A 72,089-nucleotide genomic window follows, 5' to 3' on the forward strand; every position below is an offset into this window, starting at 1 on the left:
ATTGCTAGCCAATGGGGTGGAGTCAATCCCCTTCAGGGGTATAGGAGTTTCAAGAGGCTCCAAATCATACCCACAGCGTTTGGCAAAGGACCAATCCATAAGACTCAAAGCGGCGCCAGAGTCGACATAGGCATCCGCGGTAATAGATGATAAAGAACAAATCAGGGTCACAGATAGAATAAACCTAGACTGTAAAGTGCCAATTGAAACAGACTTATCAAGCTTCTTAGTACGCTTAGAGCATGCTGATATAACATGAGTTGAATCACCGCAATAGAAGCACAACCCATTTTTTCGTCTAAAATTCTGCCGTTCACTTCTGGACAGAATTCTATCACATTGCATATTCTCTGGCGTCTTCTCAGTAGACACCGCCAAATGGTGCACAGGTTTGCGCTCCCGCAGACGCCTATCGATCTGGATAGCCATTGTCATGGACTCATTCAGACCCGCAGGCACAGGGAACCCCACCATAACATCCTTAATGGCATCAGAGAGACCCTCTCTGAAATTCGCCGCCAGGGCGCACTCATTCCACTGAGTAAGCACAGCCCATTTACGGAATTTCTGGCAGTATATTTCAGCTTCGTCTTGCCCCTGAGATAGGGACATCAAGGCCTTTTCCGCCTGAAGTTCTAACTGAGGTTCCTCATAAAGCAACCCCAAGGCCAGAAAAAACGCATCCACATTGAGCAACGCAGGATCCCCTGGAGCCAATGCAAAAGCCCAATCCTGAGGGTCGCCCCGGAGCAAAGAAATCACAATCCTGACCTGCTGAGCAGGATCTCCAGCAGAGCGAGATTTCAGGGACAAAAACAACTTGCAATTATTTTTGAAATTTTGAAAGCAAGATCTATTCCCCGAGAAAAATTCAGGCAAAGGAATTCTAGGTTCAGATATAGGAACATGAACAACAAAATCTTGTAAGTTTTGAACTTTCGTGGTGAGATTATTCAAACCTGCAGCTAAACTCTGAATATCCATTTTAAACAGGTGAACACAGAGCCATTCCAGGATTAGAAGGAGAGAGAGAGAGAAAGGCTGCAATATAGGCAGACTTGCAAGAGATTCAATTACAAGCACACTCAGAACTGAGAAAAGAAAAAAAAAAAAATCTTCAGCAGACTTCTCTTTTCTCTCCTTTCTCTGTCAATTAATTTAACCCTTTGGGGCCGGTCAAACTGTTATGGTTCTCAATGGCAAGAGAACATAGCCCAGCAAACATAAGAACTAGCTCTTGGAAGGATGGAAACTAAACTGACCATGAACTAAACCTGCCGCACAACTAACAGTAGCCGGGTAGCGTAGCCTGCGTTTTATCCCTAGACGCCCAGCGCCAGCCGGAGGACTAACTAATCCTGGCAGAGGAAAATATAGTCCTGGCTCACCTCTAGAGAAATTTCCCCGAAAGGCAGACAGAGGCCCCCACAAATATTGGCGGTGATTTTAGATGAAATGACAAACGTAGTATGAAAATAGGTTTAGCAAAATTGAGGTCCGCTTACTAGATAGCAGGAAGACAGAAAGGGCACTTTCATGGTCAGCTGAAAACCCTATCAAAATACCATCCTGAAATTACTTTAAGACTCTAGTATTAACTCATAACATCAGAGTGGCAATTTCAGATCACAAGAGCTTTCCAGACACAGAAACGAAACTACAGCTGTGAACTGGAACAAAATGCAAAAACAAACAAGGACTAAGTCCAACTTAGCTGGGAGTTGTCTAGCAGCAGGAACATGCACAGAAAGGCTTCTGATTACAATGTTGACCGGCATGGAAGTGACAGAGGAGCAAGGCTAAATAGCGACTCCCACATCCTGATGGAAACAGGTGAACAGAGAGGATGATGCACACCAGTTCAATTCCACCAGTGGCCACCGGGGGAGCCCAAAATCCAATTTCACAACACAACAGTAAGTCACAGAATTTGATGCAAGAAAAAACACCATAAAGGCGAAGGAACTCCACTATTTGTACCTAGCCACTTTGTGCAAAAGGATGCATTAAGTAAGGTGCAAGTGCAGAACCAAAATCGCACATAGGCAGCAAACCTATTCACCCCATAATCACTGTCAAAGACATTGTGTCAACAAATAAATAGCATGGGGAATAGATTGCTTACCAAGGACAGGGGTTCTGGAGTCCTGGACCGGGTGTGAGTGCATACAAGCAGAGACACAGTCCAGTTGCAACTTGAAACATAAAACTTTGCTTTCTTCTTTGCACAGCTCATCCTTCACAGACACAGCATTTACATTGAGTTCTGTCCACCAAGCCCTGGATGGCTGGCTTCTTCCTTTTAATGTTATGGGGCTGCTGGATGGCTTGAGCTCAAAGCCCACCTGAGCTGTACAGGCTCCCTAGCCCTCTGCTCTCACACGGAAACTGTTCCTGCCTTATTCCCAGTAAGCCCCTCCTACTGTTAACTATCTACACTACTTATGATAATAAGGCATAATGGGTCCCTTTTAATTGGCCGAAAGGGTACTATGCTTTCCCTATTCTATCACTATGTATTAGCACAACATAGATCTATATATATGTTGAGGAGAGCCATACGATCAAATACTTAATTAACCTCAACACATAAGGTAATGGAGGGAAGCAACCCATAACATGTATTGTTTAACCTTACATAAGTTTTTCCTCAGACAAAGTAAGACACTTAAGATGGCTGCCATCTCCTATACCAGAGCCATGTGCTTAGGTATCCAAGATGAACAATGAAGACACTGAAGATGGCTGCCATTTCCTGTTTCACCAGACCATGCGGTCTGGTATCCAAGATGACGCCCACCTCGATGACCTCATGGATCCACCCACAGCGACGCCCACTCTGATGACCTCACGGACCAACCCACCTAGATGACCTCATGGATCCGCCCATAGACTTGCTCATGCCCAACCCACTAACCAATGGAATACATCCGATCACTCCCATTTTAGAGCTAACCGAGCCCCCTTACAGGAGATATATAACATTGTGTTTGACTAATAAACTTCCCTTCTTGGAGCTGTGCCACACATTGATCAAGGAGAGTTACAGCTGACTGTGTCTGGTGTATTTCTTTAGTGCACATGATCAATATCCATTAGGCCAGGAGTAGGCAACTAGAGAATTGAACATTTATATTAATTGTTCAACCCTAATATTTGGCCGCCCAACCTGGGGCCAGCAGAGGAAGAGCCCTGAACCCTGTAGAACCGGCGACTGGAACGGCTGGATGCACTGAGTACCCCGAACAATGGAGACTGATCACCTCCTTAACAGAGCACGGTAAGTCTGCTGATTTTTTATAATCTGTAGTCTTTACCTGTGTCCTTCGGGGTATCCTGTGCAGATTGCCTGACCGTGTCCGGTTTCCTTGGTATCTGTAAGACGGCAGAAGGGTCTCTCCGCTGCTGGTCATTTAATTGCAAGAACCGTCACGTTTTAGTTGCCTACTGCCTGTTACATGTTGTGAAGAGGGGAGATGATTGGTAGTAAAGAAGAGAAATATTGTGTAAGGACAGTCAAAGCAGGTTAGTGTTTACAGAGGGCTACAGGCATGTGATAAAACAAGAAAAACTGGTTTTTACAGAGGGGTATGACTGGTAGTCATTGTGTTTGGAACAGAACGGGTTTCTAGGAAAGTCAAAGCAAGTGTTTACAGAAAGCAAAGCATGTGGTAGGACGAGAAAAACAGGTTTTGTTTTTAAAGAAGGAAAGAAAGCAAGTGTAGGAAAAAAAATAAAATAATTTTTGTCTGTGGTATACGGTTGTCGCCTGTGATAAGATTTTCAGTTCTGTACAAGAGGGACTAGGACCTGGAGTAATTGACTCGGCCTAGGGGCCCGGTAAATCTTGGAGCAATTGGCTCAGTTCGGGCATAATAAATTGTGTAGCGGCTCATTGAAACTTGGAGCAATTGGCTCAGTTTGGGCCAATTAAATTTATAGTGTTTCTTTTTTTGCCCCGTGACATCGAGTAATTGACTCTGCACGGGGACCGGTAAGTTAGGGAGCAATTTGACAAAGTAGGGAATAATTGGTTTGTAAAGTACGGAGCACGGAAGTCAGACAGGGACCACTTGACAAGAAGCAATAGGAGCTGAGTACTGCAGACTCAGTTCCCTTTAGAATCTCAGGTTTGAGTCATCTCCCCCGTCTTATTGTTTGTTTGGTGTTTGTTATCTTGATAGATAGATATATATATACTGTGTATCTATAGAAAGATGGAGAAAGTAATGCAGTTCTGCCGTATGGGCACTAAGCCAAATTCAGATGGCAAGTTAGACTCATGCACATTAGTGGAAATTGTGTGGAATGCCAGAAGGGGGATGGTTACAGCCCCTGGAGTGGAAGCTTGTCTTGAAAGAAAGAAAAGGTATCCTGGAAGATAATGGATTGTTGTCTATTGCTAGGGCAGGAGAAAGAGTCTCTGAAAGTCTGTAAAAAAAAAAAAAAAAAAAAAAAAAAAAAGGAAAAATTGGAAATTGGGTAGAAGAGAAAAGGAATAGAAAGAATAGAGTTTTGACTTATGTGTATTACAAAAATATATCCTGTGAGCGGCTACCACCGTATAATGGTGGCCCAGAGCCATTTTGTTAATGGTGAATGTGTTAAATGTGATAGCAGCCAAAATGGTGGCTCAGAGCCATGTGGTAAATGTAATGGTCGCCATTTTGTTAATGGCCAATGTGTTAAATGTAATAGCAGCCAAAATGGTGGCTCAGAGCCATGTGGTAAATGTAATGGTCGCCATTTTGTTAATGGCCAATGTGTTAAATGAAATAGCAGCCAAAATGGTGGCTCAGAGCCATGTGGTAAATGTAATGGTCGCCATTTTGTTAATGGCCAATGTGTTAAATGTGATAGCAGCCAAAATGGTGGCCCAGAGCCAGGTGCTAAATGTAATGGCGGCCATCTTGGTGGTGGTAAATATAATTCTGATGGCAGCCATCTTGTGGATGGCAAAGGTGTTAATTCTGACGGCAGCCATGTTGTGGATGGCGAATGTGCTGCTCCTGGTGGTGAACATCTCAGATTAAGGCTACACGCCACATCACCAAATCCTTGTTACCCAGTAATGACCACTAACGGCCAATACTATATTCCTTCGGGAAGTGAACAGGCTTTACCCATGTTTCCCATCTCTGTTGTTTCCAATGGGGCACCAACCCTTTTCCTCTATCACTCCTGTTGTGAATCCAGCAGTCCTCCCACCTGGATCGTCCCCAGCACCTACCCTTTCTACTATCACTTCCAATGCCAATTTAGCAGCACACCCACATGAGATGCTCCAAGCAGCGGCCTCTCCTCCCAATGCTTCCACAACAGCACTCTCACGCAGCCTACATAACCCTATGCCCAGTACCTCACAGGGTGTCTCGCAGCCAAGCGCACACCTGTATGGGACGGTGGCGACTGTATCAAGGGGGGGCTCAATGTGGGAGGGGGATACCAATAGCACAGGAAGCACAAAGGGGAGGGAATGTTGGCAACCTATTTTTGAAAATGAACTTCCTGAGGGACCCTTGTTAGTGGTGGGAAAGGGTGACATAACAACAATGGAGACAGACGCTATTGTTAATGCTGCCAATTCTCGGTTAGAGCACAATGGAGGTGTAGCTAGAGCTATAGTGGAAGCAGGAGGGGCGACTATTCAAGCTGACAGTCATATCATTGTTGAGTCACGTGGTCAGATAGCTGTTGGGGACATAGCGGTGACTAAAGCTGGCAATCTCCTGTGTAGGATGATCATACACACTGTGACCCCTACTTATGACCCTATTCATCCAGACGTTAGTGCCCAACAACTTCGTGCAGCAATAACTCGCATTAATGAGGACAGGACTGTTAAAGCTTTTAAGACTGCCTGCGTCACCTGGAGCCCACACCATGATACTGGAGCTGCCCAAATAGAGCCCCTCATTCCAGGACTGTTACCTCCTCCTGCTCCTCATAAACAAGGGACTACATCTGCACTCCCGGTGCCATCTCTACTCCCGCTTCAGGTGCCACCGCCAACAGTGCCAATGCTCATGTCTGAGGAGCCCACCATCTATGTCAAGTTTACACCCCAGCAAGCTGCTACTCTGTTGAACCAAGTTCTAGATCCAGAAAAACAGCCAATGCCTTTCTACAGGAGCATGACGAGGCATGGGACTCTGGTGTTGAGTTCTGCCAAGAACCTAAGACAAGGGCCTCGGATGAGTTGGCTGACCTATCAATTATTATTGTTGCCAAAGGTTTCCAGATGCCTCAAAGCTGATGCAGCCATTGTACAATGACCTCAAGACGTCAGCGTTTCCACTATGTACTAAATCCGTGGAAGCTTTCTACGCTCTTAAACAGGCCATACAGTCTGCACCAGCTCTTGGAATCCCAAATTATCAACTACCTTTTTACTTGTTTGTCAGTGAAGTAGCAGGACATGCTTCCGGAGTCCTAGCACAAAAACATGGGGGAAGAACAAGACCAATCGGCTACTACTCTGCCCGCCTGGACTCTGTGTCTCAAGCTTCCCCGACTTGCCTCAGAGCTGTTCATGCTGCACATATGCTTCTGGACAAAACTTCTGATATCATCTGAGGACATCCAGTTCTCTTAATGGCTCCACAAGACATAATTGCTATTGTTGGAACCTAAACATCTGTTGGTGCAGCATCATATGAGACTCCAACGTTGGCTCTTGGTTCCAGACAATGTCACTCTTGTCCGCTGCAGCATCTTCAAACTGTCCACGCTGCTTCCTCTTTCCAGGGGGGGATGTGGATGATACTGATGCCCTCGGAGAAGATGCCTCTACACACTCAGAGGATCATGACTGTCTTGAACAAATGCATGAAGAAGTAGCCTCCCAGAAAAACGTGTCTGAAGACCCACTCCCACATGCTGACGTGACGTTCTTCACTGATGGTTCCAGATTTGCAGATGAAACAGGAAGGTTCCACATGGGATATGCCATGGTTACACATGACCAGGTCATCTCAGCTGGATCGCTACCACCGCACATGTCTGCACAAGAAGCGGAACTTAAAGCTTTGATGTTGGCTTGTCAGGAAGCGACGGAGAAGGTGGTCAACATCTACACGGATTCAAGATACGCTTTTGGAGTGGCTCATGACTTCGGCAGTATCTGGGCAGCCAGAGGATACCTAACGTCCAGTGGAACTCCTGTAAAACATGCTGCTACCATGCAAGAACTTGTAGTCGCTCTGAATCTACCTTCAGAGGTTGCAGTGATCGAGATCAAAGCTCACGGGAGACTGGATTCTCCAGAAGCAAGGGGGAACTTCTTTGCAGACAAAACAGCAAAAAAACCTATGCTGTGGATCCATTTGGGAAAGAAAAAGCAGCGGTGTACGTGTCACAAAACACTGAAGAAGGGACTAAAGCCTCTCTTATGAGGATTATCCATCTACATCAAGACAAGACATCAGATGATGAAAAGAAGTCATGGCAAGAAGGAGGAGCTAAAAAAAGGATGAAGATGGAGTCTGGAGGGTGAACACAAAGGTCTACCCCGTAATCTGTACCCCTCAGTGACAGAATGGGCACATGGTATCACCCACAGAGGCAAGAATCGGATGAATGACCTGATTTGGAAGACCTACATGGCACCTGGGATTTCTACTGTTACCCAAAAATATTGCAAGTCCTGCCTTGTGTGTGCAACATGCAATCCAGCACCGCCTCAGAAACATTTGGCTAAACCACTATCCCTTTCAGAGAGTTCAGATCGATCGTATTCAAATGCCAAAAGTAGGGAAGTGCGAGTACGTACTGGTAGTGACTGACATGTTCTCAGGATGGCCCGAAGCCTATCCAGTAACCAACTGCCAGAGTGACTGTTAAGAGACTGATGACTGAAGTAGTCTGCAGATATGGGGTCCCAGAGGTAATTGAGAGTGACCAAGTACCTGCGTTCATTGCAGCACTGTCTAAGGAACTATGAACATTAGTGGGAGCGGATTTGGGTTTACATACTCCATATCACCTACACAGCAGTGGGAAAGTAGAAACACTGAATGGCACCTTGAAAAATAAAATACTGAAAGCCAGTTAGGAGGTCAGACTTGGGACAGACATTTTGCACGTTGCCTTATACTCAGTCAGAAACACTACAAGGGGTCCCACTAAACTCACACCATACGAGATTCTTTTTGGGGGGCCTCCAAGATTGGGTCAATATTTTCCACAACAGCTAGCCTTGGGAAGTGATACTCTTGTAAATTCTGTAATTGTTGTTAATTGTTGTTACTAAAGAACTGTCAGTAACACATGTACGAGTTTTATCATCCATTCCAGGTCCAGATTCCAGTGAAGGTACCCATGCTTTCTAACCTGGTGACTACATGCTGGTAAAGAAGTTCATCAGAAAAAAAAAAAAACATTCCTGGAGTCGAGATTTAAAGGGTCCCTACCAAGTGCTCCTGACTACTCCCACTTCGGTCAGGATTGCTGAGCGCCTCCTGGATCCATCTCTCACATTATAAACTTGTTAGACAGTTAGGGACAGAGTAGGATCTGACCTGCTTGTCAAAGTCCAGCTACAAAGGGAGGTTTTCCATAAGGGAAAACTTGTCTCAAACTGGTGAAAACTCCAATTCCCCCTCCCGGGCAAGACGGTCAGATCTAGGATGTGTACATCAGGGTTAGTCGCACATGTGTATTTTACTGTAAGTAACCATGGAGATGGGAGATTGGAGAGTAGTAGATCCAGCAGGTAGGGAAGTCCCGAGGACACTGGTAACACGCTCCAATATACCTCCTCAGTATACCCATAATTGGTCACACATTCTCTGGTGTCTATAGCATCCATATTGTCATGAAGCTTCATGATAACACTTAACATCGATGGGTTAGGGAACCACGGTGGGATCAAGATAAAAGAAAAGGTTAATAAAGTATTTAGGGGGGACTGTTGAGGAGAGCCATACGATCAAATACTTAATTAACCTCAACACATAAGGTAATGGAGGGAAGCAACCCATAACATGTATTGTTTAACCTTACATAAGTTTTTCCTCAGACAAAGTAAGACACTTAAGATGGCTGCCATCTCCTATACCAGAGCCATGTGCTTAGGTATCCAAGATGAACAATGAAGACACTGAAGATGGCTGCCATTTCCTGTTTCACCAGACCATGCGGTCTGGTATCCAAGATGACGCCCACCTCGATGACCTCATGGATCCACCCACAGCGACGCCCACTCTGATGACCTCACGGACCAACCCACCTAGATGACCTCATGGATCCGCCCATAGACTTGCTCATGCCCAACCCACTAACCAATGGAATACATCCGATCACTCCCATTTTAGAGCTAACCGAGCCCCCTTACAGGAGATATATAACATTGTGTTTGACTAATAAACTTCCCTTCTTGGAGCTGTGCCACACATTGATCAAGGAGAGTTACAGCTGACTGTGTCTGGTGTATTTCTTTAGTGCACATGATCAATATCCATTAGGCCAGGAGTAGGCAACTAGAGAATTGAACATTTATATTAATTGTTCAACCCTAATATATACACTTTTACATAAAGGTAACATTTACATGGAGGGGAGGGAGAGAGTATCAAATGGTCCCAGTATACCCCTTACACAGCTCCGATCCTAGGCAGGTCACAGCCAGATCACAGCGCAGTCACACCGCAGCTGTGCCCTGTGATTTGCACGATCAATGTAATCATTGATCGCGCCAATCAGAGCGAGTCCAGGCTATGCCTGGCATTGCCTGGCCTTGGACATCAGCATTTCAGGCAATTTGATTGCCTGAAACACTGAGAAATGCCGTGATTGGCTGTTCAGAATTGAACAGCCAATCACAGAGATCATTACGGGAGGGAGGTGACACCACCCAGGGTGACCTTGAGGTTAGATAGTGTCGGAATTTTAACGCGATCACTGTGACTTCGGTAGCAGTGTCGCATTAAAAAAGACATAATAAGCTGTCACTAGTCAAATAGACCCAAGGCACAGGGACGGATTATTACATTCGAAATCTATAAAGGGGTTAACAGCCGTGGTTGACCAGCGTAAATGCAGCTTTGGCCTCATTCAGACATTCATATTTCAAGTATGTGTTCTACCCATGGTTTTAATGGATAAAACATGTATCCATTATAGTTTCTGATCTTTACATGTCCATCTTTCATTTTTTGCGAGTCTCAGATCTCAATCAACAAAATAGTCCATCGGTCTGTGAAAATCACAGAAAGAAAACAAATACCACGCGTGTGTTGTTTGCTTTTTACATTGCATGGGCTTGCGCAGACTACCGTAGTTTCAACCTGAGTGCGATCCGCCAAAACATTGAATCACTTTGGGGCCGATGTTATTCAATGAGGCTGCGCACATATCTTTTCCTTGGACCAAGTGGTCTGCCAAAAAAATGGCGGTAAAACGTGGATTTAAACTGCGCTGCCGAATGATTCAAGGTCCAAATATGTAGCCATTAAATCGTGGATTTATTCAACGCTTTTCAAAGTACAAGACTTCTTCATCAGGACACCACAGTAAAGAAGAAGTCTGTACTTTGAAAGGTGTTGAATAAATCCACGATTTAATGGCTACATATTTGGACCTTGAATCATTCAGCAGTTTAAATCCACGTTTTACCCCCTTTTTTATCTCTGGTTGGTCACGAGTGGACCGGTGGATCTGCTGCAGCAGGATGTATCTATGAGCCTGTCTATTGGCTCTAATTGGTGAGCAGAATCTGATCTTTCTAATCAATCGTATCTCGGATAAGACCCTATTGTGCTCTTTTCTCCGGCAGCATTTATTAAAAAAAAACGGCAGCATGTCAATTTGCTTGTCAATTATAATAGAATGGCGCTCGCCTATTCATATCTTTGGGTCCATGGAAAACATTGAATTGCACTCGGATGACATGAGTGTGGTCTGATTTTCTAGGTTAGACTGAAAGGAGAAGATGGAAAAACTTTTTTTTTTTAGTTCTCCACATCCCAAAAAAATGGGTCACAGAGTCTGATTAGCATAAAAGCACAGATTTTCTCGGAAGTGGAGAAAATTGTCGCCTGCATGAGCCTTAACTGGCAGAAGCTCTGTAGTTTTTATTTTTTTGGGATACAGGAGAAAATCACTGATGATAAAACTGGACATATTGACCAAGCACTGATGATTTTTACATGTACAATCAAAGAACATATGTCTGAAAGAGGCCTAACAGGGTCTTTCACAGAGGGTTTATCAATTCGTGTCAGAATATGTATCTTATTATTTAATACAAGGGCATTTGGCATGTTAGTTGCGCAATAAAAATATTGACAAATTTACATAGCAGTATCTAGTTGCTCCCACATACTAGATGCAACCTTTAGATGGGTGGTGTTGTTTTTCAAAGAAGGCCTTCATGTTTTTCTAACCCTAAACAACCTCTTCAACATGATAGAGAAGCACTTCACATAAGGCAATAAATGGACTACTGTATATACACTGCTCAAAACAGTGTTGTTAATGCATCGGGCGGACGAAAATGGGCGCTGTACCTTTAAGTTGAGACCGGCCGGGTGCATTATGGTCCTGACGTCACGCTGCTCGTGCTCGCATTTCCTCATTCATTCTGAGCAGAGCAGCGTGCGATGTGCCAGGTGTCAGCTGATAAAGTAGGCTCAGGAGGAGGGGGAGGCAGCGGGCTGTCAGGCAGGCAGAGTTACTGTAAGTTAGGAGAGTGCACTGCGGCCAGTCTCTCTGAGTCTCATGAGCAGATGAGGCTTCAGGTGGCTGCGCCTGGCAGCGTGTGGCTGATGAGGGAAGGCGAGTGGGGGCTGCATCCAACAGGGTTCAGTGGGAGCATAGTGGGGAGTGGGACTGCCAGCCCCCACTAGCCTCCCCCTGGGCCCTGCAGCCCCCACTAGCCGCTGCCTCCCCCCTGGACCATGCAGCCCCCAGCCCCCACCAGTCTCCCCTCGGGGCCCTGCAGCCCCCACTAGCCTCCCCCCTGGGCCCTGCAGCCCCCACTAGCCGCTGCCTCCCCCGGAACCCTGCAGCCCCCCCCAGTCCCCACTAGCCTCCCCTCTGGGCCCTGCAGCCCCCCAGTCCCCACTAGCCTCCCCTCTGGGCCCTGCAGCCCCCAGTCCCCACCAGTCTCCCCTCAGGGCCCTGCAGCCCCCATTAGCCTCCCCCCTGGGCCCTGTAGCCCCCACTAGCCGCTGCCTCCCCCTGGACCCTGCAGCCCCCCCAGTACCCCCCCGAGCCTCCACCTGGACCATGCAACCTCCAGTCCCCACTATCCTCCCCTCTGGGCCCTGCAGCCCCCAGCCCCCACTAGTCTCCCCATGGACCATGCAGCCCCCAGCCCCAACCAGTCTCCCCTCGGGGCCCTGCAGCCCCCACTAGCCACTGCCTCCCCCTGGACCCTGCAGTCCCCACTAGCCTCCCCCTGGACCATGCAACCTCCAGTCTCCACTAGCCTCCCCTCTGGGCCCTGCAGCCCCCAGTCCCACTAGCCTCCCCTGGACCCTGCAGCCCTCTAGCCTCCCCCTGGGCCCTGAAGACCCCAGTCCCCACTAGCCTCCCCCTGCAGCCCCCAGTCCCCTCTAGCCTCCCTCTGGGCCCTGCAGCCCCCAGTCCCACTAGCCTCCCCTTGGACCTTGCAGCCCCCAGTCCCCACCAGCCTCCCCTCGGGGCCCTGCAGCCCCCACTAGCCTCCCCCTGGGCCCTGCAGCCCCCAGTCCCACTAGCCTCCCGCTGGACTCTGCAGCCCCCAGTAGCCTCCCCCCTGGGCCCTGCAGCCCCAAGTCCCCACTAGCCTCCCCCTGGGCCCTGCAGCCCTCTAGCCTCCCCCTGGGCCCTGCAGCCCCAAGTCCCCACTAACCTCCCCCTGGGCCCTGCAGCCCCCAGTCCCACTAGCCTCCCGCTGGACTCTGCAGCCCCCTGTAGCCTCCCCCCGGGCCCTGCAGCCCCAAGTCCCCACTAGCCTCCCCCTGGGCCCTGCAGCCCACTAGCCTACCCCTGGGCCCTGCAGCCCCAAGTCCCCACTAGCCTCCCCCTGGGCCCGGCAGCCCCCAGTCCCCACTAGCCTCCCCCTTTGCGCTGCAGTCCTCTAGCCTTCCCTGGGCCCTGTTGGATGTGGCAGCCAGTCATGGACTGGGGCCACATCCAACAGGGTCCAGGGCGAGGCTAGTGGGAACTGGGGGCCGCGTCCAACAGGGTGAGGGGAGGCTGCTCAGTGGAGTGAGGGGAGGCTAGTAGGGGAAGGGTGCTAAGGGGAGTGTGCAACCAGCAGGTGGAGATTGCTAGGGTGAGTCTGCGTCCTGCAGGGGGAATCTGTTGTGGGGAGTCTGCGTCCCATTGGTAGAGGCTGCTAGGGTGAATCTGCATTCCGCTGGAGGAATCTGCTGCGGGGAGGCTGTGGAGACGGCGAGGACAACCAGGGCTAGTCGACGATGCGTTTCAAGAGGGTGCCAACCTCTGCGAACAGGTAGCAAACAAGAATAGTTGACAATTGTAAAGAGTTGTGGAATTAATGGTGCTATAAAAGTAAGTAAAATAAATAATAATAATTCTTATTTATATAGCGCAAACATACTCCACAGCACTTTACATTATAGAGGGGACTTGTACAGACAATAGACATTACAGCATAACAATAAATACAAATCAAAACAGATACCAATAGGAGTGAGGGCCCTGCTCGCAAGCTTACAAACTATAGGAAAAGAGGAGACCCGAGAGGTGGATGGTAACAATTGCTTTAGTTATTTGGACCAGCCATAGTGTAAGGCTCGGGTGTTCATGTAAAGCTGCATGAACCAGTTAACTGCCTAAGTATGTAGCAGTACAGACACAGAGGGCTATTAACTGCATAAAGTGTATGAGAACATGATGCGAGGAACCTGATTATGGTTTACATTTTTTGAATGGGCCAAACAGGGATAGTTAGATTAAGGCGCTAAGGCGGTAGACCAGTCTGAACAAATGCGTTTTTAGGGCACGCTTAAAACTGGGGGGATTGTAGATTAATCGTATTAACCTGGGTAGTAAATAAATGGGGTGATAACCCCTTTACTGTTGACTACTTTTTATTTTTTATACGATCACTTTGAGTTAAGTTTTGAGGTGTATTTATGTTCTACATTTTATAGATTTTAATAAATACCAATAATAATAATAAGATATTTTTAGTTTTGCATAATAGGTGATTATATATGCAATAATATACACTGTTCCAATTATTTGGTGGGCAGGCTGAGGCGGCAGCGGTGGGCAGACTGAGGTGACCATTAGATTCTTCTTGACTGGGTGGTGCGCTCTGTGGCAACATCGGCTGTGTGAGTAAATAACAAGTCCATGTATTTTTGTCCACCATTTCAGTACGTGATTGTATGATACAATCATTCCTTCCCCCTCCCCCTTCCACTCCCCAACAGCAATGTATATTTGTTACTGGATAATCCTGACCTGCTGCAAAACCTAATGCCCAGATACAACATCAGGCAGCAGCTCAGGATCATCCAGTAACTTATAAGTTTTGGTTGGGGTTGGGAAGTGGGGTGGAGAATTATTGATGCAAGTGAGTATATATGATTGGGAAGCATCTTTATTATTATGGCAGCGTAATGTTTGAAAGGGGGAAATCGGTCTGCGCTCACACAGCAGTGCATGGATCGGGCGCCGATCTCCTGACCAGCATCCTCATACATGCTATGAGGCTGCTGAGTTCATGTCAGGAGACCCGCGGCCCATCCCAAGTGCAGAACGATATTCACCAACGGTTCCACTAGTCAGATTTCTGTAGTTAGATCAAGAGTCTACCTTGTCGTGGTGGCGGCTAAAAAAATCTTTTGGTCAAAACAAAAGCTGATGGCTATGTATGTGATATGGTGTTAATGTGTGATTGGTGAAGACGTGGTGCAGAAGTGGAGTTTTTCCAAGAGTGGGCGGTGGGACTGTGGAAGGTTCGATGGGTGGAGGCGGAGCTAGGGTGGAGTTGGAACTGGGGGTGGAGCCTGGGCGGAGTTTTGAGGGGGGGCCCCGAAATTTTGACAGTATGGGGCCCTGAAATCCCTAGTGGCAGCCCTGCGGCCGATACCCGAAAAGTATCGGATATCGCCGATACCGATACCCGATACCAATACAAGTCAATGGGACACCAAGTATCGGAAGGTATCCTGATGGTTCCCAGGGTCTGAAGGAGAGGAAACTCCCCTTCAGGCCCTGGGATCCATATTAATGTGTAAAATAAAGAATAAAAATAAAAAATATTGATATACTCACCCTCTGACGTGCCCTGGTTGTAACCGCCAGCCTCCGTTCATAAGAATGAGCGCTTGAAAGTCCTTAGATGACGTCGCGGCCTGTGATTGGTCGGGGAGCGGTCACGTGACCGCCACGCGACCAATCTCAAGCCGCAACGTCATCTAAGGTCTTTCAAGCGCTTGAAAGACCTTAGATGACGTCACGGCTTGTGATTGGTCGCGTTGCAGTCACGTGACCGCTCCGCGACCAATCACAGGCCGCGACGTAATCTAAGGACTTTCAAGCGCTCATTCTTATGAACGGAGGCTGGCGGTTACAACCAGGGCACGTCAGAGGGTGAGTATATCAATATTTTTTATTTTTATTCTTTATTTTACACATTAATATCGATCCCGATACCGATTCCCGATACCACAAAAGTATCGGATCTCGGTATCGGAATTCCGATACAGCAAATATCGGCCGATACCCGATACTTGCGGTATCGGAATGCTCAACACTAGTTATGAAGCAACATCGATTGTGAATCAATTCCCTCCTGCTGTTGTGCAAATGGTACAGACAACAGGTAGAAATGATAGCCAATTAGCAAGACAACCCCTGTTAGGTGTCGAGTTCCCACCGCTGCACATGGGGAATCTCGCACCATGTCCGCTGCGGTCTCCCATTCTCCTCCAGCCATAGTGGAACCTGATCAGCGGAGACGTCGGTCCCAGCGTATGGCTCAAGCTGATACTGTGCGTCTGGTTACAGCTGCCGTCCCAGGTTCAACCTTTGTAACCAGCATTGAACAGCAACGAGCAAACGTTCCAGGGACTGCTTTTCACCTACTGAGCATGCCCGTGGGACGACCTCTCATTGGAGGTCGGAGGTCATATGCCCAGGTCCTGTAGCAGCTCTGATTGGACCACCAGGAAGGTCCTGGAAGGCTGTGACTCTAAAAGGTTCGCATAGCCGCTCGGCCATGCCCTAGTATAGACTTGACTATGTATGTGTATGCTGAGAGATTGATAATGGTGAATGCTCCGAGTCCTAAATTATCCCCATCCCTTTGGTTGTTGTCTGGGTATTAGGGTGAGTGGAGCAAGCAGTCAGCCCCTAATAATGGCTTCTCAGCTACATTAACACTACTGGTCAGTGTAGGGTGGGAATTCCCACTTGATCTCAGCATCTGACTCAGGGAGTCCTCAGACACGGGCTCAAAAGCCACCGAGGGTCAGAGCGAGATCAATCACCAGCGTAGTGGGGGTGAATTTCAGGGATCCCACTAGCGTCCATCTGCTGCACCCTGTGACTGCTAACAGGGCACAGCATTTCCTTTGCTTCTCTGCTTCTCTGTAAAGCAACAGAGTTCGCGTCAGTTCATATCGGGTGACGGAACCCGTGTTTATTCTGCCGTAGTACCGCTATATAGTGCCGCCATTACCTAGCAGCAGGTTCCATCTCTGCACGGTGGATCCGGGGCTGCGAACGCACCTTATTACTATCTTTATAATTATTCGGTGTGTTCTGCCACCCTTAACAACCCCTCTAAAGGATTGGTTCTGCAGGTGGTGACCACAAACCATTTCTCTGTTCTCATCCTTTTTTGTCTGCTGTTTTGTTCACTTTTGCATTTTGTCATTGCTCTCACCGCTAGAGGCACTGTACAGTAGTATGAGGTGGTGTCTACAACCTACAGAAGTTGCTCAGGCAGTGCAGCTTATCCAGGATGGTACATCAATTCAAGCTGTGGCAAGAAGGATAGCTGTGTCTGTCACTGTAGTGTCCAGAGCATGGCGCAGATACCAAGAGACAGGCCAGTACACCATGAGATGTGGAGGGGGCCATAGGAGGGCAACAACCCAGTAACAGGACCGCTATCTCTTCCTTTGTGCAAGAAGGGTTCCTTTGATGCATAACAATGCTAGTCCTTATGTGGCTAAAGTGTGTCAGCATGATGGAGACATTGATGCTATGGACTGGCCTGCCCATTCCCCAGACCTCAAATAAATTGAACACATTTGGGCCATCATGTCTTGTTCTATTCACCAATGCCACATTGCACCACAGACTGTCCAGGAGTTGACTGATGCTTTAATCAAGGTTTCAGAGGCGATCCTTCTGGAGAACATCCACTGACTCATCAGAACCATGCCCAGGTGTTGTATGGAGGCCATACAGGCACATGGAGGCAACACACACTACTGAGCATCATTTCCTTGTCTTGAGGCATTTCCACTGAAGTTAGATCAGCCTGTAATTTGATTTGAGTATCATTCCTAATCCAGACCTCCATGGGATATTAATTTTGATTTACAGTGGGTACGGAATGTATTCAGACCCCTTTAAATGTTTCACTCTTTGTTTCATTGCAGCCATTTGGTAAATTCAAAAAAGTTCATTTTTTTCTCATTAATGTACACTCTGCGCTTCATCTTGACTGAAACCCCCTCAGAAATATTGAAATGTTTACAAATTTATTAACAAAGAAAAACTGAAATATCACATGGTCATAAGTATTCACACCCTTTGATCAGTATTGAGTAGAAGCACCCTTTTGAGCTAGTACAACCATGAGTCTTCTTGGGAATGATGCCACAAGTTTTTAACACCTGGAATTGGGGATCCTCTGCCATTCTTCCTTGCAGATCCTTTCCCGTTCTGTCAGGTTGGATGGTGAACGTTGGTGGACAGACATTTTCAGGTCTCTACAGAGATGCTCAATTGGGTTTAGGTCAGGGCTTTGGTTGGGCCAGTCAAGAATGGTCATAGAGTTGTTCTGAAGCCACTGCTATGTTATTTTAGCTGTGTGCTTAGGGTCATTGTCTTGTTGGAAGGTGAACCTTCGGCCAAGTCTGAGGTCCAGAGCACTCTGGAAAAGGATTTCATCCAGGATATCTCTGTACTTGGCTGCATTCATGTTTCCTTCAATGGCAATCAGTCATCTGGTCCCTGCAGCTGAAAAACACCCCCACAGCATGATGCTGCCACCACCATGTTTCACTGTTGGGATTGTATTGGGCAAGTGATGAGCAGTGCCTGATTTTCTCCAAACATACTGCTTAGAATTATCACCAAAAAGGTCTATCTTTGTCTCATCAGACCAGAGAATCTTATTTCTCATAGTCTGGGAGTCCTTCATGTGTTTTTAAGCAAACTCTATTTGGGTTTTCATATGTCTTGCACTGAAGAGAGGCTTCCATCGGGCCAGTATGCCATAAAGGCCCGACTGGTGGATGTCACGACCTCTGCAGAAGATCTTAAGCACAGGGTCGAGTATGGGACACCTGAGTCTCTGTCATGTCGGACGCTGTTCACACTAGGGCATCCGACAGACAGCAGTAATTCCACTTACGTCCACTACACGCTCAGTGGCGTCAGCTAGATTTTATCCAGCTTGCTCGGGGTTAATCTAGCTGGTAATCAGGTTGGAGGCTGGGTCACGCCCACGGCCTTTAAATAGTTGCGCTGGACTTTGGGCGTCGCCGATTATAGCTTGTGCTTTATGCCTGGTGATTCCGGTCTGGAGTGGTGGTCTTGTTGTAGGAATATCGTATCTGGTGGTGTATAATCCTTTGTCATATTCCTCCTTCCTATTTGTATTTGTTTTGCATTGTGCACATTATAGTGTATTCCTGTGTGTCTGCGGCGTGGTGTGTGTTTTCAGTTTTCCCTGTTTGTGCTTTCTGTGGGGATTGGTGTGTGGTCTCTTCACTGGGTGGCGGGTGGTGGTTTCAGCTTAGGGCTGAAACAGGAGTCAGGGTCAGGCCTGGCGGCCCAGAGATGCACACCTTTAGTGTAACTTCTGGGAAAGGGACAGACAGGGTTTCCCTAGCCTGAGGGATATCGCAGGGGCCCGGGTAACCAACCTTAGTCTACCCGGTTCCCCCGTGACATTATAATCGGCCCAAAAGAGAAAAAAAAAATATATATTTTTTTTTTTTGTATGTCATGGATCCCATGACTTCCATAAACCGCCAGTTGAGGGCGCTGTTCTTACAGGTCACTGAATTGAAGGAGGCAGTTCAGCAACAGGGTCTTGTGGTATCTAATGTGCAAGTGGAAACTGCAGGTAGAGTTGCAGAGCCAAAAATCCCTTTACCTGAGAGGTTTGCTGGGGAACCCAGTAAATTTGTTGTTTTCCGTGAAGCTTGCAAATTGTATTTTCGTATGCGCCCGATTTCCTCAGGTGATGAGGCTCAGCATGTAGGCTTGGTTTTGTCATTACTGAACGGAGACCCCCCAAGCATGGGCGTTTTCATTACCTTCTGATTCAGCTGCATTTAACTCAGTAGAGAGGTTTTTTTCTGCTCTTGGACTCATATATGATGATCCTGACAGATTGGCTCTAGGAGAATCTAAAATACGCGCTCTCTGCCAGGGGGAGCGAATGGCGGAGGATTACTGTTCTGAATTTCGCCGCTGGGCGGTGGACACACAATGGAATGACCCGGCGCTGCGGAGTCAGTTTGTATGTGGGGTTTCGAGAAGGGTTAAACAAGCCCTTCTGATGTATAAGACTCCTGCTTCTCTAGAGTCTGCCATGAGTCTTGTTGTCCGCATTGATCGCCGTTTGCGTCAGGGGTGCAAGAGACGCCGCCTATGGGGGAGGTTGTAGGTGCACGTGAGGTTGCTGCAGGTGAGCCCACAGAGTCTATGCGAATCGCAGGGCTGTCGCGTCATCAAGCCCCCTCGCTCAGGAAGCAGGGACTCTGTTTTTGCTGTGGTAAAAAGGGGCATTATGTAAATGCTTGTCCTCTGTTTTCTAAAAAAAAAGCGCAACGGCGGAAATCTACTAAGCTCAGAGGGTGTGGAGGAGGCCAATCTGAGCTTATGCATATCCTCCATGGTGGTCTCTCAATGTATGCTCCCTGCCAGAGTTATGGTCACTGGCAGAGAGCTGCCAATCACTGTTTTTGTGGATAGTGGTTAGGCCACTAATCTTATTGATGAGGAGTTTGCGCGCACGGCTGGGTTCACGGTTGAAAAATTGCCTCATCCTATCCGGGTGGTCACCATCAATGCTACCCCTCTCCCACAGGGGGAGATTACTGAGTTTGTGGCTGAGGTTAAACTCCACATTGAGGTCCTACATTCTGAGCAGGTTACATGTAGGGTGCTCAGTAATCTTCCTGCACAAATGGTTCTGGGTTTTCCATGGTTATCTATGCACAACCCGGTTATTGACTGGAAAACTCAGGACATAATTCAGTGGAGCGGATTTTGCCAGGAGAATTGCCTGGCCACATGTGTGTCCGCAGTGACTCCAAGCATTCCTGAGTCACTGCAGGATTTCGCGGATGTGTTCTCAGAGAAGGGTTGCTCAGAATTGCCACCACATCGCCCTTATGACTGTAATATTAGGTTTAAACCAGGGGCTAAATTGCCGAAAGCAAGGATGTTCAACATCTCTGGTCCTGAGAGGTAAGTTTTAAAAGATTACATTGCTGAGAGTCTGAGAAAAGGGCACATCAGGCCTTCGTCCTCGCCGGTGGCAGCGGGGTTCTTCTTCATTAAAAAGAAAGATGGCAGACTATGCCCGTGTCTGGATTTCAGGGAGTTAAACCAGATTACGGTTCGTGATCCATACCCTATGCCAATGATACCTGATTTGTTCAACCAGGTGGCTGGTGCTAAGTGGTTTTCCAAGCTTGACCTCAGGGGGGCTTACAACCTCATAAGAGTCCGTCAAGGTGATGAGTGGAAGACGGCTTTTAATACTCCTGAGGGTCATTTTGAAAATTTGGTGATGCCATTTGGGTTGACAAACGCGCCTGCAGTTTTTCAACATTTCATAAATGATGTATTTTTGCATGTTCTGGGGAAATTCGTTATTGTGTACCTAGATGACATTCTCATTTATTCATGCGACCGGGATACTCATTTAGAGCATGTGAGGCAGGTGTTATAGCTTCTCAGGGAAAATAAGCTCTATGCAAAACTTGAGAAATGTTTATTTTCGGTTCAGGAGTTGCCTTTCTTGGGTTATATTGTGTCTGCTTCAGGGTTTAAAATGGACGCCGCTAAGGTGCAAGCGGTGCTGCATTGGGAACGGCCTGATAACCTAAAAGCACTCCAGCGGTTCCTTGGGTTTTCCAACTATTATAGAAAGTTTATCAAACATTTTTCTACCATTGCTAAACCGCTTACTGACATGACGAAAAAGGGTACCAATTTTTCTGCCTGGCCTCAGGCTGCTGTGCGCGCATTTGAATTTCTGAAGAACAGTTTTGCTTCGGCCCCAATTCTGGTGCAACCGGACGTATCAAAACCATTTACCGTGGAAGTCGATGCGTCTGAGGTTGGAGTGGGGGCAAGTTGTGTCCTTGCGCCCAGGGCCGGCTCCAGGTTTTTGATGGCCCCGGGCGAAAGAGTCTCAGTGGGCCCCCCCATTAACACATACCACGATTCATGATCGCATATAACACAGCCATGTAGTATATAACACAGCCCACATAGTATATAACACAGCCACGTAGCATATAACACAGCCATGTACTATATAACACAGCCACGTAGTATATAGCACAGCCCACATAGCATATACCAGCCCATATAGTATATAGCACAGCCACATATTATATAACACAGCCCATGTAGTATATAACACAGCCCAAGTAGTATATAGAACAGCCATGAAGTATATAGCACAGCCCACGTAGCATATAACAGCCCATATAGTATATAGCACAGCCACGTAGTATAGAACATGACCCACGTAGTATATAGAACAGCCATGTAGTATATAGCACAGCCCATGTAGCATATAACAGCCCATATGGTGTATAGCACAGCCCACATAGTATATAACATTGCCATGTAGTATATAGCACAGACATGTAGTATACAGTACAGCACAGCCCCCCTCCTCCCAAGAATGGCCCCATAGTCCAGTACTCACTGTTATAGTTACAAAAAAAAAACACTCCTCACCTCTCAACGTGCCCGCGCTGCTCCCTGCTCCGGTCTCGGCGGCTGCCGCTGCACTGCCTGGCACACAGCGATCACGCACCCGCAGCGGCAGTGTCAGAGGCAGAGTGGGGAATGATGGGAGAGGGAGCATCAGGTGACGCTCTCTCCTCCATCATTTGCTTTAAACTTTACCGGCAGACGCCGGTATAGTTCAATGCGGCGGCGGGGGAGTTGGTGCTGGCGACAGGCGGGCCCCCCTGCCTCACAGAGGCCCCATAGCGGCTGCGTGATGTGCCGCTAGCTGAGCGCCCCTGGGGAGCCGGGGGCCCTAGGCACTGGCAGCTGCCTGCCCCTAACGCCGGCTCTGAATGGGCCCCCCTGTCTCGCCAGGGCCCCAGCACTTGCCCGGGTACGCCGGGTGCTGACGCCGGCCCTGCTTGCGCCTACTTTTCCAAGAAGCTGTCGTCTGCCGAACGTAATTACGATATCGGCAACAGGGAGTTGTTGGCTATCAAGTTGGCTTTTGAGGAATGGCGACACATTTTGGAGGGGTCGGTCCATCAGGTTACAGTTATCACCGATCATAAAAATCTGCTGTATTTGGAGTCAGCCAAGCATCTGTCCCCCAGGCAGGCTCGCTGGGCATTGTTTTTCACGCGGCTCAACTTTTTTGTTACGTACCGACCTGGGTCTAAGAACACTAAGGCGGATGCTTTGTCCAGGTGTTTTCCGGGGGGAGAACCTCGGGAAGATCCGGTACCCATCCTCCAAAAGGGTGTAGTGGTCTCGGCTCTCACGACCGAGGTTGAGGCTGAGATTGCCGAGGCTCAGGTGGAGGTACCACCAGAGCTTCCCATTAACAAATCATTTGTACCACTCCATCTTCGCCTAAAGGTGTTGGGTGAGCATCATGATGCTGTCCTGGCTGGCCATCCAGGGGTTAGGGGTACCTTGGAGTTGGTGTCACGTCGGTTTTGGTGGCCCAAAATCCGACAGGACGTGGTCTCATACGTATCAGCATGTACCACGTGCGCTAGGGCTAAGACGTCCCGCTCTCGTCCTGCTGGCACACTACATCCTCTCGGGGTACCCAGTAGGCCATGGACGGAGATTTCCATGGATTTCATCACAGATTTGCTGCTGGGAACACGGTAATTCTGGTGGTTGTTGATCGGTTCTCAAAGATGTCGCACTTTGTGTCTTTGCCTTCGTTGCCTAACGCTAAGACTCTGGCTCAGGTTTTTGTGCAGGAGGTGGTCAGACTTCACGGGGTCCCGTCTGACATCGTGACTGATAGGGGTACTCAGTTTGTGGCAAAATTTTGGAAAGCTTTTTGCTCACGGAGTTTTCGCATTCTTCTGCGTTTCATCCTCAGTCAAATGGTAAGACCGAGCGTATGAATCAGAATTTGGAGCAGTACTTACGCTGTTTTGTTTCTGACAATCAGGAGGAGTGGTCGACGTTCCTTCCTCTGGCTGAGTTTGCTATAAATATTCACCGTCAGGAATCGTCTGGGGAGTCCCCGTTCTTTTGTGTCTATGGGCTCCATCCTCAGTTTTGTACTCTGCGTCAGGGGGGCGCTACTGGCGTCCCGGAGGAGGACCAGTTAGGAGCACAACTGTCATCCGTTTGGAGGAGAGTGAAACAGCGCTTGCTAAGCGTAGGTGCAAGGTACAAACGAGTGGCTGACAGTAAACGTGTGACAGGTCCAGACCTGAGTGTGGGTGACTGGGTGTGGTTGTCCACAAAAAACATAACTTAAAATTCCATCCTTGAAATTGGGTCCAAGATTTATTGGTCCATTTAGGGTTGCCGCCATCATTAACGCGGTAGCCTACCGTTTGGCGCTCCCTACGGTGTATAAAATACACAACGTGTTCCACAGATCTTTATTAAAAAAGGTGGTGGGTTCTGTGGACATGGCACCTATGCCACCTCCAGTCTTGGTGGATGGCAATTTGGAGTTTGAAGTCTCCAAGGTAATGTGTGGTCTCGTGTAGTGCGCCACACATTACAGTACCTGGTACACTGGCGTGGTTATGGGCCGGAAGAGAGGTCCTGGGTACCAGCCTCGGACATACATGCGGACCGGCTGGTCAGTATGTTTCACCGCCGCCATCCGGACAAGCCGGGTCCTATAAGTCGTGAGGGCCCTGGGGTCCCTCGTAGAAGGCGGGGTACTGTCATGTCGGACGCTGTTCACACTAGGGTATCCGACAGACAGCAGTAATTCCACTTACGTCCACTACACGCTCAGTGGCGTCGGCTAGATTTTATCCAGCTTGCTCGGGGTTAATCTAGCTGGTAATCAGGTTGGAGGCTGGGTCACGCCCATGGCCTTTAAATAGTCGCGCTGGACTTTGGGCATCGCCGATTATAGCTTGTGCTTTATGCCTGGTGATTCCGGTCTGGAGTGGTGGTCTTGTTGTAGGAATATCGTATCTGGTGGTGTATAATCCTTTGTCATATTCCTCCTTCCTATTTGTATTTGTTTTGCCCTGTGCACATTATAGTGTATTCCTGTGTGTCTGCGGCATGGTGCGTTTTTCAGTTTTCCCTGTCTGTGCTTTCTGTGGGGATTGGTGTGTGGTCTCTTCACTGGGTGGCAGGTGGTGGGTTCAGCTTAGGGCTGAAACAGGAGTCAGGGTCAGGCCTGGCAGCCCAGACATGTGGAGCGCCCCCACTGCCGCAGGGCCGAGGGGTACCCGGTACCGGGCCTCTCTGTCTTGGTTCTGGGATTGTCACGGTGGCTAGACCCGGTCTGTGACCCTGCTGAGGGGCGTCCAGTGAAAGTTGAGAATGATGTGGTGTGGTGCAGGTCGCGATGAATAACGAGGACACCAGGTTGCAGTCTCTTTACCTCTTTACTGAAGGCTTCAGGATCCTCAATCCGGAGTACGGTTACAGGGCTGTCTGAGACCGGCCGGTCCGATGGCACTTCCAGAGTTCCCTTTGCAGGTGGAAATCTGTGCCTACCTTCTAGCGCTTGTGTGTTGTAGTCCTTCCCTGCTTAGCACCACGGGATAGTCCTCACAACTGTTGTGTCTGTTTCTGAAGTTCCCTCACAACTGATTCTGATGTTCTTCTCCGTCCCCCAGATGATATGGCTAGGACGCACCCATATGACGGGTAGGCCTGGAGTTCTTCCGGGACCCTAGAGTCACCCCTCTCCAACTGTTGCCCCCTATGTCTGCTTAGGTGATTTGGGTGAGACAGCTCGCCTATAACTGACTGTCCTGCCGTAGGTTTGAAGTAAGGCTTGGAGCTCAATACTTCCTCGGCGTTTCCGGCCACCGGCTACGTGCCTCAGTAGGATGTTGCCTCGGTCTTACAGCATGACTCCTACTGGTGTTATCTCCTTGTTGCGTTGATCTCGTTTCTCACTCTTCACAATAAACCTCGCTTCTTGTCCTTTCTTGGGGTACCGCCACAATGAAGTGCAGGCGCTGTCCCATCACGTTCTTTCTGTTCGCTAGGCCTCTGTCAGGATCCCACCCCCGACAGGGACCCCCCTGAATCTTCCCCTGCAACACCCTCTGCCACAGGATGTTGCCAGGTTCCAACCCAGTCAGCTTTCTGTCTAACTTCCTATCTAACCCCCAGTTTTACCAGATTGTGAGGAGTGGCCTAATACATAGCACCCTTAGCTCCCCCTGGAGGCGAGACTGTGAAGTGTATTGGTGTCTGTGATACCTGGTCAGGTGAACTCCTTCAGTGCCATCAGACGTACCAACACCCCCCTTAGCGGCGGAGCATCAGTACTGCAACGACCAGGACTCTGGGGCGCTGCACATGCACACCTTTAGTGTAACTTCTGGGAAAGGGACAGACAGGGTTTCCCTAGCCTGAGGGATATCGCAGGGGCCCGGGTAACCAACCAGTCTACCCAGTTCCCCCGTGACAGTCTCAGGAAGGACGAGGAGAGCCGCGGTGACCTGAACGCAGGACCTGCAACATGTGACTCTCAAGGAAGTGGCCGAAGGCGGAGACTACCACCGAGTGACGGCAGAGACTACCGCCGGGTGGCGGAGGAGACCGGCGATGCCGGAGTGTGGTGAGCGAGCCGAGGTCGAACCTGGAAATAGGAGAGATACCGCAGGATAAGACAGGGAGCGAAGTCAAACACACAGCCAAGGTCAGAATGCCGGAGAAAACGGTAAAGTACAAGTGGGACAGACAGGTGCAGTGCCGAGGAAGTAAAGCTGGGAGATCAGAACCACTCGGAACAGTAATACCAGAATCAGAAGACTAAGCGCAATACCAGAAAACTGATAAGGTCAGAACATGAAATGGCAAAACAGGCAAGCAGTACACAAACACACCAGGGGGTGAGACACACAGACAGAATGAACATGTAACTGACAAAGAACCAAAGCCTGGTGTGGGTATATATGTCCCTCTCAAATCCAAAAGGAGGCCAAAACATTTAACCCCGTGAGGACCGGGAGAGAACCAGACTACAACATGACATTGGAGGGCTGCAGTGATAGTTGACTTTGTAGAACTTTCTCCCATCTCCCTACTGCATCTCTGGAGCTCAGCCACAGTGATCTTGGGGTTCTTCTTTACCTTTCTCACCAAGGCTTTTCTCCCATGATTGCTCAGTTTGGCTGGATGGCCAGGTCTAGGAAGACTTCTGGTGGTCCCAAACTTCTTCCATTTAAAGTTTATGGAGGCCACTGTGCTTTTAGGAACCTTGAGTACTGCAGAAACTCTTTTGTAACCTTGTCCAGATGTGTGTCTTGCCACAATTCTGTCTCTGAGCTACTTGGCCAGTTCCTTTGACCTTATGATTCTCATTTGGTCTGACATGCACTGTGAGGTCTTATATAGACAGGTGTATGCCTTTACAAATCAAGTCCTATCAGTTAATTAAACACAGCTGGACTCCAATGAAGAAGTAGAACCATCTCAAGGAGAATTACGGTATGTTTCCACGTTCAGGAAACACTGCGTGTTTGACGCTGCGTAGAGCCGCAGCGTCAAACACACAGCGTCCAGATGTTGCAGCATAGTGGAGGGGATTTCATGAAATCCCATCTCCACTATGCATTAAAAGACGCATGCGGCAGACCCACGGAAACGGACATGCGGCACGTCTTTTCAGAACGCAGCATGTCCTTACAATGCTCAAACAACGCAATGCAACGCAGGTGACCTGCCAGTGACCTGAGGTGCAGATTTGGTCAGGATTTTACCTGAGTAAAATCCTGACCAAATCCTGATGCAATCCTGAACGTGGACACATTTCCCTTACAAGGAAATGGACAGCATGTGACTTAAACAAGAGTGTCTGAGCAAAGAGTATGAATATTTATGACCATGTGATATTTCAGTTTTTCTTTTTAATAAATTTGCAAAAAAAAAAATTTCAGTCAAGATGGGGTGCAGTGTGTACATTAATTAGAAAAAAAATTAACTTTTTTTAATTTACCAAATGGCTGCAATGAAACAAAGAGTAGAAAATTTAAAGGGGCCCGAATACTTTGCATACCCACTGTAAATTGATCATTTTTATGTTTTATTGTTCTCAACGCATTCCACTATGTAATGAATAAAAGTTTGAAACTGGAATATGTAATTTAGTGATATCTAGGATTTTAGTGTTCCCTATGCAGTGTTTATAGCAATCTCTATTAAATGTGCTGGGCAACTAAAATATGGCCCCTTAGCGAAAAGGAATAAGCTAGTGTAGATGCAGGGTTGGGAATGGAAAGTGACTTGTTCTAAAAAGTGTTAGTATAACTAGGCAACCATAGCATCACCTCTGTAATCTGAACATATCGCAAGCCAACTGCAAAAACACACACCACTGGCCGAGGCAAGAGACAGGTGCCCACTGCCATTGCCAGAAGGTCAACTAGAAACTAAAAATAAAGCCACGTTGGACATACTATAGCTCTGCAGACTATTAGGTTATTACACTATTTGTCTGGCTTCTTGTGGACAAAATTCCCATTAATTCCACAGCGCTTTTCAAACGTTATGAGCACTGTCCCCATTGGGGCTCACATTATAACTTTCCTGATCGGTATGTCTTTAGAATGTGGGAGAATACCGAAGTACCCCGAGGAAACCCACGCAAACACGGGGAGAACATACACACTCCTTGCAGATGGGGTCCTTGGTGGGATTTGTTCTAAGGTCTCCAGTGCTAATCACTGATCCACCATGCTGCCCATGAATTTTATTGTCAGTTCCATGCAGGTCAAAAACTGATGCTTAAATATAGGAGATAGGAAAAAATTGTTGAACTAAAAAAATTGAACTAAAAAATGTTTAATTTACCCATTAGCTAAAATATTGCTTATAACCCAAGTACTATGACATAGTATGACATAATAATGTGCATTAGTGTTGTATTATCATTTTTTGTGAACGGTGGTCCTCTACTATGTTTATTATCCCTGTTCGTTGACGTTATCCCTGCTCACTGTTTGTACTCTTTGTTAATCATACAGTGTAAAATCACTGTCCTGTGACTTTACATTATTTATTATCCATAAACTGTGAAATGATTTTATTCCTGGTTAATGACATCATCACATCACTTCTCTATAGTCATTATCTCGCTATAGAGATGCTGTGGGGCAAAGATTATTCTATATATGATCAACCTTGCCCTATAACTTTCACTTACGTGGTTAAATTATTTTGGTCATTACCCTTGGGCCGTGACTTCACCATTGATTTTATTATTGTGCTTTAACATCACCATAAGTATTATTTCTGTGCTGTGACATCACCATGGCTATTATTCCTGTGCTGTGACATCGTCATAGTTATTAGTTTTGTGCTGTGACATCACCATGACTATTATTCCTCTGCTGTGACATCATCATGACTATTATTCCTGTGCTGTGAAATCACCATGAATATTATTCCTGTGCCATGACATCACCATGATTATTTTTCCTGTGTTGTAACATAGCCATGACTAATATTCTTGTGCTGTGACATTGCCATGACTATATTCCTGTGCTGTGGCATCACCATGACTATTATTCCTGTGCTGTGACATCGCCATGACTATTTTTTCTGTGCTGTGACATCACCATGATAATTTTTCCTGTGTTGTGACATAGCCATGACTGTTATTCCTGAGCTGTGAGATTACCATGACTATTATTCCTGTGCTGTGACATCACCATGGTTAGCATGCCTGTGCTGAGACATCGCCATGACTATTAGTCCTGTGCTGTGACATCACCATGACTATTATTCCTGTGCTGTAACATCACTATGACTATTATTCCTGTGCTGTGACATCACCATGACTATTATTCCTGTGCTGTGAAATCACCATGACTATTATTCCTGTGCTGTGGCATCACTATGACTATTATTCCTGTGCTGTGACATCACCATGACTATTATTCCTGTGCTGTGACATCACCATGACTATTATTCCTGTGCTGTGACATTGTCCTCATGACTATTATTCCTGCGCTGTCACATCACCATGACTATTATTCCTGTGCTGTGACATTGTCCTCATGACTATTATTCCTGTGCTGTCACATCACCATGACTATTATTACTGTGCTTTGACATCATCATGGCTATTATTACTGTGCTGTGACATCACCATGACTATTATTCCTGTGCTGACATCACCATGATTATTATTCCTGTGCTGTGACATCACCATGACTATTATTTCTGTGCTGTGACATCACCATGATTATTATTCCTGTGCTGTGACATCACGATGATTCTTATTCCTGTGCTGTGACATCACAATGACTATTATTCCAGTGCTGTGACATGACCATGATTATTATTCCTGTGCTGTGACATCACCATGACTATTATTCCTGTGCTGTGACATCACCATGACTATTATTCCTGTGCTGTGACATTGTCATGACTATTATTCCTGCGCTGTCACATCATCATGACTATTATTCCTGTGCTGTGACATCACCATGACTATTATTGCTGTGCTGTGACATCACCATGACTATTATTCCTGGGCTGTGACATCATGATGATTATTATTCCTGTGCTGTGACATCACCATGACCATTATTCCTGTGTTGTGACATCGTCATGACTATTATTCCTGTGCTGTGACATCACCATGATTATTATTCCTGTGCTGTGACATTGCCATGACTATTATTCCTGTGCTGTGACATCACCATGACTATTATTCCTGTGGTGTGATATCGTCATGACTATTATTCCTGTGCTGTGACATGACAATGATTATTATTCCTGTGCTGTGACATCACCATGACTATTATTCCTGTGCTGTGACATCACCATGACTATTAATTCTGTGCTGTGATATCGCCATGACTATTATTCCTGTGTTGTGACATCACCATGACTATTATTCCTGTGCTGTGACATTGTCATGACTATTATTCCTGCGCTGTCACATCATCATGACTATTATTCCTGTGCTGTGACATCAACATGACTATTATTGCTGTGCTGTGACATCACCATGACTATTATTCCTGTGCTGTGACATTGTCATGACTATTATTCCTGGGCTGTGACATCATGATGATTATTATTCCTGTGCTGTGACATCACAATGACTATTATTTCTGTGCTGTGACATCACCATGATTATTATTCCTGTGCTGTGACATCACCATGACTATTATTCCTGTGCTGTGACATCATCATGACTATTATTTCTGTGCTGTGACATCACCATGATTATTATTCCTGTGCTGTGACATCACCATGACTATTATTCCTGTGCTGTGAAATCACCATGACTATTATTCCTGTGCTGTGGCATCACCATGGCTATTATTCCTGTGCTGTGACATCACCATGGCTATTATTCCTGTGCTGTGGCATCACCATGATTATTATTCCTGTGCTGTGACATCGCCATGACTATTATTCCTGTGCTGTGACATTGCCATGACTATTATTCCTGTGCTGTGACATAGTCATGACTATTATTCCTGTGCTGTGACATAACAATGATTATTATTCCTGTGCTGTGACATCACCATGACTATTATTCCTGTGCTGTGACATCACCATGACCATTATTCCTGTGTTGTGACATCGTCATGACTATTATTCCTGTGCTGTGACATCACCATGATTATTATTCCTGTGCTGTGACATTGCCATGACTATTATTCCTGTGCTGTGACATCACCATGACTATTATTCCTGTGCTGTGATATCGTCATGACTATTATTCCTGTGTTGTGACATCACCATGATTATTATTCCTGTGTTGTGACATCACCATGACTATTATTCCTGTGCTTGACATTGCCATGACTATTATTCCTGTGCTGTGACATCACCATGACTATTATTCCTGTGTTCAAATTTTAAAAAAAATGACCGTCACATCCAAACATAGACTAAGGCTGGTTTCACACTTGCGTTTTTATCTGCAGCGTTTTTTAAAAAAAGGCATGTGGTGAAAAAACGCATGTAAACGCGGCAAAACGCCGCGTTTTTTTAGACGCATGCATTTTTGCATGCAGAAAAAAAAAGCGTCGTTTTGCGGCGTTTACATGCGTTTTTTCCTGCGTTTGCGTTTTTTAAACGCATGCTGAGAAGTGTGTGACAGCTGCCAATCATCAAAATCAACTAGAAAACCCACTAAAAACAAATAGCTAGGGTTAGGGTTAGGGTTACGATCCCTAGTAACCCTAGGGATCCTAACCCTAACCCTACCCCTAACCTTAACCCTAGGGATCCTAACCCTAACCCTAGGGATCCTAACCCTAACCCTAACCCTAGGGACCCTAACCCTAACCCTAACCCTAGGGATCCTATTCCTAACCCTAACCCTAAGGGTTAGGATTGTAACCCTAACCCTAAGGGTTAGGGTTAGGATCCCTAGGGTTACGGTTAGGGTTAGGATCCCTAGGGTTACTAGGGATCCTAACCTTAGGGTTAGGGTTAGGATCCCTAGTAACCCTAGGGTTAGGGTTAGGGTTTTCTTGTTTTTTCTTGTGTTTAGGGTTAGGGTTACGGTTAGGGTTAGGGTTAGGGTTTTCTTGTTTTTTCTTGTTTTTTCTTGTGTTTTTCTATAAAAACGCATGCGTTTTTAATGCAAGCAAACGCATGTGCTTAAAAACGCATGCGTTTACATAGACAGCAATGCATTTTTTTGTCGCGAATAAACGCATGCGTTTTTTGCGGCAAAAAAACGCCGCTAGAAATTACTACAGGTTGCATTTCTGCAAATGAACGCACGCATCAAAAAACGCATGCGTTGCCGAAAACGCATCAAAACGCACGCTAAAAAACGCATGCGTTTTTTAATGTTAAGTATAGGGAAAAAAACGCATGCGTTTTTAGCGCTAAAACGCTGCAGATCAAAACGCAAGTGTGAAACCAGCCTTAGTGTGAACAGGTGCTGAACCTAGAGTCACCAACTCGTATACAGTCAAATAAATAAGGCAGCACACTGCGGCGCTAGAACATGCAAACATGAAACATGAAAATTGAACTGCATTACTGCACTAGAAATATGAAAAAATGAGAGCGTTTAGCGCATAAGTTGGCCAATTTTATGTGTACCTGGTAGCCACATTAGTACATCTCTCGTATACCAGGTCCTACACTTTCCTTTCCTCGCTGAGAATAAACGTCTTCATCTGAATAGGTACCTGTAAAACCTCTTCTTAGACTAAAATTCTCTCTTTCTGTGGAGGGTCCATTACCCCTCCACAAAGAGAGGGAATTTTATCAGGGATTGAGTGTGCACCTGTGTTGCTTTCCTCAGCCTATCGCTGAGGGGCAGCTTCTATATAAACTCCCTCTTTCCTGTTGGGCGTTGCCAGAGCATTGCATTGTGTTTCTGTGTCTTGCCGTGTGTGAGGTATCCAGCTCCCGTTCTGTCTGCAGTACGTTCTGGGAGAGCTGACCTGTCTTCCGCCTATTCTGGGGGCAGAGTACCCAGATCTGCCTATCCTGGAGGCCGCATATCCAGATCTGTTTGTGTTTTGTTTTTCCGCCTATTCTGGGGGGCAGAGTACCCAGACCCACCTATCCTGGAGGCTGCATATTCAGTACCTGATCCTGTCTGAACTGTGTCCATAGTGTAATGTTTCTGAAGTCATTTTGTGTCTGACACCCCGCACCAAGTGACTGAACTTTCAGGGCTCATCTTTTAAAGATGGAGTCTGGTGTTTTTGCTGAGCTCTTATTATGCTGTGCTCAGCCTTCCATGCGGTGCTAACCCCGCCTGGCCCAGTTCCAGTCCGGTGGTGCTTGCACCATCACGCTTGAGTTCCTTCCTAGGTCCGATGCTAGGAACCTGATGACCACCGCTACCTGGTCCTGTGCCATCCGTGTCCCAGCCGATGACTTGGGCTGCCACGCCAGTGTCCCAGATGTCTATCCGGTATTCCTCATGTCCAGCCTGTGTCTGATGTCCTGATGTCCTTCCTGTGTCCGATGACCTGATGCCCTGACCTGATGCCCTGGGCTGCCACGCCAGTGTCCCAGCCGATGACCTGGGCTGCCACGCCAGTGTCCCAGATGTCTATCTGGTATTCCTGATGTCCTTCCTGTGTCCGATGTCCTGATGCCCTGGGCTGCCACGCCAGTGTCCCAGCCGATGACCTGGGCTGCAACGCCAGTGTCCCAGATGTCCAGCCTGTGTCCGATGTCCTGATGTCCAGCCTGTGTCCGATGTCCTGATGTCCAGCCTGTGTCTGATGTCCTGCCTGTGACCCGATGTTTCACCGGTTCCCTGGGGTCCACCCTGTGATATTGTCTGTCCTGGGTCGGTGTCTGATGTTCTCCTACTGAGCCAGTGCTATGCCTGAGGCCTGAGAGTGAGGCCGTTCTAGTAAGCCCGTGCCAGATGACCCTGGACTGCATCAACCCGTGATGACCCTTGCCATCGTCAGAAGTCTGTCTGAGGTCAGTGGCTGATGTTCTCCTGCTGAGCCTGTGCTGCGCCTGAGAGAGAGGCCATCCTAGCATGCCTGTGCCAGATAACCCTGGACTTCATCAACCCGTAATGTCCTCCTGCCTTCGTCTGTTATCCTGAGATGTGTACCCTACTCTGATGTTTGGAATCGGGATCCTGACATTATGTTTTGTTATGTAGTGTTTTCATTTGAGTAAACTTTGTTTCTTCATACCTGAAGTTGTGCGGGGGTTAATCTAGTTCTGCATATTGCCATCTTGTCCGCATGCTCAGCTGCCACAGACCCTGCTCACTGCCCTTCCCTAGTCTGGGTAGGTCCAGGTAACTCTATGTGGTCCAGTGGGTCAACATTCCGTTTCCAATAGGGACGCTCGCCCCACGTTGTTATGTATGGCGACGTGGAGGCGTCGGCTCGGCTGCGGAACAATCTATCCCCTTATTAGCACAACTACCCACCCTACCCCCAGATTCTAATTAAAAAGCTCCTCCATCCGTCTGACCATTTTTTTCTGCAAGCACAGCCATTGAGGTGCAGCCTGTCCCTTCCGTAGAGTCTGTAGCTGACAGAGAAGTCAGCCCAGTTCTCCATGAATCTAAACTCTTCCTTCCTACACTCATTTTTAAGCCATTTATTTATCTCCCTAAGCTCCCGCTGTGTTTCTAGTAACGCTCGTTGCATCAGCAGTATTTTTGAAAACACCACCTTGGAGGTCCTGGCCTTCAGCTTCTCTCCTAGCTCCCTGTAATCATTTTTAAGGACCTTTCTTCACTTTGTCTTTGGTGCCAAAGTGTACCTTGACAGCTGGGTTTTTCCCAGCCCCACCCAGCAATCTGTCTATCCGATACGCAATATGTCAAACCTGAGCACCTGATAGACAACACACTGTTCGGCATTGTCGGCGACAGATGACTGTTTGTTTGCCTAATTATAGAGTCCCCTACCACCAACATCTGTCTGGCCTTTGCTGCACTCCTACACGCATGGTCAAAATTGTTGGTATCCCTCGTTTAATGACAGGAAAACCCACAATGGTCACAGAAATAACTTGAATCTGACAAAAGTAGTAATAAATTAAAAATCTATGAAAATGAACAAATGAAAATCAGACTTTGATTTTCAACCATGCTTCCACAGAATTTAAAAAAATGATGGTACCCCTGAAAATAATGTGACAAAGGGACATGTTAAATCACGGTGTGTCCACTAATTAGCATCACAGGTGTCTACAATCTTGGAATCAGTGAGTGGGACTGTATATATACTGTGCTGTTTGGTGACATGGTGTGTATCACACTCAACATGGACCAGAGGAAGCGAAGGAAAGAGTTGTCTCAGGAGATTAGTAAGAAAATTGCAGACAAACATGTTAAAGGTAAAAGTTATAAGACGATCTCCAAGCAGCTTGATGTTCCTGTGACTACAGTTGCACATATTATTCAGAAATGTAAGATCCATGGGACTGTAGCCAACCTCCCTGGACGTTACCGCAGGGGGAGGAAAATTGATGAAAAATCAAAGAGACGGATAATACGAATGGTAATAAAAGAGCCCAGAAAAACTTCTGAACAGATTAGGCTACGTTCACATTTGCGTTGTTGGGCGCAGCGTTGTTGACGCATACCGACCCATGCGTCATGCGCACCTATCTTTAACATGGGGGGCGCATGGACATGCGCCGATATGCGTTGTCATGCGTTGTATGACGCATGCGTTTTTTTGGCGCACCAGACAGGGCGCGGACGACGCTACAGGTTGCAGTTTTGATGCGTCACATTTCCGAAGAAAAACGCATGCAATGCACCTGCGTCGTAAATGCGCCAAAAAAACACATTAGTGCCTGTGAAAAACGCATAGGGCGCAGTTGCATGCGTTGAGCCGCGTTTTTTGACGCATGCGCATTTTGACTAAATTTATTTTTTGGGGGACGTTTTGGATCTTCAATTGTATAGGACAACGCATGCGTAAAAAAACGCTGCGTTGGGTATGCATTTGACATGCGTTGTGCGTTGCGTCGACGACGCTGCGCCCAACAATGCAAATGTGAACGTAGCCTTAAAGGTGAACTTCAAGCTCAAGGAACATCAGTGTCAGATCACACCATCCATCGTTGTCTGAGCCAAAGTGGACTTCATGGGAGACGACCAAGGAGTACACCATTGTTGAAAAAAAAATCATAAAGTCAGACTGGAATTTGCCAAACTTCATGTTGACAAGCCACAAAGCTTCAGAGAGAATGTCCTATGGACAGATGAGACAAAAATTGAACTTTTTGGCAAGGCACATCAGCTCTATGTTTACAGATGGAAAAATTAAACATATCAAGAAAAGAACACTGTCCCTATTGTGAAATATGGAGGAGGCTCTGTTATGTTCTGGGGCTTCTTTGCTGCATCTGGCACAGGGTGTCTAGAATCTGTGCAGGGTACAATGAAATCTCAAGACTATCAAGAGATTCTAGAGAGAAATGTGCTGCCAAGTGTCAGAAAGCTTAGTCTCAGTCCAGGTCATGGGTCTTGCAACAGATAATGACCCGGAATACACAGCTAAAAACACCCACGAATGGCTAAGAGGAAAACATTGGACTTTTCTGAAGTGGCATTCTATGCCCTGACCTAAATCCTATTGAGCATCTTTGGAAAGAGCTAAAACATGCCATCTGGAAAAGGAAACATTCAAACACGAGACAACTGGAGCACTTTGCTCTTGAGGCATAGGCCAAAATACCTGTCGAGAGGTGCAGAAGTCTCATTGACAGTTACAGGAATCACTTGATTGCAGTGATTGCCTCAAAAGGTTGTGCAACAAAATATTAAGTTAAGGGTATCATCATTTCTGTCCAGGTCTATTTCATGAGTTTTATTTATTTAATAATTCTGTGGAAGCATGGTTGAAAAGCAATGTCTGGCTTTCATTTGTTCATTTTCATAGATTTTAGTTTATTATTACTTATCTCAGAGTCAAGTAATTTATGTGACCATTGTGGGTTTTTCTGTCATTAACCCCTTCATGACCCAGCCTATTTTGGCCTTAATGACCTTGCCGTTTTTTGAAATTCTGACCAGTGTCCCTTTATGAGGTAATAACTCAGGAACGCTTCAACGGATCCTAGCGATTCTGAGATTGTTTTTTCGTGACATATTGGGCTTCATGTTAGTGGTAAATTTAGGTCGATAATTTCTGAGTTTATTTGTGAAAAAAACGGAAATTTGGCAAAAAATTTGAAAATTTCGCAATTTTCACATTTTGAATTTTTATTCTGTTAAACCAGAGAGTTATGTGACACAAAATAGTTAATAAATAACGTTTCCCACATGTCTACTTTACATCAGCACAATTTTGGAAACAATTTTTTTTTTTTGCTAGGAAGTTATAAGGGTTAAACTTTGACCAGTGATTTCTCATTTTTACAACAAAATTTACAAAACCATTTTTTTTAGGGACCACCTCACATTTGAAGTCATTTTGAGGGTTCTATATGGCTGAAAATACCCAAAAGTGACACCATTCTAAAAACTGCACCCCTCAAGGTGCTCAAAACCACATTCAAGAAGTTTATTAACCCTTCAGGTGTTTCACAGCAGCAGAAGCAACATGGAAGTAAAAAATGAACATTTAACTTTTTAGTCACAAAAATGATCTTTTAGCAACAATTTTTTTATTTTCCCAAGGGTAAAAGGAGAAACTGGACCAGGAACGTTGTTGTCCAATTTGTCCTGAGTACACCAATACCTCACATGTGGGGGTAAACCACTGTTTGGGCACATGGTAAGGCTCGGAAGGGATGGAGCGCCATTTGACTTTTTGAATGAAAAATTATCTCCATCGTTAGCGGACACCATGCCGCGTTTGGAAAGCCCCTGTGTGCCTAAACATTGGAGCTCCTCCACAAGTGACCCCATTTTGGAAACTAGACCCCCCAAGGAACTCATCTAGAGGCATAGTGAGCACTTTAAACCCCCAGGTGCTTCACAAATTGATCTGCAAAAATGAAAAAGTACTTTTTTTTCACACAAAATTTCTTTTAGCCTCAATTCTTTCATTTTCACATGGGCAACAGGATAAAATGGATCCTAAAATTTGTTGGGCAATTTCTCCTGAGTATGCCGATACCTCATGTGGGGGTAAACCACTGTTTGGGTGCACGGCAAGGCTCGGAAGGGGAGGCGTGCCATTTGACTTTTTGAATGGAAAATTAGCTCCAATCGTTAGCGGACACCATGTCGCGTTTGGAGAGCCCCTGTGTGCCTTAACATTGGAGCTCCCCTACAAGTGACCCCATTTTGGAAACTAGACCCCCCAAGGAACTTATCTAGATGCATAGTGAGCACTTATAACCCCCAGGTGCTTCACAGAAGTTTATAACGCAGAGCCGTGAAAATAAAAAAATAATTTTTCTTTCCTCAAAAATGATTTTTAGCCCAGAATTTTTTATTTTCCCAAGGGTAATAGGAGAAATTGGACCCCAAATGTTGTTGTCCAGTTTGTCCTGAGTACGATGATACCCCATATGTGGGGGTAAACCACTGTTTGGGCGCACGGCAGGGCTCGGAAGGGAAGGCACGCCATTTGGCTTTTTGAATGGAAAATTAGCTCCAATCATTAGCGGACACCATGTCGCGTTTGGAGAGCCCCTGTGTGCCTAAACAGTAGGAACTCCCCACAAGTGACTCCATTTTGGAAACTAGACCCCCAAGGGAACTTATCTAGATGTGTGGTGAGCACTTTGAACCCCCAAGTGCTTCACAGAAGTTTATAACGCAGAGCCGTGAAAATAATAAATGTGTTTCCTTTCCTCAAAAATATTTTTTTAGCCCAGAATTTTTTATTTTTGCAAGAGTAACAGGAGAAATTGGACCCCAAAAGTTGTTGCCCAGTTTCTCCTGAGTATGCTGATACCCCATATGTGGGGGTAAACCACTGTTTGGGCACATGCCGGGGCTCGGAAGGGAAGTAGTGACGTTTTGGAATGCAGACTTTGATGGAATGGTCTGCGGGCATCATGTTACGTTTGCAGAGCCCCTGATATGCCTAAACAGTAGAAACCCCCCACAAGTGACCCCATTTTGGAATCTAGACCCCCCAAGGAACTTATCTAGATGTGTGGTGAGCACGTTCAACCCCCAAGTGCTTCACAGAAGTTTACAACGCAGAGCTGTGAAAATAAAAAATCATTTTTCTTTCCTCAAAAAAGATGTTTTAGCAAGCAATTTTTTATTTTCACAAGGGTAACAGGAGAATTTGGACCCCAATATTTGTTGCCCAGTTTGTTGTGAGTACGCTGATACCCCATATGTGGGGGTAAACCACTGTTTGGGCGCACGTCAGGGCTCGGAAGGGAAGTAGTGACATTTGAAATGCAGACTTTGATGGAATGGTCTGCGGGCGTCCCATTGCATTTGCAGAGCCCCTGATGTGCCTAAACAGTAGAAACACCCCACAAGTGACCCCATTTTGGAAACTAGACCCCCCAAGGAACTTATCTAGATGTGTGGTGAGCACTTTCAACCCCCAAGTGCTTCACAGAAGTTTATAACGCAGAGCCGTGAAAATAAAAAATAATTGTTCTTTCCTCAAAAATTATGTTTTAGCAAGTAATTTTTTATTTTTGCAAGGGTAACAGGAGAAATTGGACCCCAACAGTTGTTGCCCAGTTTGTCCTGAGTACGCTGGTACCCCAAATGTGGGGGTAAACCACTGTTTGGGCGCACGTCGGGGCTTGGAAGGGCGGGAGCAACATTTGACTTTTTGAACGCAAGATTGGCTGGAATCAATGGTGGCGCCATGTTGCGTTTGGAGACCCCTGATGTGCCTAAACAGTGGAAACCCCTCAATTCTAACTTCAACACTAACCCCAACACACCCCTAATCCTAATCCCAACTGTAGCCATAACCCTAATCACAACCCTAACCCCAACACACCCCTAACCACAACCCTAACCGCAACACACCCGTAACCCTAATTCCAACCCTAATCCTAACCCTAATCCCAACCGTAACCCTAATCCCAACCCTAACCACAACTGTAACCCCAACACACCCCTAACCCTATCCGTAACCCTAACCACAAGCCTAATCTTAACCCTATTTCAAACCCTAGCCCTAATTCCAACCCTAACTCTAATTCCAACCCTAACCCTAAGGCTATGTGCCCATGTTGCGGATTCGTGTGAGATTTTTCCGCACGATTTTTGAAAAATCTGCAGGTAAAAGGCACTGCGTTTTACCTGCGGATTTACAGCAGATTTCCAGTGTTTTTTTGTGCGGATTTCACCTGCGGATTCCTATTGAGGAACAGGTGTAAAATGCTGCGGAATCCGCACAAAGAATTGACATGCTGCGGAAAATACAACGCAGCGTTTCTGCACGGAATTTTCCGCACCATGGGCACAGCGGATTTGGTTTTCCTTAGGTGTACATGGTACTGTAAACCTGATGGAAAACTGCTTCGAATTCGCAGCGGCCAATCCGCTGCGGATCCGCGGCCAATCCGCTGCGGATCCGCTGCCAATCCGCTGCAGATCCGCGGCCAATCCGCTGCCGATCCGCTGCGGATCCGCGGCCAATCCGCTGCGGATCCGCTGCGGATCCGCTGCCAATCCGCTGCGGATCCGCTGCCAATCCACTGCGGATCCGCTGCCAATCCGCTGCGGATCCACGGCCGATCCGCTGCCGATCCGCTGCGTATCCGCTGCCGATCCGCGGCCGATCCGCTGCGGATCCGCTGTGTATCCGCTGCGGATCCGCGGCCGATCCGCTGCGGATCCACGGCCAAATCCGCACTGTGTGCACATGCCATAACCCTAACCCTACCCCTAACCCTAACCCTACCCCTAGTTCTAGTTCTAACCCTAGAGAGAACAGCCACAGCCAATATGGAGTCACCCAGAGATAACACCAAGCAGGAGTGAGATATAAAATGCCTTTATTTAATATTAGCAGCAATGTTACATATAATTTACATATAATATATAGAATTTGTGCGCATACATGGGAATAAAATTTATAAAAATCAGAATACTAGGAAAAAATTGGGGAGTTTATACAGGCTGACCCTTTTATATTGGGATAACAGGTTAATGCAACCTCCAAAATTAAAAGAATTTTTTTATAAAAACATGCAGGCATGTAGAATTTATTAATTACTACTAATAGTGTAGGAGGTGATGTCGGACCATTAAAGTGCCATGTGATAAATAATTAAGAAATTAATATATTGTTGAATTCAAATAATATGTACGTGACAATATTAATTTATGTGCAAAAAGTAAGCAAAATAAGGTGCAATGTGCAATACTGTGCCAAAGCCACAGGGTATATAATGACAGTGTCCGCAATGGGTGCACAATATAGTAGAGATATTATAATATTTAATTGTGATATAGTGTACTTGCTCATAAAACACGTGTTAAAAAATGTGCAAAAAATCAAATATAAACCAGTGCAAAACTCATGAATTACACAATTATAGTATCCGCACCAAGTACACAGTTTTGTGGACATAGATAGTAGCAGACTGCTGAAAGCTGCACCATATACCACAGTGCCTATTAAGAAGTCTCATAAAACTATCACACCCACAGCCATAATCTGATCCGAGGAGGAATATAATGTTATGATGTACCTGTATAAGGGGTCAGCCGAGTCCCATGCAGCACACCCCGACGCGCGTTTCGGATCTAATCCTTCGTCAGGGGGACGATCATTAGATCCGAAACGCGCGTCGGGGTGTGCTGCATGGGACTCGGCTGACCCCTTATACAGGTACATCATAACATTATATTCCTCCTCGGATCAGATTATGGCTGTGGGTGTGATAGTTTTATGAGACTTCTTAATAGGCACTGTGGTATATGGTGCAGCTTTCAGCAGTCTGCTACTATCTATGTCCACAAAACTGTGTACTTGGTGCGGATACTATAATTGTGTAATTCATGAGTTTTGCACTGGTTTATATTTGATTTTTTGCCATTTTTTGCACATTTTTTAACACGTGTTTTATGAGCAAGTACACTATATCACAATTAAATATTATAATATCTCTACTATATTGTGCACCCATTGCGGACACTGTCATTATATACCCTGTGGCTTTGACACAGTATTGCACATTGCACCTTATTTTGCTTACTTTTTGCACATAAATTAATTAATATTGTCACGTACATATTATTTGAATTCAACAATATATTAATTTCTTAATTATTTATCACATGGCACTTTAATGGTCCGACATCACCTCCTACACTATTAGTAGTAATTAATAAATTCTACATGCCTGCATGTTTTTATAAAAAAATTCTTTTAATTTTGGAGGTTGCATTAACCTGTTATCCCAATATAAAAGGGTCAGCCTGTATAAACTCCCCAATTTTTTCCTAGTATTCTGATTTTTATAAATTTTATTCCCATGTATGCGCACAAATTCTATATATTATATGTAAATTATATGTAACATTGCTGCTAATATTAAATAAAGGCATTTTATATCTCACTCCTGCTTGGTGTTATCTCTGGGTGACTCCATATTGGCTGTGGCTGTTCTCTCTGGTTAGTGGGTTTCCACACTTCTCTCCACAGAACACGTATCACTGGCGACTATAGAAATACAATAAGAATAAATTTTAATTATTTATAATCAATTAGTATACAGTGATTGTTGTATCTGTGGTTGCGTTAATACTAGTTCTAACCCTAGTTCTAACCCTAACCCTAGTGGAAAAAAAATATATATATATTTTCTTTATTTTATTATTGTCCCTACCTATGGGGGTGATAAAGGGGGGGGGGTTATTTGTTATTTTTTTATTTTGATCGCTGTGATAGAACCTACCACAGCGATCAAAATGTACTTTGCCGGCCGGCAGATGCGGCGGCGGCGCCCAGGGAGAAGACGGACCGACTTCGGGAGGCTCGGTAAGTATGAGGGGGTGGTGGGGGGGTGGATCGGAGCACAGGGGGGGGGATCGGAGGACCGGGGGAGCGGACAGGAGCACGGGGGAGCGGACAGGAGCACGGGGGAGCGGACAGGGGGACGGAGAGGGGTACCGGAGAGAACGGAGGACTGGGGAGGAGATCGGGGGCGGTGGGGGGGGGCAGAACATGATTTCCAGCCATGGCAGATGCTATTGCAGCATCGGCCATGGCTGGATTGCAATATTTCACCATTTTCATAGGTGAAATATTGCAAATTGCTCTGATTGGCTGTTGCACTTTCAACAGCCAATCAGAGCGATCGTAGCCACGTGGGGGCAAAGCCACCCCCCCTGGGCTGAAGTACAACTCCCCCTCTCCCTGCAGATCGGGTAAAATAGGAGTTAACCCTTTCACCCGATCTGCAGGGATGCGATCATTCCATGACGCCACATAGGCGTCATGGGTCGGATTGGCACCGACTTTCATGACGCCTACGTGGCGTCAAAGGTCGGGAAGGGGTTAAACAAGGGGTACCAACAATTTTGACCACATGTGTATCTCCCTCCTTCCCACAGCAGTCATTTTCATGGTTGTTAAGAGCAACTTCCTGCTGTAGTGACCCCAGTCTTTGGCTTGCATTCCTAATAGCAGCCAAACAGGCATATTTATTAGGTTGTGCCAGATCAGGACTGTGCTCCCTGGCACTTTTCCCCCTACCCCTTCTTCTGTTATCTAGCTACCTACTTCTGGGTCCTGATCTTCCCCACCTCCATCCTCCTCCCTATCACTGGCCCCAGTCAGCTCTTATTTCCTCTATAGTTTTGCAATGTTTCTGAGTGTTGCAAGCTGCACATATAGGTCCATTACCTGGGCTTACAAACATGTAACATGCTAGTGCAGCGCCCCAGAGTCCTGGTCGTTGCAGTAATGTTGTTCTTCCACCAGGGGGAGCGATATTACGTCTGAAGGCAATAAAGGAGATCTTCTGTCCAGGTATCACAACCACACACAACACACTTCACACTCCAGCCACCAGGGAGAGCAAAGGTTCTATCTACTAGGCCACTCCTCACAGTTAGGTAAAACTGGTAGTTGGAGGGAAAGTTAGAGAGTTCCTGGCTGGAGACTGAGAGAGAAAGGTCTCCTGACCGAGCTGGCTGGAGCGAGGTCCAGTCAGATCCAGACTGAGGTCTGAGGAGGACGAGGGTCCACGGAGCTGCGCCTGCCACACGTGCGGCAGCATCCCAAGAAAGAGACATTGAAAGAGAAGTGTATAACAGTGAGTGAGAAACGAAGTCATAGCAAAAGGAGAAGAAACCAGAAGAAGTTCTGTCCTGTGAGAGGCTGCCTCCTTCTGAAGCGCAGGAATACCGGTGGCCAGAATACCGAGGGAGTAAGGATCTCTATGCTTTACTTCAGTGTTATGACCTGGTGGTTAAAAGGCCACACTGATATGACCTGGTGGCTAAAACGCAACATGGGACGAGCTCTGAGGAGGTGGTATCTCTACTGACCGCAATCCCTAATCCTAACAACAACACTAGTAATAGCCGTGGGATGTTCCTGACTCTCCCTAGACACCTCTTCACAGCCTAAGAATTAACTACCCCTAAAGAAGGAAATAGAAAGCTATCTTGCCTCAGAGAAAACCCCCAAAGGAAAGATAGCCCCCCACAAATATTGACTGTGAGTGAAGAGGGAAATTACATACACAGAAATTAGATCAGTTTTCAGCAAAGGGAGGCCAATACTAAACTTGATAGACAGAGAGAAAAGAATACTGTGCGGTTAGTATTAAAAACTACAAAAATCCACGCAGAGTTTACAAAAATGAACTCCACTGTTGTGAGTTTGGTTTTTGGGCTCCCCCGGTGGTCACTGGTGGTACTGGACTTGTGTGCTTCACTTTCTCTGTTCACCTGTTTCCATCAGGATATGGGTGTATCCTATTTAGCCTTGCTGCTCAGTTATTCTAGTGCCGGCCATCAATGTAACCAGAGCCTTTCTGTTGCATGTTCCTGCTTGTAGACTACTATCAGCTAAGTTGGACTCTTAGTCCTAAGTTTGTTTTGCATTTTTGTTCCAGTTCACAGTTATGTTATTTTTCTGTAGCTGGAAGCTCTTGTGGGCCGAAATTGCCACTCCGGTGTCATGAGTTGACACATGAGTCTTAAAGTAATTTCGGGATGGTATTTTAATAGGGTTTTCAGCTGACCGTGAAGTTCCCTATTGTATCTTCTTGCTATCTAGTAAGCGGACCTCGCTTTGCTGAACCTAGCTTCATACTGCGTATGTCTTTTCCTCTGAACTCACCGTCAATATATGTGGGGGGCTTCTGTCTCCTTTTTGGGGGAATTTCCCTAGAGGTAAGCCAGGTCTGTCTTTTCCTCTATTAGGGTTAGTTAGTCCTCCGGCTGGCGCTAGGCGTCTAGGGATAAAACGTAGGTACGCCACCCGGCCACTGTTAGTTGTGTGGTAGGTTTAGCTCACGGTCAGCTCGAGATTCCATCACCCAAGAGCTGTTCTGTTATTTATGTTCTCTGACGTTCCCTTGCCATTGGGAACCATGACAGTATGGCCGGCCCAGTGTTAAAACTGTTGGCAGAAGAAAGGAGAGAAAAAGAAGTCTGCAGATATTTTTTTTTTTCCTCTGAGCTTGCTCTATAGTTGACTTAGTTGCATTTCTGCTCTAATTGCAGCCTTTGTCTCTCTCTCTCCTTCTAATCCTTGAATGGCTCTGATCTCACCTGATTAAAATGGATCCTCAGAGTTTGGCTACAGGTTTGAATAATCTTGCTACGAAGGTTCAAAATTTACAGGATTTTGTTATTCATGCTCCTATATCTGAACCTAGAATTCCTATACCAGAATTTTTCTCCGGGGATAGATCTCGTTTCCTGAATTTCAAAAATAATTGTAAATTATTTCTTTCCCTGAGATCTCGCTCCGCTGGAGATCCCGCACAGCAGGTTAGGATAGTAATTTCCTTGCTGCGGGGTGACCCTCAAGACTGGGCATTTGCATTGGCACCCGGGGATCCTGCGTTGCTCAATGTGGATGCGTTTTTTTCTGGCTTTGGGGTTGCTTTATGAGGAACCTAACTTAGAGATTCAGGCTGAAAAAGCCTTGATGGCCCTATCTCAAGGGCAAGATGAAGCTGAAATATACTGCCAAAAATTTCGTAAATGGTCTGTGCTTACTCAGTGGAATGAGTGCGCCCTGGCGGCGAATTTCAGAGAGGGTCTCTCTGATGCCATTAAAGATGTTATGGTGGGGTTCCCTGCACCTACAGGTCTGAATGAGTCCATGACAATGGCTGTTCAGATTGATCGGCGTTTGCAGGAGCGCAAACCTGTGCACCATTTGGCGGTGTCTTCTGAGAAGGCTCCAGAAAATATGCAATGTGATAGAATTCTGTCCAGAAGCGAACGGCAGAATTTTAGGCGAAAAAATGGGTTGTGCTTCTATTGTGGTGATTCAACTCATGTTATATCAGCATGCTCTAAACGTACAAAAAAGGTTGATAAGTCTATTTCAATTGGCACTTTACAGTCTAAGTTTATTCTGTCTGTGACCTTGATTTGTTCATTATCGTCAATTACCGCGGATGCCTATGTCGACTCTGGCGCCGCTTTGAGTCTAATGGATTGGTCCTTTGCCAGGCGCTGTGGGTTTGATCTAGAGCCTCTGGAAGTTCCTATACCTCTGAAGGGTATTGACTCTACACCATTGGCTAGTAATAAACCACAATACTGGACACAAGTGACTATGCGTATGAATCCAGACCATCAGGAGATGATTCGCTTCCTTGTGTTGTACAATCTACATGACGTTTTGGTGCTCGGATTACCATGGTTACAATCTCATAACCCAGTCCTTGACTGGAAAGCAATGTCTGTGTTAAGCTGGGGATGTCAGGGGGCTCATGGGGACGTACCTTTGGTTTCCATTTCGTCATCTATTCCCTCTGAGATTCTGGAATTTTTATCTGATTATCGTGATGTTTTTGAGGAGCCTAAGCTTGGTTCACTACCTCCTCACAGAGATTGCGATTGTACCATAGATCTGATTCCGGGCAGTAAATTTCCAAAGGGTCGTTTATTTAATCTATCTGTACCTGAGCATGCTGCTATGCGAGAATATATTAGGGAGTCCCTGGAAAAGGGACATATTCGTCCTTCTTCATCTCCCTTAGGAGCCGTTTTTTTCTTTGTATCTAAAAAAGATGGCTCTTTGAGGCCGTGTATTGATTATCGACTCTTGAATAAAATTACAGTCAAATATCAGTATCCTCTGCCACTGCTGACTGATTTGTTTGCTCGAATAAAAGGGGCTAAGTGGTTCTCTAAGATTGATCTCCGTGGGGCGTATAATTTGGTGCGAATTAAGCAGGGGGATGAGTGGAAAACCGCATTTAATACGCCCGAGGGCCATTTTGAGTATTTAGTAATGCCTTTTGGTCTTTCAAATGCCCCTTCAGTCTTTCAGTCCTTTATGCATGACATTTTCCGTGAATATTTGGATAAATTTATGATCGTGTATCTGGATGATATTTTGATTTTTTCGGATGACTGGGATTCTCATGTCCAACAGGTCAGGAGGGTTTTTCAGGTTTTGCGGGCTAATTCCTTGTGTGTGAAGGGTTCTAAGTGTATTTTTGGGGTTCAAAAGATTTCTTTTTTGGGGTACATTTTTTCCCCCTCTTCCATTGAGATGGATCCTGTCAAGGTTCGGGCTATTTGTGATTGGACGCAACCTTCTTCTCTTAAGAGCCTTCAGAAATTTTTGGGCTTTGCTAATTTTTATCGTCGATTTATAACTGGTTTTTCTGATGTTGCTAAACCTTTGACTGATTTGACCAAAAAGGGTTCTGATGTTGCTGATTGGTCCCCTGCTGCTGTGGAGGCCTTTCGGGAGCTTAAGCGCTGCTTTTCTTCCGCCCCTGTGTTGCGTCAGCCTGATGTTACTCTTCCTTTTCGGGTTGAGGTCGATGCTTCCGAGATCGGAGCTGGGGCGGTCTTGTCGCAGAAAAGTTCCGACTGCTCCGTGATGAGACCTTGTGCGTTCTTTTCTCGAAAATTTTCGCCCGCCGAGCGAAATTATGATATTGGTAATCGGGAGCTTTTGGCTATGAAGTGGGCTTTTGAGGAGTGGCGTCATTGGCTTGAGGGGGCTAGACATCAGGTGGTGGTATTGACCGATCACAAGAATTTGATTTATCTTGAGTCTGCCAGGCGCCTGAATCCTAGACAGACGCGCTGGTCGTTGTTTTTCTCTCGGTTTAATTTTGTGGTCTCATACTTACCAGGTTCTAAAAATGTGAAGGTGGATGCCCTTTCTAGGAGTTTTGAGCCTGATTCCCCTGGTGATTCTGAACCTACAGGTATCCTTAAGGATGGGGTGATATTATCTGCTGTTTCCCCAGACCTGCGACGGGCTTTGCAGGAGTTTCAGGCGGATAGACCTGATCGTTGCCCGCCTGGTAGACTGTTTGTTCCTGATGATTGGACCAGTAGAGTCATCTCGGAGGTTCATTCTTCTGTGTTGGCAGGTCATCCCGGGATCTTTGGTACCAGGGATTTGGTGGCTAGGTCCTTCTGGTGGCCTTCCCTGTCTCGAGATGTACGAGTTTTTGTGCAGTCTTGTGATGTTTGTGCTCGGGCCAAACCTTGTTGTTCTCGGGCTAGCGGATTGTTGTTATCTTTGCCTGTTCCGAAGAGGCCTTGGACTCACATCTCTATGGATTTTATTTCTGATCTCCCTGTTTCTCAGAAAATGTCTGTCATCTGGGTGGTGTGTGACCGTTTTTCAAAGATGGTTCATTTGGTGCCCTTGCCTAAGTTGCCTTCCTCATCCGAGTTGGTTCCTCTGTTTTTTCAAAATGTGGTTCACTTGCATGGTATTCCGGAGAATATCGTTTGACAGGGGGACCCAGTTCATGTCTAGATTTTGGCGGGCGTTCTGTGCTAGGATGGGCATTGATTTGTCTTTTTCGTCTGCGTTCCATCCTCAGACTAATGGCCAGACTGAGCGAACTAATCAGACCTTGGAGACTTATTTGAGGTGTTTTGTGTCTGCGGATCAGGATGACTGGGTTGCCTTTTTGCCGTTGGCGGAGTTTGCCCTCAATAATCGGGCTAGTTCTGCCACTTTGGTTTCTCCTTTCTTTTGCAATTCGGGGTTTCATCCTCGTTTTTCTTCCGGTCAGGTGGAGTCTTCGGATTGTCCTGGAGTGGATACTGTGGTGGATAGGTTGCATCGGATTTGGGGACAGGTGGTGGACAATTTAGAGTTGTCCCAGGAGAAGACTCGGCATTTTGCTAACCGCCGTCGTCGTGTTGGTCCTCGTCTTCGTGTTGGGGACTTGGTGTGGTTGTCTTCTCGTTTTGTCCCTATGAGGGTTTCTTCTCCTAAGTTTAAGCCTCGGTTCATCGGCCCGTATAAGATTTTGGAGATTCTTAACCCCGTGTCCTTTCGATTGGACCTCCCAGCATCTTTTTCTATCCATAATGTCTTCCATCGGTCATTATTGCGCAGGTATGAGGTACCGGTTGTGCCTTCCGTTGAGCCTCCCGCTCCGGTGTTGGTTGAGGGTGAATTGGAGTACGTTGTGGAGAAGATCTTGGACTCCCGTGTTTCCAGACGGAAACTTCAGTATCTGGTCAAGTGGAAGGGCTACGGTCAAGAGGATAATTCTTGGGTGACAGCCTCTGATGTTCATGCCTCTGATTTGCCTTTCATAGGGCTCGTCCTGATCGCCCTGGTGGTTCTTGTGAGGGTTCGGTGCCCCCTCCTTGAGGGGGGGGTACTGTTGTGAGTTTGGTTTTTGGGCTCCCCCGGTGGTCACTGGTGGTACTGGACTTGTGTGCTTCACTTTCTCTGTTCACCTGTTTCCATTAGGATATGGGTGTATCCTATTTAGCCTTGCTGCTCAGTTATTCTAGTGCCGGCCATCAATGTAACCAGAGCCTTTCTGTTGCATGTTCCTGCTTCTAGACTACTATCAGCTAAGTTGGACTCTTAGTCCTAAGTTTGTTTTGCATTTTTGTTCCAGTTCACAGTTATGTTATTTTTCTGTAGCTGGAAGCTCTTGTGGGCCGAAATTGCCACTCCGGTGTCATGAGTTGACACATGAGTCTTAAAGTAATTTCGGGATGGTATTTTAATAGGGTTTTCAGCTGACCGTGAAGTTCCCTATTGTATCTTCTTGCTATCTAGTAAGCGGACCTCGCTTTGCTGAACCTACCTTCATACTGCGTATGTCTTTTCCTCTGAACTCACCGTCAATATATGTGGGGGGCTTCTGTCTCCTTTTTGGGGGAATTTCCCTAGAGGTAAGCCAGGTCTGTCTTTTCCTCTATTAGGGTTAGTTAGTCCTCCGGCTGGCGCTAGGCGTCTAGGGATAAAACGTAGGTACGCCACCTGGCCACTGTTAGTTGTGTGGTAGGTTTAGCTCACGGTCAGCTCGAGATTCCATCACCCAAGAGCTGTTCTGTTATTTATGTTCTCTGACGTTCCCTTGCCATTGGGAACCATGACACTCCACACCGACTCACGGTGTGGAGGGGCAAATCTGCTTCCCAGAGCTTCCAGCTAGCCTGAATATGACATAGCGACAAGCTGGTCAAAAAGAGACATATTTGCAAAACAATAAGTCCAAAGCAAATGGACAAACAAGAACTAGCAGAAACGTATCTTTTGCTGACAAGGACAGGCCATATGAGAAATCCAAGGAGAGAACAAAATCCAACCTAAGACATTGACAGCTGGCATGAACTAAAGCCCAGAGCAGGTTTAAATAACAAACCCAGGCAAGGCGATCAGTGATGGCAGCTGCTACAGCTACCTAAAGGAGCAGCAGTTCCACTCGAAACCACCAGAGGGAGCCCAAGGGCAGAACTCCCAAAAATACCATTAGCAACCACAGGTGTGAGCTCCAGAACGGAATTCACAACAGTACCCCCCCCTTGAGGAGGGGTCACCGAACCCTCACCAGAGCTCCCAGGCCGATCAGGACGAGCCAAATGGAAAGCACGAACCAAATCGGCAGCATGAACATCGGAGGCAACAACCCAAGAATTATCCTTCTATACGACACCAGAATGATAATTATACACCCACGTAAGTATATAGACTCATAGACATATCTTTCACCAGGAGGACATAGAGTCAGTGAGATATACCAATCATATGAATTTTAACAAATATTTTATTAAGTAACATCAAATATTACCATAGAAAAGGATACATGGGTCTCATAAATCAAGTGAATCACCTTAAAGTGTGAATTATGACCAGAAAAGAGCGTACCGGGTAAAAGTACTTAAATTACTGATTTTGCCTAAGGTTGCTGCTGAGTGATAAAATATCCACTCACATAGAGGTATATTGCTAGGTATTAAATCATAACCCCTCTCACTCGCAGCTAACAATTTAGGTATCATGTAACCATTACCCGTGTTCGGCGTATAAAAGTAGCATATTAGAGGCAATAATTACCCATCATAGAACGCCGAACCACGCTCCAGCCTGCGTCAAAACCCCCTTCCACTTGACCAGATACTGAAGCTTCCGTCTCGAAAAACGAGAATCCAAAATCTTCTCCACCACATATTCCAATTCCCCCTCAACCAACACCGGAGCAGGAGGATCAATGGAGGGAACCATAGGTACCACATATCTCCGCAACAAGGATCTATGGAACACATTATGAATGGAAAAAGAAGCTGGAAGGGCCAAACGAAAAGACACCGGATTGATAATTTCAGAAATCTTATAAGGCCCAATAAAGCGAGGCTTGAACTTAGGGGAAGAAACCTTCATAGGAACATGACGAGAAGACAACCAGACCAAATCCCCCACACGAAGCCGGGGACCAACACACCGACGATGGTTAGCAAAACGTTGAGCCTTTTCCTGAGACAACGTCAAATTGTCCACCACATGAGTCCAAATTTGCTGCAACCTGTCCACCACAGAATCCACACCAGGACAGTCAGAAGGCTCAAGCTGCCCTGAAGAAAAACGAGGATGAAAACCAAAGTTACAAAAGAAAGGCGAAACCAAGGTAGCAGAACTACCCCGATTATTAAGGGCAAACTCGGCCAACGGCAAAAAGGTCACACAATCATCCTGATCAGCAGACACAAAGCATCTCAAATAGGTTTCCAAGGTCTGATTGGTTCGCTCCGTTTGGCATTTGTCTGAGGATGGAATGCTGAAGAAAAAGACAAATCAATACCCATTCTAGCACAAAAGGACCGCCAAAACCTAGAAACGAACTGGGAACCTCTGTCAGACACAATATTCTCCGGAATACCATGCAAACGCACCACATGCTGAAAAAATAATGGAACCAAATCAGAGGAGGAAGGCAACTTAGGCAACGGTACCAAATGGACCATCTTAGAAAACCGGTCACAAACCACTCAGATGACAGACATTTTCTGAGAAACAGGAAGATCAGAAATAAAATCCATGGAAATATGCGTCCAGGGCCTCTCAGGAATAGGCAAAGGCAAAAGCAACCCACTGGCACGGGAACAGCAAGGCTTAGCCCGAGCACAGGTCCCACAGGACTGCACAAACGAACGCACATCCCGCGACAAGGAAGGCCACCAAAAGGACCTAGCCACCAAATCACAGGTACCGAAAATCCCAGGGTGACCAGCCAACACCGAACAATGAACCTCAGAAATTTCCCTACTAGTCCATCTATCAGGAACAAACAGTTTCCCCACTGGACAGCGGTCAGGTTTATCAGCCTGAAACTCCTGAAGTACCCACCGCAAATCAGGGGAGATGGCAGAAAGAATCACCCCCTCCTTGAGAATCCCAGCCGGCTCAAGAACTCCCGGAGAATCAGGCAAAAAACTCCTAGAAAGGGCATCAGCCTTCACATTCTTAGATCCCGGAATATACGAGACCACAAAATCAAAACGGAAAAAAAACAGAGACCACCGAGCTTGTCTAGGATTCAACCGCTTAGCAGACTCGAGGTAAATCAAATTTTTATGATCAGTCAAGACTACCACGCGATGCTTGGCTCCCTCAAGCCAATGTCGCCACTCTTCAAATGCCCACTTCATAGCCAACAACTCCCGATTGCCGACATCATAATTACGCTCAGCAGGCGAAAACTTTCTGGAGAAGAAAGCACATGGTTTCATCAAAGAGCCATCAGAATTTCTCTGAGACAAAACGGCCCCTGCCCCAATCTCAGAAGCATCAACCTCAACCTGAAAAGGGAGAGAAACATCTGGCTGACGCAACACAGGGGCAGAAGTAAAACCACGTTTAAGCTCCTGAAAGGCCTCAACAGCCGCAGAGGACCAATTCATCACATCAGCGCCTTTCTTCGTCAAATCGGTCAGAGGCATTACCACACTAGAAAAATTAGCAATAAAGCGGCGATAAAAATTAGCAAAGCCCAAAAATTTTTGAAGGCTCTTTACAGATGTGGGTTGAGTCCAATCATGAATGGCCTGGACTTTAACAGGGTCCATTTCAATAGCCGAGGGAGAAAAAATAAAAACCAAAAAATAAACTTTCTGAACTCCAAAGAGGCACTTAGACCCTTTCACAAACAACGCATTAGCACGAAGGACCTGAAATACCATCCTAACCTGCTTCACATGAGACTCCCAATCATCGGAAAAAAACAAAATATCATCCAAATACACAATCATGAATTTATCCAGATAATTCCGGAAGATATCATGCATAAAAGACTGAAATACCGATGGAGCATTAGAGAGCCCGAATGGCATCACAAGATATTCAAAATGGCCTTCGGGCGTATTAAATGCTGTTTTCCATTCATCACCTTGTTTAATACGCACGAGATTATACGCCCCTCGAAGGTCGATTTTAGTAAACCAACTGGCACCCTTAATCCGAGCAAACAAATCAGAAAGCAAAGGTAAAGGGTACTGGAATTTGACCGTGATCTTATTGAGAAGGCGATAATCTATACAGGGTCTCAAGGAACCATCCTTCTTGGCAACAAAAAAAAATCCCGCTCCCAATGGTGACGAAGACGGGCGAATATGCCCCTTCTCCAAGGACTCCTTTACATAACTCCGCATAGCGGCATGCTCTGGCAAAGACAGATTGAAAAGTCGGACCTTAGGGAACTTACAGCCAGGAATCAAATTAATGGCACAATCGCAGTCCCTATGAGGAGGCAGGGAACTGGACTTGGGCTCATCAAATATATCCTGGAAATCCGACAAAAACTCAGGAACATCAGAAGAAGGGGACGAGGAAATGGACATCAAAGGAATATCACTATGTATCCCCTGACAACCCCAACCAGTTACAGACATAGATCTCCAATCCAGCACTGGATTATGCACCTGTAACCATGGAAAACCCAGCACAACAACATCATGCAAATTATGCAACACCAAAAAGCGAATATTTTCCTGATGTGCTGGAGCCATGTACATGGTCAACTGTGTCCAGTACTGGGGTTTATTCTTGGCCAATGGCGTAGCATCAATCCCCCTTAAGGGAATAGGACTCCGCAAAGGCTCCAAGGAAAAACCACAGCGCTTGGCAAATTCTAAGTCCATTAAGTTCAGGGCAGCGCCAGAATCCACAAATGCCATAACAGAAAGGGACGACAATGAGCAAATCAGGGTAACAGACAAAAGAAATTTAGGCTGTACAGTACTAATGGTAACAGACCTAGGGACCCTCTTAGTACGCTTAGGGCAATCAGAAATAGCATGAGCAGAATCACCACAGTAAAAACACAGGCCATTCTGACGTCTGAATTTCTGCCTTTCTGCTCTAGTCAAAATCCTATCACATTGCATAGGCTCAGGACTCTGCTCAGAGGGCACTGCCATATGGTGCACAACCTTGCGCTCGCGCAGGCGCCGATCAATCTGAATGGCCAGAGACATTGACTCATTCAGACCAGCAGGCGTAGGAAACCCCACCATAACATCTTTAAGGGCTTCAGAAAGACCCTTTCTGAAAATCGCTGCCAGGGCATACTCATTCCATTTTGTGAGCACAGACCACTTTCTAAATTTCTGGCAGTATACTTCTGCTGCTTCCTGACCCTGACACAGAGCCAGCAAAGTTTTTTCTGCCTGATCCACAGAATTAGGCTCGTCATACAGCAATCCGAGCGCTTGAAAAAATGCGTCAATATTGAGCAATGCAGAATTTCCTGGCTCAAGGGAGAATGCCCAGTCCTGCGGGTCGCCACGCAGCAAAGAAATAACAATCTTCACCTGCTGAATGGGGTCACCAGAGGAACGGGGTCTCAGAGCAAAAAACAATCTGCAATTATTTTTAAAGTTCAAAAATTTAGATCTATCCCCAGAAAATAAATCAGGAATAGGAATTCTAGGCTCTAATACCGGAGTCTGGACAACATAATCTTGGATACTCTGTACCCTTGCAGCGAGTTGATCCACGCGCAAGGACAGACCCTGAACCTCCATATCAGCACCAAAATCCTGAACCACCCAGAGATTAAGGGGAAAAAAAAGACAAAACAAGCTACAAAGGAAAAAAAATGACTCAGAACTTTATTTTCCCTCTTTTGAGATGCATTTAACACATTGTGGGCCAGCTGTACTGTTATGACCTGGTGGTTAAAAGGCCACACTGATATGACCTGGTGGCTAAAACGCAACATGGGACGAGCTCTGAGGAGGTGGTATCTCTACTGACCGCAATCCCTAATCCTAACAACAACACTAGTAATAGCCGTGGGATGTTCCTGACTCTCCCTAGACACCTCTTCACAGCCTAAGAATTAACTACCCCTAAAGAAGGAAATAGAAAGCTATCTTGCCTCAGAGAAAACCCCCAAAGGAAAGATAGCCCCCCACAAATATTGACTGTGAGTGAAGAGGGAAATGACATACACAGAAATGAAATCAGTTTTCAGCAAAGGGAGGCCAATACTAAACTTGATAGACAGAGAGAAAAGGATACTGTGCGGTCAGTATTAAAAACTACAAAAATCCACGCAGAGTTTACAAAAATGAACTCCACACCGACTCACGGTGTGGAGGGGCAAATCTGCTTCCCAGAGCTTCCAGCTAGCCTGAATATGACATAGTGACAAGCTGGACAAAAAGAGACATATTTGCAAAACAATAAGTCCAAAGCAAATGGACAAACAAGAACTAGCAGAAACGTATCTTTTGCTGACAAGGACAGGCCATATGAGAAATCCAAGGAGAGAACAAAATCCAACCTAAGACTGTTGTGAATTAGACTTTTTGGCTCCCTCTTGTGGTTACTAGTGATATGACTCTGGGATTGTCTTTCCTCAGTTTGGCACCCACCTGGGTCGTTAGCCCAGGGGCGTTGTTATATAAACTTCCTGGATCCTTAGTCCAGTGCCTGGCATCGTTGTAATCAGATCCTTTCTGTTTGCTCCTGTCTGCTGTCCTGGTTCGTGCAAAATTAAGCTAAGTCCTGCTTCTTTGTTTTTTGGTTATTTACTTTGCTCTTATTTTTGTCCAGCTTGTACTAAATGTGATTCCTGTCTTTGCTGGAAGCTCTAGGGGGCTGGTGTTCTCCCCCCGGGCCGTTAGACGGTTCGGGGGTTCTTGAATATCCAGCGTGGATATTTTGATAGGGTTTTTGCTGACCATATAAGTCATCTTACTATATTCTGCTATTAGCTAGTGGGCCTCTCTTTGCTAAATACCTAGCTCATTCTTACGTTTGTCTTTTCCTCTTACCTCACCGTTATTATTTGTTGGGGGCTTGTATCCAACTTTTGGGGTCCTTTCTCTGGAGGCAAGAAAGGTCTTTCTTTTCCCTTCTAGGGTTAGTTAGTTCTCCGGCTGGCGCGAGACGTCTAGAACCAACGTAGGCACGTTCCCCGGCTGCTGCTATTTGTGGTGCTAGGATTAGATATGTGGTCAGCTCAGTTACCACTGCCCTATGAGCTGGTTTTTTGTGTTTGCAGACTTAGTAATTATTTCTGAGACCCTCTGCCATTGGGGTCATAACAGTATGCCAGGCCAACATTGAATGTTTAATGCATTGCAGAAGTGGGATAATAAGAAAGGAAATTCTGAGTTTTTTTTTTTTTTTTTTTTCCTCTCTTCCTCCCCTTTACCTCTGAGTGGCTTGTGCTTGCTGCAGACATGAATGTCCAGACCTTGATTACAAGTGTAGACCAGCTTGCTGCTCGTGTGCAGGGCATACAAGATTTTGTTACCAGTAGTCCTATGTCTGAACCTAAAATACCTATTCCTGAACTGTTTTCTGGAGACCGATTTAAGTTTAGGAATTTCAGGAATAATTGTAAATTTTTTCTATCTCTGAGACCCCGTTCATCTGGAGATTCAGCTCAGCAAGTTAAAATTGTTATCTCTTTTTTACGGGGCGACCCTCAGGATTGGGCTTTCTCGCTAGCGCCAGGAGATCCGGCATTGGCAAATATTGATGCGTTTTTTCTGGCGCTCGGATTGCTTTACGAGGAACCCAATCTTGAAGTTCAGGCAGAAAAAGCCTTGTTGGCTATTTCTCAGGGCCAGGATGAAGCTGAAGTGTATTGCCAAAAATTTCGGAAATGGTCCGTGCTTACTCAGTGGAATGAGTGTGCTCTGGCCGCAAATTTCAGAAATGGCCTTTCTGAAGCCATTAAGAATGTGATGGTGGGTTTCCCCATTCCTACAAGTCTGAATGATTCCATGGCGCTGGCTATTCAAATTGACCGGCGTTTGCGGGAGCGCAAAACCGCTAATCCTCTGGTGGTGTTGTCTGAACAAACACCTGATTTAATGCAATGTGATAGAATTCAGACTAGAAATGAGCGGAGAAATCATAGACGTCAGAATGGGTTGTGTTTTTACTGTGGTGATTCTACACATGTTATATCAGCATGCTCTAAACGCCTAACAAGGGTTGTTAGTCCTGTCGCCATTGGTAATTTGCAACCTAAATTTATTTTCTCTGTGACTTTAATTTGCTCATTGTCTTCTTACCCTGTTATGGCGTTTGTGGATTCAGGTGCTGCCCTGAGTCTTATGGATCTGTCATTTGCCAAGCGCTGTGGTTTTGTTCTTGAACCGTTGGTAAATCCTATTCCTCTTAGAGGTATTGATGCTACGCCATTGGCGGAAAATAAACCGCAGTTTTGGACGCAGGTAACCATGTGCATGACTCCTGAACATCGGGAGGTGATTCGTTTTCTTGTTCTGCATAAAATGCATGATTTGGTCGTTTTGGGTCTGCCATGGTTACAGACCCACAATCCAGTCTTGGATTGGAAGGCAATGTCTGTGTCAAGTTGGGGCTGTCAGGGAATTCATGTTGATTCCCCGCCGGTGTCTATTGCTTCCTCTACTCCTTCGGAAGTTCCTGAGTATTTGTCTGATTATCAGGATGTATTCAGCGAGTCCAGGTCCAGTGCTCTGCCTCCTCATAGGGACTGTGACTGCGCCATAGATTTGATTCCAGGTAGTAAATTTCCTAAGGGAAGACTATTTAATCTGTCTGTACCTGAGCATGCCGCAATGCGTTCGTATATCAAGGAGTCTCTGGAGAAGGGGCATATCCGTCCATCCTCTTCCCCTCTTGGTGCGGGATTCTTTTTTGTGGCCAAGAAGGACGGATCTTTGAGACCTTGTATTGACTATCGGCTTCTGAATAAAATCACTGTTAAATTTCAGTATCCTTTGCCTCTGTTGTCGGACTTGTTTGCCCGGATTAAAGGTGCCAAGTGGTTCACCAAGATAGATCTTCGTGGTGCGTACAACCTTGTGCGCATTAAGCAAGGAGATGAATGGAAGACAGCATTTAATACGCCCGAAGGTCATTTTGAGTACTTGGTGATGCCTTTTGGGCTCTCTAATGCTTCCTCAGTGTTTCAGTCCTTTATGCATGATATTTTCCGGAAGTATCTGGATAAATTTATGATTGTTTATCTGGATGATATTCTGGTTTTCTCTGAAGATTGGGACTCACATGTGGAGCAGGTCAGGATGGTGTTTCAGGTTTTGCGTGAGAATGCTTTGTTTGTTAAGGGCTCAAAGTGTCTCTTTGGAGTACAGAAGGTTCCCTTTTTGGGGTTTATTTTTTCCCCTTCTGCTGTGGAGATGGACCCAGTCAAGGTCCGAGCTATTCATGATTGGACTCAACCCACGTCAGTTAAGAGTCTTCAGAAGTTCTTGGGTTTTGCTAACTTCTACCGTCGTTTTATCGCTAATTTTTCTAGCGTTGTTAAACCTTTGACGGATATGACCAAGAAAGGTTCTGATGTTGCTAACTGGGCTCCTGCAGCCGTGGAGGCGTTCCAAGAGTTGAAGCGCCGGGTTAACTTCGGCGCCTGTTTTGTGCCAGCCTGATGTCTCACTTCCCTTTCAGGTCGAAGTGGATGCTTCTGAGATTGGGGCAGGGGCCGTTTTGTCGCAGAGAGGCCCTGGTTGCTCGGTAATGAGACCATGTGCTTTCTTCTCTAGGAAATTTTCACCTGCTGAGCGGAATTATGATGTTGGCAATCGGGAGTTGCTGGCCATGAAGTGGGCATTTGAGGAGTGGCGTCATTGGCTCGAGGGTGCTAAGCATCGTGTGGTGGTCTTGACTGATCACAAAAATTTGATGTATCTCGAGTCTGCTAAACGCCTGAATCCTAGACAGGCCCACTGGTCATTGTTTTTCTCCCGTTTTGACTTTGTGGTCTCGTATTTACCAGGTTCAAAGAATGTGTAGGCTGATGCTCTTTCAAGGAGCTTTGTGCCTGACTCTCCTGGAGTCGCAGAACCAGTTGGTATTCTTAAAGAGGGAGTTATCTTGTCGGCCATTTCTCCTGATTTGCGACGTGTGTTGCAGAGATTTCAGGCTGGTAGACCTGACTCTTGTCCACCTGACAGACTGTTTGTTCCTGATAAGTGGACCAGCAGAGTCATTTCCGAGGTTCATTCCTCGGTGTTGGCAGGGCATCCGGGAATTTTTGGCACCAGAGATCTGGTGGCTAGGTCCTTTTGGTGGCCTTCCTTGTCACGGGATGTGCGGTCATTTGTGCAGTCCTGTGGGACTTGTGCTCGAGCTAAGCCTTGCTGTTCTCGTGCCAGCGGGTTGCTCTTGCCCTTGCCTGTCCCGAAGAGGCCTTGGACACACATTTCCATGGATTTCATTTCAGATCTCCCGGTGTCTCAGGGCATGTCTGTCATCTGGGTGGTATGTGATCGCTTTTCTAAAATGGTCCATTTGGTGCCTTTGCCTAAGCTGCCTTCCTCTTCCGATCTGGTTCCTGTGTTCTTTCAGAATGTGGTTCGTTTGCACGGCATTCCTGAGAATATTGTGTCTGACAGAGGATCCCAGTTTGTTTCCAGGTTCTGGCGATCCTTTTGTGCTAGGATGGGCATTGATTTGTCGTTTTCGTCTGCCTTTCATCCTCAGACTAATGGACAAACGGAGCGAACTAATCAGACTCTGGAGGCTTATTTGAGGTGTTTTGTTTCGGCAGATCAGGATGATTGGGTGACCTTCTTGCCGTTGGCTGAGTTTGCCCTTAATAATCGGGCTAGTTCCGCTACTTTGGTTTCGCCATTTTTCTGCAACTCTGGTTTCCATCCTCGTTTTTCCTCGGGACATGTGGAGCCTTCTGACTGTCCTGGGGTAGATTCTGTGGTGGATAGGTTGCAGCAGATCTGGAATCATGTGGTGGACAACTTAAAGTTGTGACAGGAGAAGGCTCAGCGTTTTGCCAACCGCCGCCGCGGTGTGGGTCCCCAACTTCGTGTTGGGGATTTGGTATGGCTGTCTTCTCGATTTGTTCCTATGAAGGTCTCCTCTCCTAAATTTAAGCCTTGCTTCATCGGTCCTTACAAGATATTGGAAATCCTTAATCCTGTGTCCTTTCGCTTGGATCGTCCGGTGTCGTTTGCCATTCACAACGTGTTCCATAGGTCTTTGTTGCGGCGGTACGTTGTACCTGTGGTTCCTTCTGTTGAGCCTCCTGCTCCGGTGTTGGTTGAGGGCGAGTTGGAGTACGTGGTGGAGAAGATCTTGGATTCTCGTCTCTCCAGACGGAGGCTTCAGTATCTGGTCAAGTGGAAGGGCTATGGTCAGGAGGATAATTCCTGGGTGGTTGCTTCTGATGTGCATGCGGCCGATTTAGTTCGTGCCTTTCACGCTGCTCATCCTGATCGCCCTGGTGGTCTTGGTGAGGGTTCGGTGACCCCTCCTTAAGGGGGGGTACTGTTGTGAATTAGACTTTTTGGCTCCCTCTTGTGGTTACTAGTGATATGACTCTGGGATTGTCTTTCCTCAGTTTGGCACCCACCTGGGTCGTTAGCCCAGGGGCGTTGTTATATAAACTTCCTGGATCCTTAGTCCAGTGCCTGGCATCGTTGTAATCAGATCCTTTCTGTTTGCTCCTGTCTGCTGTCCTGGTTCGTGCAAAATTAAGCTCAGTCCTGCTTCTTTGTTTTTTGGTTATTTACTTTGCTCTTATTTTTGTCCAGCTTGTACTAAATGTGATTCCTGTCTTTGCTGGAAGCTCTAGGGGGCTGGTGTTCTCCCCCCGGGCCGTTAGACGGTTCGGGGGTTCTTGAATATCCAGCGTGGATATTTTGATAGGGTTTTTGCTGACCATATAAGTCATCTTACTATATTCTGCTATTAGCTAGTGGGCCTCTCTTTGCTAAATACCTAGCTCATTCTTACGTTTGTCTTTTCCTCTTACCTCACCGTTATTATTTGTTGGGGGCTTGTATCCAACTTTTGGGGTCCTTTCTCTGGAGGCAAGAAAGTTCTTTCTTTTCCCTTCTAGGGTTAGTTAGTTCTCCGGCTGGCGCGAGACGTCTAGAACCAACGTAGGCACGTTCCCCGGCTGCTGCTATTTGTGGTGCTAGGATTAGATATATGGTCAGCTCAGTTACCACTGCCCTATGAGCTGGTTTTTTGTGTTTGCAGACTTAGTAATTATTTCTGAGACCCTCTGCCATTGGGGTCATAACATAAGACATTGACAGCTGGCATGAACTAAAGCCCAGAGCAGGTTTAAATAACAAACCCAGGCAAGGCGATCAGTGATGGCAGCTGCTACAGCTACCTAAAGGAGCAGCAGTTCCACTCGAAACCACCAGAGGGAGCCCAAGGGCAGAATTCCCAAAAATACCATTAGCAACCACAGGAGGGAGCTCCAGAACAGAATTCACAACACTTCAGAGTCTGGCAGGACAGTCAATTCCAAGTTGGCTGCCCGACCTTTATACACAGGAGACACGGTGGCAATTTGTGGGGGCCGGGGCGTCTCTAGGGTCCCTATAAAAAGCCTCAGGCCACCAGTCATACGTGTTTTGTTCTATCCGACCACGGGGAACAGTGAGAGGAGTAATAACAGTGAGGACCTTATTGGAGCTTATGCAAGTAGGGACCTACTGTGTTACTGTGCGCATAGGAAGGCTATTGAATTCCACCTGGATAAGGGGACTCTGGATTTGCCTTCAGACCGGCCGGACTCTGCCTACCCTGTGATCCGGTGCCCTGGACTGTGGACACTGAAGCCTTCAGTAAAGGTAAAGAGACTGCAACCTTGTGTCCTCGTTATTCACTGCGCCTCACACCATTCACCATCTACACTCTGGGAAGCCCTGGGGATACACTTCACCTGTGGGAAGGTATACCATCAAGCTGCCATAACATCACTCCAGCGGACCCCTAAGCAGCGTCGGTCACCCTGACCGAATACCACAGGTGGCATCACGAACACTTCCCCTTTAAAGACCTTTCCCAAAACCATAAAAACTCCTTTCTTTATTGGACGTCCCTCAAAGGGCCACGGACCGGGTCGGGCCACCGTGTCATCCCCCGAACCGAAGGACCCGGTGCCGAGTACCCCATTGCCCTTGCGTGGGGGCGCCACTGACGTCTAGCTCAGATATAATCACCAGAGTTGGACTGGCATACCGGAGAACTGGAGGATTCTCCGGTGGGCCCAGGCACTGACACCTGCTGGTTTACAGGGCCGGCAGCTGCCTAGTCCCCCAGCTGCCCCAGGGGTCCCCAGCCAGTGGCGTGTCACTAATAGTGGCACATCATGTAGCTGCTATAGGGCCCATGAGTCAGGGGGGCCCACCCAGTGCCAGCAGAGCAGCAGCGGGAGACAGGAGGCAGAAGCCTGTACCCACTGATAAAGAGAAATTAATATTCACTCTTCCCCATGCCCCCATGGGCGTGGAGAGGGGTGAATATTCATTTCACTGTAATAGCCGGCAGTGTTAGCAGCAGGCTGAGGCTAAAACATACCACATGTAAAGCCAGTGCAGCTACAGCGGAGGTGGAGGGGGGCCCTGCAGGTGGCTAACACTGAGGGCAGGGAGCGATGCCTGCAGCTTGGCTGCCTACAGGAAAAATGGCAGCCGAACTGCAGAGATCCATCCTGCTTCCTGCCCAGCGCTTCCTGCCTGATACAGCAGTGTGGTTGGATGACGTCATCATTCAGCGCGTGGCTGTGCCAGAGAGGAAGCTACCGGCGACTAAGATGCTGCTGGGAACAGACAGAGAGGTGAGTGGTGCTGCTTGTGCTTGTGTGTCTGCAGGCAACATGCAGAGAGGTGTCTCTGTATCTGCAGGGGAACATGCATAGGTGTGTGTGTAGGTGGTGGAGAGAGCAATGATATGGGTGATAGAAAGGACAAGAAAGTGCATTTGAACAGCAAGGTGGCTTGTTGTTGAAGGGAAATAGAGAAAAAAAATCTATAAATCTTCAGCATAGCGAGTGTGAGCGAGCTGAGTGTGACCTGAGCGTAAGTGTGGACGGCGGTAAGTGTGACTGGTGATTCAGTGACTTTGGAATCAGGGAGTTTCCAAGGGAGGAATTGCTGTCTGTTTTTAATTAATACTTGTATTTATTTTTATTTAACGTTTCTGTGTGGTGCAATCCCCATTAGGAAATGTGCTCCACTATTGTTAATGCCATCCAGTGCACATCTTGCCACATGTATGCAGTCCTTGATCAGCCGGTCGAGGGTGCATACTGCTGTGCGAGATATGAGCACGTTGTGCATTTGGAATCCCAGATTCTGGATCTAAATATGCAGCTGGCAACACTGAGATCCATAGACAATATGGAGAGGAGTCTTCTGCTCACAGAGCAGACGCTCAATGGGATAGATGAGGAGGGGGATAGTAGGATGGAGCTGCAGGACAGTGAAGTAGGTAGCTGGGTGACATTCAGAAAGCGGGGTAGAGGGAAGAGTGCCAGGGAGGCTAGTCCTGATCTGGCTTACCCCAATAAGTTTGCTAAGTTGGCAGATGAGGGGCGTGCCAGTACAGGGGTAGCACTGCTGCAGCCAGGCATGTCCTCTGAAAGCCGGAGGAGTGACTGCTCCAGTAAGGGGGGAAATAGGAGAGCAGGGCAGGCCAGACAGGTGCTGGTAGTGGGGGACTCAATTATTAGGGGAACAGATAGGGCAATCTGTCACAAAGACAGGGATCGTCGAACGGTGTGCTGCCTACCTGGCGCTCGAGTCCGACACATCGCTGATCGGGTGGACAGATTACTGGGAGGGGCTGGTGAAGACCCAGCGGTCATTGTGCACATTGGCACAAATGACAAAGTTAGAGGTAGGTGGAAGGTCCTTAAAGATGATTTCAGGGAATTAGGCTGCAAGCTGGAAGCAAGGACCTCCAACGTGGTATTTTCCGAAATACTGCCTGTACCACGTGCCACGCCAGAGAGGCAACGGGAGATTAGGGAGGTTAATAAGTGGCTCAAGAATTGGTGTAGGAAGGAGGGGTTTGGGTTCCTGCAGAACTGGGCCGACTTCTCAGTTGGCTACAGGCTCTACGCTAGGGACGGGCTGCACCGCAATGGGGAAGGTGCAGATGTGCTGGGGGAGAAAATGGCTAGAAGGTTGGAGGAGTGTTTAAACTAGGGATTGGGGGGGAGGGTATTCATTTTATAGTAGGGGAAGATAGTGCAGATAGAGACCTGGGCACAAATAAGGAAGTTGGGGGTGGCGGTGGCATGGGGGGTGCGGTTAGAACAGTTAGTAATTTAAGAAAGAATAGAGGTACAGAGAGGAACATCGAGTGCATGTATACTAATGCCAGAAGCCTCGCCAACAAAATGGATCAATTAGAACTAATGTTGTTGGAACATAATTATGATATGGTGGGGATATCTGAAACATGGCTGGATGAGAGCCATGACTGGGCTGTTAACTTGCAGGGCTATAGCCTTTTCAGAAATGACCGTACAGATAAGCGAGGGGGTGGGGTGTGTCTGTATGTAAAATCGACCTTAAAACCCATCCTGCGTGATAATATAGGTGAATCTAATGAAAATGTAGAGTCCCTGTGGGTGGAGATAAGGGGAGGGGGAAAAAATAATAAATTACTGATAGGGGTTTGTTATAAATCTCCAAAAATAATGGAAGCAATGGAGAATATCCTCGTAAAGCAAATAGATGAAGCTGCGACTCAAGGAGAAGTCATTATTATGGGGGACTTCAACTACCCTGAAATAGATTGGGGAACAGAAACCTGCAGTTCCAGTAAGGATAATCGGTTTTTGACAACTATGAGAGACAATTACCTTTCACAACTGGTTCAGGACCCAACAAGAAGGGGGGCACTGCTAGACCTAATATTAACCAACAGGCCAGACCGCATATCAAATATAAGGGTTGGGGGTCACTTGGGGAATAGTGATCACAAAATAATAAGTTTTCATGTCTCCTTTAATAAGATGCGTAGTATAGGGTTGAGCGAAACGGGTCAACCATTTTCAGAAGTCGACCCCTGTGTGGGGTCGGCCATGAGGTCGGCGATCTTCTGAATCTGGTATCGGAATTCCGATACCGAGTTCCGATATGTTTGCGATATCGGAAATCGGTATCGGAATCCACATTTAAGTGTAAAATAAAGAATTAAAATAAAAAATATTGATATACTCACCTCTCCGATGAGCCCTGGTAGTAATCGGCATCTTCCGTTCCTAAGAATGAGCGCGTTCAGGGCCTTAGAAGACGTCACGGCTTTGTGATTGGTTGCGGCGGCCCACGTGACCGCTCAGCGACCAATCACAAGCCGTGACGTAATTCTCTCAGGTCCTAAATTCCTCATTCTAGGAATTTAGGCCATGAGAATTACGTCACGGCTTGTGATTGGTCACTGAGCGGTCACGTGGGCCGCCGCGACCAATAACAAAGCCGTGACGTCATCTAAGGCCCTGAACGCGCTCATTCTTAAGAAGAAAGGCTGCCGGAAAGAAGCCGAGGGTGAGTATATTCCTATTAGGTATATACTCACCCTCGTATGTGCCCTGCTTCTTTCCGGCAGCCTTCCTTCTTAAGAATGAGCGTGTTCAGGGCCTTAGATGACGTCACGGCTTTGTGATTGGTTGCGGCGGCCCACGTGACCGCTCAGCGACCAATCACAAGCCGTGACGTAATTCTCATGGCCTAAATTCCTAGAATGAGGAATTTAGGACCTGAGAGAATTACGTCACGGCTTGTGATTGGTCGCTGAGCGGTCACGTGGGCCGCCGCGACCAATCACAAAGCCGTGACGTCATCTAAGGCCCTGAACGCGCTCATTCTTAGGAACGGAAGATGCCGATTACTACCAGGGCTCGTCAGAGGGTGAGTACATCAATATTTTTTATTTTAATTCTTTATTTTACACTTAAATATGGATCCCAGGGCCTGAAGGAGAGTTTCCTCTCCTTCAGACCCTGGGAACCATAGTATCCCATTGCACTGCATTGGGTTTCGCGTTTCGGCCGACCCCGACCCCGACTTTTTTATAGGATCGGCCGATTTCACTCGACCCGACTTTTGAGAAAGTCGGGTTTCGTGAAACCCGACCCGATCCTATAAAAATAAAAGTCGCTCAACCCTAGTGTAGTAGAGGGGTGACAAGGACACTAAACTTCAGGAGGGCAAATTTCCAACGGATGAGAGAGGATCTGGGTGCAATTAACTGGGACGATATCCTGAGACATAAAAGTACACAAAGAAAATAGGAGACGTTTATTAGCATCCTGGATAGGACCTGTGCACAGTATATACCGTATGGGAATAAACATACTAGAAATAGGAGGAAACCAATATGGCTAAATAAAGCTGTAAGGGGTGCAATAAGTGACAAAAAGAAAGCATTTAGAGAATTAAAGGAAGTAGGTAGTGAGGAGGCATTAAATAAATACAAAAAATTAAATAAATTCTGTAAAAAGCAAATCAAGGCAGCAAAGATTGAGACAGAGAGACGCATTGCTAGAGAGAGCAAAAATAATCCCAAAATATTCTTTAACTACATAAATAGTAAGAAACTAAAAAATGATAGTGTTGGCCCCCTTAAAAATAGTCTGGGTGAAATGGTGGATGAGGATGAGGAAAAAGCCAATATGCTACATGACTTTTTTTCATCAGTATTTACAAAAGAAAATCCCATGGCAGCCAATATGACTAGTGATAAAAATTGCCAATTAAATGTTACCTGCTTAACCCAGCAGGAAGTACGGCGGTGCCTAAAAATCACAAAAATTGCCAAATCTCCGGGCCCGGATGGGATACACCCCCGAGTACTGCAGGAATTAAGTACAGTCATTGATAGACCATTATTTTTAATCTTTAAAGAGTCCATAATAACAGGGTCTGTACCACAGGACTGGCGTATAGCAAATGTGGTGCCAATATTCAAAAAGGGGACAAAAACTGAACTCGGAAATTATAGGCCAGTAAGCTTAACCTCTACTGTGGGTAAAATCCTGGAGGGCATTCTAAGGGATGCTATACTGGAGTATCTGAAGAGGAATAACCTCATGACCCAGTATCAGCACGGGTTTACTAGGGACCGTTCATGTCAGACTAATTTGATCAGCTTCTATGAAGAGGTAAGTTCTGGACTGGACCAAGGGAACCCAGTAGATGTAGTGTATATGGACTTTTCAAAAGCTTTTGATACGGTGCCACACAAAAGGTTGATACATAAAATGAGAATAATGGGGATAGGGGAAAATATGTGCAAGTGGGTTGAGAGCTGGCTCAGGGATAGGAAACAAAGGGTGGTTATTAATGGAGCACACTCGGACTGGGTCGCGGTTAGTAGTGGGGTACCACAGGGGTCAGTATTGGTCTCTCTTCTTTTTAACATATTTATTAATGACCTTGTAGAGGGCATTCAGAGTAGAATTTCAATATTTGCAGATGACACTAAACTCTGCAGGGTAATCAATACAGAGGAGGACAATTTTATATTACAGGATGATTTATGTAAACTAGAAGCTTGGGCTGATAAATGGCAAATGAGCTTTAATGGGGATAAATGTAAGGTCATGCACTTGGGTAGAAGTAATAAGATGTATAACTATGTGCTTAATTCTAAAACTCTGGGCAAAACAGTCAATGAAAAAGACCTGGGTGTATGGGTGGATGGCAAACTCATATTCAGTGGCCAGTGTCAGGCAGCTGCTACAAAGGCAAATAAAATAATGGGATGTATTAAGAGGCATAGATGCTCATGAGAACATAATTTTACCTCTATACAAGTCACTAGTTCGACCACACTTAGAATACTGTGCACAGTTCTGGTCTCCGGTGTATAAGAAAGACATAGCTGAACTAGAGCGGGTGCAGAGAAGAGCGACCAAGGTTATTAGAGGACTGGGGGGTCTGCAATACCAAGATAGGTTATTACACTTGGGGCTATTTAGTTTGGAAAAACGAAGGCTAAGGGGTGATCTTATGTTAATGTATAAATATATGAGGGGACAGTACAAAGACCTTTCTGATGATCTTTTTAATCATAGACCGGTGACAGGGACAAGGGGGCATCCTCTACGTCTGGAGGAAAAAAGGTTTAAGCATAATAACAGACGCGGATTCTTTACTGTAAGAGCAGTGAGACTATGGAACTCTCTGCCGTATGATGTTGTAATGAGTGATTCATTACTTAAATTTAAGAGGGGACTGGATACCTTTCTGGAAAAATATAATGTTACAGGGTATATACACTAGATTCCTTGATAAGGCGTTGATCCAGGGAACTAGCCTGATTGCCGTATGTGGGGTCGGGAAGGAATTTTTTTCCCCATGGTGGAGTTACTCTTTGCCACATGGGGTTTTTTTTGCCTTCCCCTGGATCAACATGTTAGGGCATGTTAGGTTAGGCTATGGGTTGAACTAGATGGACTTACAGTCTTCCTTCAACCTTAATAACTATGTAACTATGTAATATGGCCATGTGAGGGCATATTTTTTTGTGGGACGAGATGTACTTTTGAACGATACCATTGGTTTTACCATGCCGTGTAACAGAAAACGGGAAAAAAATTCCAAGTGCGATGAATTTGCAAAAAAAGTGCAGTCTCACACTTGTTTTTTGTTTGGCTTTTTTGCTAGGTTCACCAAATGCTAAAACTAATCTGCCACTATGATTCTTCAGGTCATTACGAGTTCATAGACACCAAACATGTCTAGGTTCTCTTTTATGTAACTGGCAAAAAAAAATTCAAAATTTTGCTAAAAAAAAAAAAAATTGCACCATTTTACGATACCCGTAGCGTCTCCAATTTTCGTGATCTGGGGTCAAGTGAGGGCTTATTTTTTGCGTGCCGAGCTGGCGGTTTTAATAAATCCATTTTGGTGCAGATACGTTCTTTTGATCTCCCGTTATTGCATTTTAATTCAATGTTGCAGCGATCAAAAAACTTAATTTTGGCGTTTTGATTTTGTTTCTCGCTACACCATTTAGCGATCAGGTTAATCCTTTGTTTTGATTGATAGATCGGGCGATTCTGAACGCAGCGATACCAAATATGTGTAGGTTTGATTTTTTTTATCGTTTTATTTATAAATATAATTTATTTTATATTTTTAAACACTTTTTTTAAAAATTTTGGCATGCTTCAATAGGCTAGAAGCATGCACTACACGATCGCCTCTGCTACATAGAGGTGAAGCACAGATCACCTCCATGTAGCAGAAATGCAGGGTTGCTTTGAACGCCGACCACAGGGTGGCACTCAAAGCAATCGGCCATCAACAACCATAGAGGTCTCAAGGAGACCTCTGGTTGTTATGGCAATGCACCAATGACCCCCGATCATGTGACGGGGGTCAGCGGTGCGAGCACTTCCGGCCGCGCGGCTGGGAGCGCTAGTTAAATGCCGCTGTCAGCGTTTGACAGCGGCATTTAACTAGTTAATGGGCGCAGGCGGATCGCGATTCCGCTCGCGCTCATTGCGCGCACATGTCAGCTGTACAAAACAGCTGACATGTCGCGACTTTGAGGTGGCCTCACCGCCGGAGCCCACCTCAAAGCGTGGGTTCTGCCAGCTGACGTACTATTCCGTCAGCTGGCAGAAAGGGGTTAATACCACCTATGCTCCGCTCTGCAGCTTCACTTAGAATCACTAATTTGTAGTACTCCAGGCAGCACAGCACAGGTGTTCTCTTAGAGACTTCTAGATCAAATACTCCACACGTGGTCACATGGGCCAATCACAGGTTACCCTTTTTTTCCCCCTTTAGACTAGCGTTAAGCCACTCACAGACAAAACACAGATAGTTCCTCAATAATAACAGTTACACAGTTATCACAAACTATTATGTTGTGTTTAACTATACAATTACAGGGGGGTTAAAAAGTATTTAGTCAGCCACCCAATGTGCAAGTTCTCCCACGTACAAAGATGAGAGAGACCTGTAATTGACATCATCGGTAGACCACAACTATGAGAGTCAAAATGAGAAAACAAATCCAGAAAATCACCTTGTCTGATTTGGCAATTTGGCTTTGGCTTAGTGAGAGGTGAAACATTAGGCTGGAGTCACACACAACATATAAAAATACGGTCCGTTTTTTTACAGACCAAATACGCAGAAATGTTCCCTGAACAGTGATCCATATGTCATTCGTAGGCAAGGTGTGGCTGCATATTTTGCGCATGTAAACCTCCGTATAGCATCCATATGACATCCATACTACGATATTTTCTCGCCGGCTTGCAAAATGGACATATAATGGATCCATGGGCTTAAATATTTGTGAAAACATATATACACTCTATATATATATATAGTATACAGTTAAGTCCATATATATTTGGACAGACAACATTTTTCTAATTTTGGTTATAGACATTACCACAATGAATTTTAAGCAAAACAATTCAGATGCAGTTGAAGTTCAGACTTTCAGCTTTCATTTGAGGGTATCCACATTAAATTTGGATGAAGGGTTTAGGAGTTTCAGCTCCTTAACATGTGCCACCATGTTTTTAAAGGGACCAAAAGTAATTGGACAATTGACTCCAAGGCTATTTCATGGACAGGTGTGGGCAATCCCTTCGTTATGTCATTCTCAATTAAGCAGATAAAAGTCCTGGAGTTGATTTGAGGTGTGGTTCTTGCCTTTGGAAGGTTTTGCTGTGAAGTAAACATGCGGTCAAAGGAGCTCTCCATGCAGGTGAAACAAGCCATCCTTAAAGGGACTCTGTCACCTGAATTTGGAGGGAACAATTTTCAGCCATAGGGGCGGGGTTTTCTGATGTTTGATTCACCCTTTCCTTACCCGCTGGCTGCATGCTGGCTGCAATATTGGATTGAAGTTCATTCTCTGTCCTCCGTAGTACATGCCTGCACAAGGCAATCTTGCCTTAGGCGTGTACTATGGAGGACAGAGAATGAACTTCAATCCAATATTGCAGCCAGCATGCAGCCAGCGGGTAAGGAAAGGGTGAATCAAACACCCGAAAACCCCGCCCCTATGGCTGAAAATTGTTCCCTCCAAATTCAGGTGACGGAGTCCCTTTAAGCTGCGAAAACAGAAAAAAACCATCCGAGAAATTGCTACAATATTAGGAGTGGCAAAATCTACAGTTTGGTACATCCTGAGAAAGAAAGAAAGCACTGGTGAACTCATCAATGCAAAAAGACCTGGGCGCCCACGGAAGACAACAGTGGTGGATGATCGCAGAATAATCTCCATGGTGAAGAGAAACCCCTTCACAACAGCCAACCAAGTGAACAACACTCTCCAGGAGGTCGGTGTATCAATATCCAAATCTACCATAAGGAGAAGACTGCATGAAAGTAAATACTCACTGTGCACGGTGCAAGCCACTCATAAGCATCAAGAATAAAAAGGCTAGACTGGACTTAGCTAAAAAACATCTAAAAAAAACCAGCACAGTTCTGGAAGAACATTCTTTGGACAGATGAAACCAAGATCAACCTC

Source organism: Ranitomeya variabilis, chromosome 5 (genome assembly GCF_051348905.1).
Source record: "Ranitomeya variabilis isolate aRanVar5 chromosome 5, aRanVar5.hap1, whole genome shotgun sequence".
Taxonomy (NCBI): Eukaryota; Metazoa; Chordata; class Amphibia; order Anura; family Dendrobatidae; genus Ranitomeya; species Ranitomeya variabilis.